The 72,089-nt window shown below is 43.3% G+C and overlaps 1 protein-coding gene across 1 annotated transcript; it reads right to left on the reverse strand.

Moving 5' to 3' along the window:
* Positions 1-291: 291 nt before the first annotated feature.
* Positions 292-41,478, reverse strand: LOC138786533 (CTD small phosphatase-like protein 2). Its single transcript, XM_069963513.1, has 9 exons — positions 41,340-41,478; positions 19,091-19,196; positions 18,905-19,016; positions 15,453-15,539; positions 14,844-14,906; positions 3,368-3,447; positions 1,101-1,227; positions 922-1,017; positions 292-384 (listed from the first exon to the last, which is right to left on the reverse strand). Exons 1-9 carry the CDS (start codon positions 41,476-41,478, stop codon positions 325-327), a joined length of 870 nt encoding a protein of 289 aa, XP_069819614.1. The 3' UTR covers positions 292-324.
* Positions 41,479-72,089: the final 30,611 nt, after the last annotated feature.

Consider the following 72,089-nt stretch of genomic DNA (forward strand, 5'->3'; position numbering starts at 1 on the left):
ATTCACCGGGCAGTGTGTCAAACTGTGCTGAAAAACGAGTCTGATGCATGGAGGTTTTGCATTACAGGATGTAATGTCTTGGTGTCAGATACTAAAGCAGACCTTCAGTGTCCTTTACATACTTTGGTATACATGGAGATTTACAGTCATACATTACACAGTAAATAGGTTTTATTGCTTAAAACATATAAAAAAGATAAAACAATAAAAAAAAAAAAAAACATTTAAAAAATCAGTTATCCACTAAAAATATACAAGACTTGACAGATTTATTTTACATTTATTCAGCTTTAGCATGGTGTCATTTATGTTATTAGGAGGTTTTTATGATGCAACCACTTCGTCAACATTAAATTGATGTGAAATTGCCAGTCTTACGTCCTCCTGTCCAGGTAAAAGAAAGAACATTTAGAAAAAAAAACAATGTACTACAGATCCATTTACAAAGAAAGTATAAACATGAACAAGGTGGAGGGAGAACTTTATGATCAATGTACACTCACTGATAACATTTTAAAAAATGCACTCAATAGAAACATCGCATTGCTGCAAGACTTGGCATGTAAACGTAAAGCAACACCCGTATGCTGGTCTTATATGAAGCCCCACACCCATGCCCATGCTGGATTGACTAAGAGGCGCACAACTCTCAGTAAATCGGGCAGCTCTAGATTTGTTACATGGTATATGCCTGAAATCATTCTGAATCAAGTGTGGGAGGAGGCCACACCTTCTGGCCCCCTTGTCAGTCCCCCAGCCCATCCATCAGGTCAGCAAGGTGTACTTTAGAAAAAGTTGCAGATTTGCACCTTTTTCCCTAGCAGATGTTGAGTGCAGCTTGTAAAAATCAAGTCTTTCCACTAAAGGCTGTGAGAGCCAGAGAAAGAAAGTGGAATGGAGGGCTAGGTTGAGTGTGCTCACCATATGAGTCAATTGCTCCAGAACTGGAAGCAGGGTCAGAAGTTCTTTATCAGTTTGCATTCCTGTCCAGGGCCTTACTGGAATTCTGTTAGTAAGCTGACAAAAAATAATATGGTAAATGAAAAAGATTCAGATAGGACATGTAACAGATTTACAACCAAAAGACACAATTTACTTACATGGAACGGAAGAGTATAAGCCACTGTGTCCAGTGCGACCGTTTTAGCAAGATCCCTATGAAGAACATTCAAGTCCTTCACATAATGACCTGATACACAAGCACAGTGGTCCTGGTAGAGGCGATGCCTGCAGAGAAGACATATAAACATATTAAGGCTATGTTCGCACAGTGGGGAAGATTTATCAAACTGGTGTAAAGTAGAACTGCCTCAGTTGCCCCTAGCAACCAATCAGATTCCACCTTTCATTCCTCACAGATTCTTTGAAAAAAATGAAAAGTGGAATCTGATTGGTTGCTAGGGGCAACTGAGCCAATTCTACTTTACACCAATTTGATAAATCTTCCCCATGGTCTCTACTTGGCTATCTTTTTCGGACATTTTTGGTCAATTTTAAGTGAGAATATGCCCATATTAGGTAAATTATGGACATAATTATCTAAAATATGGCCAAAACATGTCTATAGGAAGACGTTGTATGAACATAGCCTAAATAGTGGACTTAGTAAGTGGAGTAAGACTAGATTTTCAAGCACCTCTAGACTAAGTTCACACCAAGTAAAATCAACGCTAAATACGGCCATAATTTAGCGTGAACATTAAACAAATGTGTGAACAGATGAAAAAATAGCTATATTTTGCAAAAGTGGTTCATAACTAAGGAGCATACTCATTATTTAGACAATTTTATCAATTGCAGCTGTTATTCTATATGTTGTGTGCATACTGTATTACTATATTAAATTCCTCCTTGTGTTTAAAAGGCCATGGCGCTTGCACTTTGGCATTTTTTGCACTTACTGCACCATTTACTTTGTTCGGTTGATTCTGCACACACAGATAAATAGATTTGCTATGTTCATGGGTTTTTTTTTATTTATAAAATAGGGGAGATTTAAACTTTTATTACTAGGATTTTTTATTAATGAAAACTTTTTCAGTCTTTGTTTTCCTGATAGGCTTTCTGAGCAGTCTGTCTTGTTTACAGCTAGTTGCCTAGTTTTCCAACCACCTGTCTGTGGATGGGTCAGAAACACACAATCTGCAATAATAAATCTTCACTGACAGCTCCTATCTTCGGCTGATCATTGTCTTTAAACATGTTTTAAAATCATCACCTGGCTGCACATCTGCCTGTGTATTAGGAGATGCATGGCAAACGGCTGATTACAATAGGGGCTGCTCGGACATCAGAATGTCAGTACAGCCCTGGCACACAATTCTCGAGCAGTCTAATAGGCTCAGTAAGCGAGCACAAACCTAGCAGATAGGCAGTAGCCTACAGTTCACGGTTGGGCCTTGTAATATGTCTCTAAAGGTCCACATACAGCTTAGACTTATGTCAGCCAAACCCGCCGCTCGTGACAGATTCGCCTGCCAGTATATGGTGTATGGGGCAGGGTAGAACAACCACCGCTGAGGCTTACCCCTCCTCATGAGGCTTACCCCTCCTCATGGAGAACACAGGAAGGCTGTGCCATGCCAAATGTTCCTGTGTGTGGGAGGGACAGGCAGGAGATATAACTGACAGACAGACGATTGTTCAGCCATCAGTTATTGAAGGTGTATGGGAGCCTTTAGGATACAATGATATATTTGTGTAAATATACAAAGAATACAGATGGCACTTAAGAACAAGCACACTTTTCCAAGACTAATGGTAGTATTACATGGGCCGATGGGGGCCCGATAATAACTGTAAACGAGCGCCGATCTGCTAGATAGGTGCTTGTTTACTGGGCCTATTACACGGCCCAATTATTGATTAACAAGGGCTGCATGGACATTGTTACTGATGTCCTTGCAGCCCTTGCTTAAACTGTATACATTACCTGTTTATGCTGCAGGGTTGTGCTTATTACACAGTGCGATAATCGGCTGCATAGAGCCAATTTGGCCGATCATCGCTCAGTGTAATAGTACCCTAAAGTTGCATTTACACGTCCCGTGTTCTGTTGATACATCTTGCCATCTGGGGAAACTGACAGAATGCGGGACGTGTGAATGGAGCCTAAGGGCTGTATCACACGGCCTGATTAAGACAGTCAGTGAGTGAAGAGCTGCTAGATCAACACTCACTTACGGAACCTATTGCGCAGCTGGATGACTAATGGAAATGGTATCTAAACACATAATAAATGTGATGCAATGCATATAAGCCAATTTTGTGGTACAGATTATGCCACAATTCTAGTGTATTTTCATTTGTGAATAATGTTTTAATAGATTATGTACCAAACATTTATATGACACACAAATTAAAACACCTGATTAGCTTTTTCTGCGGATCCAGGACTTCCAAAATCTTTTCAGCATATTCTTTCTTTGCTGTGGTAAAGACAAATATCTACATAAAAAGACAATAACAATTTATCATCAGGACATAGTCTAAAAAGTATGTTTACAAGTCTAAACCAATACACTGTTGGCATACAAAATACACAAAAACAATAAAATACTGATAGTAATTAATTTTCTGTGGATTCTAAGGCAAATAAATGAGGCAGCCAGCTGCATTGAGGTCAATATTACAGGGTCAACTACCCCAATATAAATTAAAATAAATTATATTGAGTGCAGTAAGACACACAAAAAGGCAACATAACATCCAGAAAAACAAGCCATGTTTCATGTAAAAACTGTACAACAAAAAACACTAATAATAGAAACTCATCTTTATTACATAAACAGAGTGAACAATAACATGAAAGCAACTACTAAATGGTTTTGGCTGCATATGTTTATACAGTGGTCCCTCAAGTGACGATATGAATTGGTTCCAGGACCATCATTGTATGTTGAAAATATTGTATTGAGACCAAAACTCTATGGAAAACTGGTATTTGGCTGTCTAAATTGGCTGTGGAAATAACTGTCTATGTAGAGGACTGGAGCATTTTCAGGCTTCTGTACAGCTCACACATGGTCCCAGAAAGAAAAGTGAAGCCGCCCTCACCTAGTTCCCAAAGGAGTGACCTGGCTCAGGTAAAGAGCAGTGGATAACATTTAGTGTCACACTGTCAGGACCACTTTAACCATAGGGCAAATGGTGCCTGTGTACCGGGCCCACTGGTTAAAGGTCCCCCCGAGCAGACCGGCCGTTGCAGTGTGTGACCAGAGCGGTCACACGGGACGCCGTCTGACAGCCTGTCAGGGGGGCGCCATCGGGATGGGTAGGTAATTAATCTACTTACCCATCCCAATGGCGCCCCCTGCAAGGCCCCCCACCCACCAGTATGCTCTGCAATGTAACTATGAGTGCAAGGACAGGGCTTACCCGGGCAAGTGCCGGGGCCCCGAGATGGAGAGGGACCCGGTGTTCTGATGTTCAGCCCACGCACTGTAGTGCTGAACATCAGAAGACACAGGAGATGGAGCAGGACCTGCACAGAGAGAGAAGAGGGTGAAGGACCTGATCACATGATCCAAAGGTCCTCAATACTACACTGCAGAGATCGGCTGGGCAGAGAGGAAGAGGGAGAAGACTGAGCTGTAAGTGCTGTTTGTATGTGTGTGTCAGCCAGTAATGTGTATGTGCGCTGGGCCACTCCGCTGAGGGCAGTAGTAGGTGGTAGCACTGGGTAGGAACCCGGTTAGCCACTTGCCTGATGGTATGGGCAAGAGGGATAGCAGCTGTAGACCGGGAACCTGACCAAGCGGAGGCCGAGCAATTCTTCGTTGCCCTTAGTCAGGGCACCAATAATTACACCAATGCCAAGGTTCAGAAACAACGGTAGTTGTGTATTTATTATAACGGTGGTAACTCAAAGCAACAGTCTCTCCGGATGCAACCAGGCATAAAGCAAACTTGAATAAGGCAGAGTAATGGGTGATGCTGCAATAGGCTGTGACAGTAACGTACTGGATGATGGGAGTAGTAGTGATACTGAAGTGAGATGCTGGGCGGAATGAAACTGAGATGAATACTTGCCGTTGATGATTAGAGAGGATGATGAGAGGAATTACTAAAGACAGCACCCAGATCTTGTGGTTAGGATAAGAATCTTGAGACACAGCCAGGAACATTTCTGGTAATGCTGCAGCAGAGCACATGTCGTTCTCTCTTAACAGTGGAGAGAGGACACACACACAACCTGTCCCCCTGAAGGTGGAAGACAGGACTGAGGTAGAGAGGAAGTCACATGGTATCCCCCAGCCAAAGCTCGACAGCTATTGGAGTTACTATGGAAGCAGGGGACAGTCATGTGACACCAAGCCATTGCATCACACCATTAGGACATATGGGACCAAATATACATAAAAAGTACCATACTAGGCACTGATAACTGAATATGCATGAGAAATAAGTAAAATAACAGACCTGACTACTGAGAGGGGTGACAATACACACAGTTTGCAGTGGACCATAGTTTTCCAGAACAGAGGCAATAACGTATTGACTGACTCAGATATAAAGATGGAAGGACTTTGAAGGAAACAATAAAGGAAGGAACTCTGTTTCCGGGACACTGCATATGTCAGTCAGTAAGTGTACAAATTATACATAGGATATGCACAACCCCTTAAAATAAGAAGGGGCACACATTGCCAGCATATGAATACCAAGAAACAACAAGAAGAAAAAGTATGCTGAAAAGGTAAACTGGCACACCAAAAGAGTAATGAAATTAAAGTACTTTATTGGAACAGGTACAAATACACTACAAATTAATTGTCCCAATATTAAAACAATTAAAACATAGACCATGGGGATACCAGGTGCGGTATAACCCAGAAAAGCACCCTTATGCCAATACAGCATCTACCCTGTTTAATATAGTATAAAGTACACTCAGAAGAACACAAACAACAAGTCACTTAGAGTAAATATAAATGTGCCAAAGCAGCTCCAAAATGGATATATAAAAATAAGTGCATTTGTTAGTCCAGGCAGTGCTAAAAATAACACAATGAAATAACTAAAGAAACATAGCTATGGCCAAAAGTGAGCTGCAAGTCACTACTATAAAAGTATCACTGGAAAAAGTAAGGATAGATGGATGAGGGGCCCGCTTAGGCTCTGTCGCCCAGGTGGCCCTGATTCACATGTTTAGGTTTTTAAGCTAAATCTCTTTTAATTTGTTCAAACACTTAGTGCCCTATTACATGGGCTGATTATTGTGCGAAAAATCGTTATATCGTTCGAATTTAAACAAAAAAAATCGTTCGTATGTTGTTGATCGTTGATTTAGATCTAAACCTAAAATTATCGTTAATCATTCGCTAATCAATCGCTGTAATTCCACATTTGAATTAAATGAACATAGTAGCGATCGCAGTAACGATCGTAACTAACGACAATTGTTCTGTGTAATATGGTGAATGATTTCAGGTTAACGATAAACAATCTTGTTTGTGATCGTTTATCGTTAGTCGTTAAAAATCGCTCTATTTAATAGGACCCTTAGTTTAACAGTATTATGTATAGGCATTATTGGTATCATAATCCTATTAAATCCCCCTCTCTATATCACTATGTGTGACCCCCTGTATATCACTATGGCTGATCTCTATATTACAGGTATCTGGCATTGTTAGCAGTGTTTCTTTAAGTATGGTGAATATTTAGTTAGAAACATAGAAGACTGTCAGCAGGAAAAGACCACCTGCTTCATCTAGTCTAGTTGTGAGTAGTTCAGGACATGGAGGCTGGAGACTGGCTGCATCCACTGCACACACAGGAGAATCTGCTTTATATACATATCTAGAAAATGTACCCGGCGCTGCCCGGGTATAAAGTGTCAGTGTGTATAGGGGGTCCTGTATACCTGTAGTATAGAGTTGGTGGAGGTCTTGTATACCTGAAGTATATAGTTCGGGGGTCCTGTATACCTGTAGTGTATAGTTTGAGGGTCCTGTATACCTGTAGTATATAGTTGGTGGAGTTCCTGTATACCTGTAGTGTATAGTTTTGGGGTCCTGTATACCTGTAGTGTATAGTTTGGGGTTCTGTATACCTGTAGTATAGAGTTGGTGGAGGTGCTGTGGCAGTGTTATCCAGTCACAGTACGGTGGTATTGGTCAGGTCTGGTATGGCAGTGTTATCCAGTCACAGTATGGCGGTATTGGTCAGGTCTGGTATGGCAGTGTTATCCAGTCACAGTATGGCGGTATTGGTCAGGTCTGGTATGGCAGTGTTATCCAGTCACAGCATGGTGGTATTGGTCAGATCTGGTATGGCAGTGTTATCCAGTCACAGTATGGTGGTATTGGTCAGGTCTGGTATGGCAGATTAATCCAGTCACAGTATGGCGGTTTTGGTAAGGTCTGGTATAGCGGTGTTATCCAGTCAGAGTGTGTCGGTATTGGTCAGGTCTGGTATGGCGGTGTTATCCAGTCACAGTCTGGTGGTATTGGTCAGGTCTGGTGTGGTGGTGTTATCCAGTCACAGTATGGCGGTATTGGTCAGGTCTGGTATGGCAGTGTTATCCAGTCACAGTATGGCGGTATTGGTCAGGTCTGGTATGGCAGTGTTATCCAGTCACAGCATGGTGGTATTGGTCAGATCTGGTATGGCAGTGTTATCCAGTCACAGTATGGCGGTATTGGTCAGGTTTGGTATGGCGGTGTTATCCAGTCACAATATGGCGGTATTGGTCAGGTCTGGTATGGCAGTGTTATCCAGTCACAGTATGGCGGTATTGGTCAAGTCTGGTATGGCGGTGTTATCCAGTCACAGTATGGTGGTATTGGTCAGGTCTGGTATGGCAGATTCATCCAGTCACAGTATGGCGGTTTTGGTAAGGTCTGGTATAGCGGTGTTACCCAGTCACAGTGTGTCGGTATTGGTCAGGTCTGGTATGGCGGTGTTATCCAGTCACAGTATGGCGGTATTGGTCAGGTCTGGTATAGCAGTGTTATCCAGTCACAGTGTGGCCGTTTTGGTCAGGTCTGGTGTGGCGGTGTTATTTGGTATGGTATGACGGTGTTATCCAATCACAGTATGGCGGTATTGATCAGGTCTGATATGACAGTGTTATCCAGTCAAAGTAAGGCGGTATTGGCCAGGTCTGGTGTGGCAGTGTTATCCAGTCACAGTATGGCAGTATTGGTCAGGTCTGGTATGGCAGTGTTATCCAGTCACAGTATGGCGGTATTGGTCAGGTCTGGTATGGCAGTGTTATCCAGTCACAGTGTGGTGGTATTGGTCAGGTCTGGTATGGCAGTGTTATCCAGTCACAGTATGGTGGTATTGGTCAGGTCTGGTATGGCAGATTAATCCAGTCACAGTATGGCGGTTTTGGTAAGGTCTGGTATAGCGGTGTTATCCAGTCAGAGTGTGTCGGTATTGGTCAGGTCTGGTATGGCGGTGTTATCCAGTCACAGTCTGGTGGTATTGGTCAGGTCTGGTGTGGTGGTGTTATCCAGTCACAATATGGCGGTATTGGTCAGGTCTGGTATGGCGGTGTTATCCAGTCACAGTCTGGTGGTATTGGTCAGGTCTGGTGTGGTGGTGTTATCCAGTCACAGTATGGCGGTATTGGTCAGGTCTGGTATGGCGGTGTTATCAAGTCACAGTATGGCAGTATTGGTCAGGTCTGGTATAGCAGTGTTATCCAGTCACAGTGTGGCCGTATTGGTCAGGTCTGGTATGGCAGTGTTATCCAGTCACAGTATGGCGGTATTGGTCAGGTCTGGTATGGCAGTGTTATCCAGTCACAGTGTGGTGGTATTGGTCAGGTCTGGTATGACGGTGTTATCCAGTCACAGTATGGCGGTATTGGTCAGGTCTGGAATGGCAGATTCATCCAGTCACAGTATGGCCCTTTTGGTAAGGTGTGGTATAGCGGTGTTATCTAGTCACAGTATGGCGGTATTGGTCAGGTCTGATATGACAGTGTTATCCAGTCACAGTAAGGCTTTATTGGTCAGGTCTGGTGTGGCAGTGTTATCCAGCCACAGTATGGTGGTATTGGTCAGGTCTGGTATGGCAGTGTTATCCAGTCACAGTATGGCGCTATTGGTCAGGTCTGGTATGGCAGTGTTATCCAGTCACAGTATGGCGGTATTGGTCAGGTCTGGTATGGCAGTGTTATCCAGTCACAGTATGGCGGTATTGGTCAGGTGTGTTATGACAGTGTTATCCAGTCACAGTATGGCGGTATTGGTCAGGTCTGGTATGGCGGTGTTATCCAGTCACAGTATGGCGGTATTGGTCAGGTCTGGCAGTGTTATCCGTCACAGTATGGCAGTATTGGTCAGGTCTGGTATGACAGTGTTATCCAGTCACAGTATGGCGGTATTGGTCAGGCTTGGTGTGGCGGTGTTAAATGTGATGTGTCGAGCTATTACCTACCAATCCTGATGCTGATTGGTGAGTAAGGATGGGGCATCCTCAGGTTTAGTGCTTTGGGCAGCAGCAGCTGGTAATACTGCCCTGTATACATGTACTGTATAGTAGGAGTAGGGGATCCTGTATACCTGTAATGTCCTGTATACATGTACTGTATAGATGGAGTAGGGGCTCCTGTATACATGTACTGTATAGATGGAGTAGGGGGCCCTGTATACATGTACTGTATGGATGGAGTAGGGGCTCCTGTATACATGTACTGTATAGATGGAGTAGGAGGTCCTGTATACATGTAATGCATAGATGGAGTAGGGGGTCCTGTATACATGTACTGTATAGATGGAGTAGGGGGTCTACCACTTATTTCGGTGAATCTGTTGTAAGGCAGCTTCCCTAGCAACCACAACTCCCGGTGAAAATGAAAGTAGTCATCCTATTGGTTGTTAAGGCTCTCAACTGCAGTTTTCTCTGGGCAGCTGCAGCTAATTATGTGTGTGCAGTGTAGAGATTTTCCAATTCATCTCTATGGGGCGCCGCTCTTCCCCCTCCCCCCTCCTGTACATATGGCGGGGATGGGACCTTCGCTAAAACCTTTCCAAGCACCCAATGTATCTGTGTGCCAAATTTGGGGTCAAACGGTTCAGGCTTTTGGAAGTCTATATGGGACAGGATCATGTAGGACATTAGGGAGAAGCTGCTGAGCAAGTGTGATAAATAACTCCCCTGGTATATGACTGGCCATTTTTAAAGGAACAGAAGTCTGAGTCGGTCCTGATAAATTTCAGGAGTCGGAGTTGGAGTCAGTCCTGATAAAATTCAGGAGTCGGAGTTGGAGTTGGAGCTGCGGCTTACCGACTCCACAGCCCTGGCAGTAGGACTGCTGATCCTGGCCCGGCACTGGCAACAGCAGGATTTCCCTTATTATAATCCGCCTATTTCGCTGATCCTCCTGTTCACAACCAGCTTGCTGACTGTGCACATTTTGCCTATTTCCTTTGCCTCACACTGGCACTGTTTGGTCATTGGGAACAAGCTGCTGCCCACATCAGAACCACACTTATGAAGTGACCTGGTCTCCCCTAGCCACAGAAATCTAGATTTTGCATCCTGGAAAGGGATAAAGGACTTAGACTCCACTCCCTGGCATGGCCCAAAAACAGAACGATTCGGTAGTGCAAACAGGGCCGTTTCTAGCGGCGGGCGGGCCGGGCGATCGCCTTCCGCCTGCACGCCCGCCCCATCATCTGCCCCTGTGCTCGGCCCATCACCTGCCACAATACCGCCCGCAGCTCCCTGGAAGATCCCCCGAAGCTCCCCCCCTTCCCCGGACCGCACCTCACCTCAGTGGCGCCAACCACCCCCCCCCCCCGCGCCCCATCACCTGCTCAGATGACCCCTGCCTGCAGCTCTCCCCGGACCGCGCTCAGCCGCCACCGCCAGGCCGCAGCCCCCGCACGCATCTTCTCTGCTGGGGGATCCTGTTTCGCGCAGGCTTGGGGAGAAGAGGAGAAGAGAGAAGGACCCCGCCGTATGCCAGGATGAGGTGAGTATATTGTGTTTTGTTTTCTTTTGTGTGTGTGTGTGTATTTAGCGGGGGGGGGGGCAGTGTTGCTATAGGGGAAAACCACAAGGGGGTCTATTACTATTACTGTGGGGGGAGCCCCGGGGGGATTATTACTATTGGGGGGGGCAGTGGGGGGATTATTACTGTAAGGGGGAGCACTGGGGGGATTATTTATTACTGTAAGGGGGAGCATTGGGGGGATTATTACTATTAGGGGGAACCCTGGGGGGATTATTTATTAGTGTAAGGGGGAGCACTGCGGGGATTATTACTGTAAGGGGGAGCACTGGGGGGATTATTACTATTAGGGGGGAGCACTGGGGAGATTATTACTATTAGGGGGGAGCACTGGGGGGATTATTACTGTAAGGAGGAGCACTGGGGGGATTATTACTATTAGGGGGGGGAGCACTGGGGGGATTATTACTATTAGGGGGGAGCACTGGGGGCATTATTACTATTAGGGGGGAGCACTGGGGGGATTATTACTATTAGAGGGGAGCTCTGGGGGGAATTATTACTATTAGGGGGAGCACTGGGGGGGATTATTACTATAGGGACAGCACGGGGGGGGGGGATAACTATTTGGGTACTGCACAGTGGGCATTATTATTATATAGAGGCAAAGCAGGGGGCATTATTACTATATGGAGGACACAGCAGGGGATCCTACCTACAGGGGGCAACCAACATACCTACTGACTTTACTGCATATGACACAAACAAGTGGAAGTTGTTGTAAAAGTGCGGAGCCTAAGATGTTTGTCTGGCAGGTTCAGAAGAGATGAATTGTGGCTGCAAGAAATCATCATGGGGGTCCGGGCCAGATGGAGGGGAAAAGTGACGCCCCAGATCAAAGAAGACGTCACCTGTGAGTCACTGAATTACTTTTTTTTGCCTCAAGTTAAAAAAAAGGTTGAATAACACGGCTCTATGCCATAATACACACACTGCTTCTCTATAGCAACAATCGCCCCCCCCTTGACATTACTTGAAGGGGGGGGGGCGATTTTAGTAAGATTCGCCCTGTAGTCAAAATTACCTAGAAACGGCCCTGAGTACAAAGGGTCCTCATTCCCTGCCTACTACAAATGCTAAAACACAGCGAACACAAATGATACTGATCATATTCTGTACAATCTGTTTTTTTTCTGTTAAAAAATATGCTCTAGCCGTATATAAGAAACAAACTGCAGGACCAGATCCCGCAACAGCTGACGAAACTCAAGGGGTAATGGTGCCTTAAAGGTTGTCAACAATATAGTACCACATATACCAATTGCTAAGTAAAGTACCACATATAGTATTATATGTGAAGGAATGCTAATGTACTATTCTTAGTAACGTGAAACAGATAACTGATCTCAGGGAGACCAGCCAAAGATAACACTGCCGGCTGCTGGTTAAAGTGCTCAATGCAATACTGCAAATGAAATACTGCTCACTGGGAAACATGAATATGCAAAAAAAAAAAAAGAAAAAAAAAAGAGAGCCTGTGGAGCCTCATTTAAGAGTCTCAAAACACAGGAGCCAGCCAGATATGCCTCCAGGAAGGACCCAGCCGAGGAGTGGCTCCTGTGGGGAAACCACCAAAACCACCTCAAAGAGTCCACCTAGCCAGAATCCTGCTCCACACTGATGAGGGGCAACACTCCAAAACAGCTGTCTGTGAATGGATACCTAGCCTTGGTTTTTCCCTTGTCATTACATTGACCCCTTAATATGGTGGTTTTGGTGGTTTCCCTACAGGAGCAACCCCTTGGCTGGGTCCTTCCCGGAGGGATATCTGGCAAGTCCTGTGTTTTGAGACTCTTAAATGAGGCTCCACATGCTCTTTTTTTGCCTATTCATGTTTTCCAGGGGGCAATGCACCTAGGATTTCACTGCATTGAGCGCTTTGACTAGCAGCCAGCGGTGTTATCTTTGGCTGGTCTCCCTGAGATCAGCGATCTGTTTCTCTTACAATATTATGACAGAATGTACAGCCCTAATGCTTCCAGGATTTATTTATTTATTTGTTATTTATTTGATTTATTTTTGGTCATATTTACTTCCGCCCTACTGTAAAATAACTTTTTGGTGATAGGTTCCCTTTAAGGTATGTAGTTAATCTGCTGTGGATTTCATGCTGCAGATTTGATTGTGCAGATTTAACTACCCGCTCCACTCAAGGGTCAGGCTCTTGAGATACTGGATGCAAGCCCGGGCCCCAACAGGCTCCAAACAGCAGTGCATCCCCCATCCCCACTGACATCCAACTGGGTTGGCTGATCGTGCCGCAATTGGCAGTATTCCCTTCCCCACAGTGTTACTGATGGATTGGTCCTAATTTATCTACAGGGTATCGTCCCGTCTTGACCTCCCTGATGTGAGGAAAGATCAAGAACAATTTGTCTTAAAGGTTTTTGAAATCTTGGGATGAACCTGTGCTATCAATAACTGAGACACTCCATATCTTGCCAGATATGCGATTTACTATACTACACATCAAGTTCTTTTTTTGGAGTACTAATGTTAACACTGCAAACCAGTGTATGAGACTGTATACCTGTTATTTGGTGTATTGCCTTAAGTTCCCTAATTAAACCAGTGTGAGCATCTGGGGGAAACGCATTGGTACAGTATCTGGTCAATGTTACTATCACAACTTGTACCTTCACAGTTGGGTTTTGGTGGCCCCCAAGGAAGTTTCCCGACTGAGCCACACCCTTATACACCTGATTTTATTAATAAGTGTTCATCAATAAATATTTATTTTAAAACACACAGTATTGACACAAGACAAAATATTATTATTTCTGTCTTGCATGTCTGTGGGGACCCCATTCCCTTCCTCACTTAGCAATAAGAAGGAACTGTCTTCATGGTTTGGCCAGTCCTTATCAGGACTGGGAACTCAAAGAGACAGGGAGAGAGGAAGGATGCAGCATTTGGACAGGGGGCACTGTTCATCTATCTGTTCTTTCATCCCCTAGTATCTGTGATACTTTCCCTACAGTATCAGTAATCTATAAATATGTACTGTCATCCCTTTCCCTTTTTAAACATTTTCACTATGATTTTATACTTTATCATTGCTAAAGGTTAAAGTGTCACTGTCGTGAATTTTTTTTTGGGCAGAAATCAATAGTCTAGGCGATTTTAAGAAACTTTGTAATTGGGTTTATTAACCGAAAAATGTATTTTTATCATGAAAAAGCAGTTTGAAACTCTCCCCCCTGTCTTCATTGCTTTCCTATGGAGAGAGCTAAATAAAAGACCAAAACAGGACAACAAAGAGTTAATCTACAAATACCTCACCCTTTATCTCCTCTGACAGTCAGCACTGACCTCTCTGAGCTCTGATTACAGCGTTCACCCAGCTCTGTGCCTGTAATCCTCTGTTATCTGCTTTCTGCTGTCGGCTAACTCCCTCCTCCCCCCTCCCTAGAACAGACTGGGTACGTCTGATGCAACAAGTCACAATTTCCTGATTTTTTGCAGTGGCTGGAAAAGAGGAGGGAGGGGGGGGGGACCTGGGAAAGGCTTTTTAAATGCAGATAATGGCATATTTGGCTAACAAACCCAATTACAAAGTTTCTTAAAATCGCCGGGAATATTGATTTCTGCAAAAAAAAAAAAAAAAATACAACAGTGACTCTAAGTTTTATTGTGAATAGATCACAGGTTGAACTAAAGTAAACTGTGAATTCTTTAAGTAATTACTCCTGTGACAAACACTGTTGTGTTATCTGTGGGAGATTCTGCATTGGTAAGAACCCACTATTGGTTGGTGCAGATTTAACAAATAGATGGCTGAAATCTGCGGCATCAAATCCGCATTATGAAATATGCAGCAGATGAAGTATATGTGACTATACCCTATTTGCACCAAAAGATCTCTTACCTCATATATTTTGCAGAGCTTATCCAAGAATTCTCTGACATGAGGTCGTAGCTTAAGATAGACCTGAAATATGAGATTTAAATATTGTACAGTACACAATTTATAGAAACAAACAAACAAGGAATATAAAGAAACAGGATGACTCAAGGATTTTAGTTAGTGTGTATATTAATATATGGTAGAAAATAAAATAAAAGTTTGATTTAATAAACAGAAAAACGAAGACTGCATTAGGATATAAAAGTATATAAAAACCACATCACCATACAGCAGGGCCCTTGCAGGTGGAACAATATAAGAATATGCAATGCTGAGTACAATGAGAAATGATGAATAGAACAGGCAATGATGAATAAAAATACACATTTCAAATTAAAAATAGGATAAAAGGTGGAGAAAAATTGTCTAAAAAATGATGATAAAATTGCAACGTCTGTACAAAGTCCAAAGAACGTATTCATATAACATGTTCATATAACAGAAGTCCTATACTCTGTAGCAAAATAGCAACATTTTTTATTACAGAGTATGGGACTTTTCTTTTCTATAAAGCCTAAAGCTTTATAATAAAAACACAAGACATGAGATCGATCTAACAGTCTGATTTACCTTGTAATATGAATCTTGAAAGGGCGTAAGAAATGTAAACTCTGCATCGGGTAGAGGTATTAGTGAGCTCTCAACCAAGACTTCTTCCTACAGTTAAGTAGATGTAATAACTAAAATAACAATGTTGATACAATATGAAAGTAGCCAGACAAAAGCTCATATAAACTAAGGCTCCTTTTGGATGGGTAGAAAGCTGCCTGATACCAACAATAACTGACCATACACAAGCTGACAAGTGCTTGTTGATTTAAGGCTGTGTTCACATATGGCATTTATTTTGCGTTAATGATGCTTTTTTCCGCGATTGGGCAATTCACTGCAAAATCGCAGAAAAATTCACAGCAAAAAACATGTTATGAACAGAAAATAAACACCTTGGGGGACATTTATTAAAATGCACCACTTGCATACGCTGGCCTTATCTCCCACCCACCTGATGGGCAGGCAGAGGCGACATGCCTCATTTATCAAGGTGTGGTGTGGCAAAAACATATTTACACAAAAATAAAAAGCCATGTGTGAACGTAGCCTTAGGATTGCAGCAATAAGTCATGTAGCAAGCTCAACTCATTCACTGATTAATTGCAAGGCCTTTTACGTGAGGCAATAATCTGCCTGTTTAGCCCATACACCTTGGGTGTACAGGGCCCTGAAGAATACCCAAATAAATTCAGCATTAGTGTGTGTATTATTAAGACTGATGGATGTAGAGTGGAATAAGCTGGACACTTTAATTATTAAAGGGGTTGTTCACCATTTTTTTTATCTTTCAAATCAACTGGTGCCATAAAGTGCCATAGATTTGTAATTCACTTCTATTAAAAATCTTAAGTCTTCCAGTACTTATCAGCTGCTGTGTGCCCTGCTGTGTGTCTGACAGTGCTCTCTGTTGCCTCCTCTGTCCATGTCAGGAACTGTCCAGAGCAGCAGCAAATCCCCATAGAAAACCTCTCCTGCTCTTCAGACTGGAAATAATACAACTTCCTGTTGGGCATACAGCAGCTGATAAGTACTGGAAGGCTTGAGATTTTTTAATAGAAGTAAATTACAAATCTCTGGCACTTTATGGCAGCAGTTGATTTGAAAGAGATTTTTTTTTTTTGTGTACAACCCCTTTAAGGGTCCTTAGGGTAGCAATACCTGCATTTCTTGTATCGCTCTGAGCTATATTAAGATGTCAATAATGGCCTTATATTATCACACTGGGACAACCTATGTCAATTTTCCCATTAAACAATATGAACAATATAGATGGGTGCCCCCTCTATAAAACTTCTGTGCCAGATCTAGTCCATCAATGCATTACAAGGACAGCCATTCATTTGAATGACCAGCATGTAATGCAGGGCCAAACTGGTACTGAAAAGCATCCCTGGCACACAAACCACACAAGATCAGATTAAGATCTCCGTGCACCCATTGGGGCAAATGTGCCATATAGAAAAAGTTTTAGATACAATCAGATACCAGGTGTATGCAGATGCTGAAGAGTATTATCTCCCTGCAGACTATAAAGAATACAGCAATGATCAAACCCATATAGTTTTTGATTCCCTCATTAGCACCCAACATAGTAGCTAGCTCCCCCTAGTACTGACCTATATACTAGTTAATCCCCCCAATAGTGCCCTATATAGTAGCCAATCCCCCCCCCCCCAATAGTGCCCCATATAGTAGCTAATCCCCCATAGTGCTTCATATAGAAGCCAATCCCCTCATAGTGCCTCATATAGTAGCCAAGCATGAGACAGTGGATCTTTTCGCAAAACACCACTTTCCTTTCACAAGATGGCAGAGGGCCTCAGTACATGGGGCGATGGGGCCTCAGGGCCTCGCCCTGGTTGCAAAACCATTGGTGTGGTACTAAAGATTAACTGGCAGTGTTGCTAGTTGGACGATAAGGGCTGTCACCAGACTGGGGGAGCTGCCAGCTGCCAGACACTCAGAGTAATGGCCAAGTGTCTTGACAGCTGGCAGACCCCTCAGTCCGGCGGCAGCCCTCAGTCTCTGATTAGCAGTGCGGTGGCCATGGTGCTGTTGATTAATCTTCAGTATAGCCCACATGCATCATATCTCCTAGAGGGAGTTACACTGGGAAAGTCACTGATAGAGAAGGATCTGGGTGTACTGGTAGATAATGGACTACAGAACAGTACACAATGTCAGTCAGCTGCTTCTAAGGCCAGCAGGATATCATCATGCATCAAAACAGGCATGGACTCTCGGGACAGGAATATAATAATACCGGTTTATAAAGCTTTGGTGCGCCTCATCTGGAGTATGCTGTCCAGCTTTGGAATCTGATTCGTAGAAAGGACGTCCTAGAGCTGGACAGGGTAGGAAGACGGGCAACTAAACTAATAAGGGGAATGGAGCATCTTAGTTATGAGGAGAGATTAAAAAATTACATTTGTTTAGTCTGGAGAAGAGACATTTACAAGAAATATGGAAAAAAAAAATGTTCTGGGTAAAACCCCTTCAAAGGACAAAGGGGAACTGCCTCCGCCTGGAGAAAAAAAAGGTTCAATCGCCGGAGGCGACAAGCCTTCTTTACAATGAGAACAGTGAATCTGTGGAACAGTCTATCCCAGGATCTGGTCACAGCAAAAACAGTAGAGGGTTTCAAAAGCGGACTAGACAAGTTCTTAGACTAAAATAACATAAATGCATATGTATAGAACCTATCATCTCCCCCCCCCCCCCTTCAGTGTATCCATCCCCTCCTTGTATACCCCCCCTTCCCTGCATCAATCCCCTCCTTGGTTGAACTTGATGGACATGTCTTTCTTCAACCGTATAAACTATGAATAACTATGAGTATCGCACCATTTAGTTTTGCAGCCCCCCCCCCCTGGACTGGCAATCTTGGCAGCCCACCGGATATTTTCCCAGGCCACCATATTGTCCCCCCGAGCCTCATGTAATATTACATTTACCCTGCAGTGGTGTTCCTGTGTAAAATACACAATAGTATGCAGTGTGCTAAGGAGTTGAAAGTACAGTTGTGATTGGTAAAAAGCTCGTCTTATTTCCCACCAACAGGTCATGTTTTGGGGATATCCCATACAAAGAACACCTGTGATTATAATTATATCACCTCTGATATACTAAGGAAATCCTGACAACATGACCTGGCGGTGGGACATAAGTACTGGAATTGAGAAACACTGTTCTAGACTGGGAAAGTGGCACTACACATAGTGGTTTAATTGTATGGTATACTAAGTAGCATTTAATTCTGGGCCATGGTGTCCAGATGGAGCCACATCACTGCCCCATGGGAAGACATCTGTATTATACAATAAATGGCACATGTCAGAAAAGGGTTATATAGTTAGAAACAGAACATTTCCAGCACATGGATCAAGTAAAAACTCAGGTAACCAAATAATTGTGCTGTGATCCAAGCAGGATAATGCCAAAACAATACAATAAAAATCAATCTGTCTTACCAAGTCCAACACCAGAGTGTTTTCAGGAGCCCTGCGCGTCTTAAATGGAATCTCATTCTTCTTTTGCCTTAGGTTACTTGAAGCAGCTTGGGCACTGCATATAAACTTGTATCTGAAATGAAAGAATCAAGTGACTGCCCCCTACAATGCTGAGTATCAGTATTACAAACGAATGATAACACTTACGGATTAAAATCCTCTGTGGCCTCTTCTTCAGGGAGCTGGTTAAAATATGGGCCATCTGGAATACTATTTTGATGTATTGCTCTATGGTTTGGTGGACTGCAATTATCTAAAACAATCTCAGGAAAGGGTGGTCATTAGAGATATAAAGTATCTTATACAATTAAAATTAATTAAGCATATTACCATTTATTTTAACACCAGTGAAACCACAGTGTGTTTGCAATGTCATCAACAGAGCAGAGACAGCCCATCATCGGGAAATAAAACATAGGCAGTTGGGTTGGCACTGGAGGCAAATAAGCTGTAGTTTGTAATGTGTAGTAGTTTTTATGTAATATGTAATGAATCAAAACGGAATCAAAAAGGAAAAGTGTATTATTCGCCAAAAATGTAATTCTGTCATTTCTAACCAGTCCACCTCCTCCATAAGGGAGGGGGATAATTCTATCCTCCTCCATAAGGGAGGGTGATCAATATCAGCTATCTGTTTTTATGAAGTTTGATAGAAGAGATTTTATTGCCAAGGAGAGGAGACTAAAAGACAGATTAGTCTAGAGGGTTCCTGAGTCTTAATGAGGCCAATTAAAAGGGTACTGAGAGATACACTGCCTGGGGCAAGAAAGTTGGGCATCCACTGCATGCTGCAGCTGGAGAGATCTATACAGTGTGGTACAAGGCAAGTCATAGATCTTCTTAAATTGGGCAAATCATTTGAAAACATTAGCCTTAAAGTGTAACTACCATTTTTAAAAAATAGCAACATGTCAGAAGTGCTTATGGGTCATCTCCGCTGAATCTTATAGACTGCTCGTACTCTCCCTGTAGTGGAGATGAAGGGGCAGAGTGTGTGCTCCCGCATGCCAGATGCTTTGTTCTAGTGATCGGTGGGGTTCACAGCAGTGGGGTTCGTTATGACATGTTAGAAGTTTTAAAAATGGTAGTTACACTTTAAATAAGTCAGCCATTGTTGTAACACAATGTTGTTTCCAAAAATCCTCAGTCTGGGAAGGAACAGAAGTGAGAGTACTTTGAGTTGTCCCAAATGTTAATTGTGACAATAATAGTAGAATGGGGACCAGGGGAGTAACTAGAAATGGCTGAGCCTCATAGCAAACTTTTGATAGGGATGGCAATGTTGCAATTGGTATAACTGAAGCGGTCACAAAGAGGACAGAAGCTCTGTACCCATGTACAAGGATGCTCATCACAGCATTGTTTCTACCCGTGTACCCATCACTGTGTTTTTCCAAAGGTTCTCTGTCTCCGAATTAGTTTATCTTTGCGGTACTGTACTGATACAGCCATGCAGCTGTATCAACACGATACCCCAAACATTTAAACTGACTTAATTAACCCCTTCCCGCACGAGGACGTAACTGTACATCCTCGCGCGGGTGGGGGAGTTCAGAGCGGGGCTGCGCGGTGCCCCCACTCTGAACTGCCGTGGTCTCGGGTGCAGCATGTAGCCCGGGACCGCGGCTATTAGTGGGCATGGTCCAATCACCGTGCCCGCTAATTAATTCTTCAGATGCAGCTGTCAAAGTTGACAGCTGCATTTGAAGACTTACTGCAGCTGTTCCCTGGTGGTCTAGTGGGGAGATCGCCACCCCATGACGTTGTCACGGAGGAGCGATCTTTGCGTCTGGTGCCGGCCGGGATCTGCGCCGTACTGGAACTGATCCCAGCTCAGCATTCTATTGCTTTTGGCTGCAGCAGCCAAAAGCAATAGGACACTGATCTCTATGAGAATAGAACACTGATCTCTATGATAGATCAGTGTGCATATACTAGAAGTCCTCCAGGGGGGCTTCTAGTATATGTATAAAAAAGAAAAAAAAGGGTTATTATTAAGAAAAAGCCCCCTCCCCTAATAAAAGTTAGAATCACCCCCCCTTTTGCCATGTTATAAATAATTAAAAAAATACATAAATAAATAAACAAACATGTTTGGTATCACTGTGTGCGTAATCGCCTGAACTATTAATTTATCACATTGCTGATCTTGCACGGTAAACGCTGTAAGCGCAAGAAAAACCCAAATCGCAAAATTGCGCATTTTTTGTTGCATCAAATCCAGAAAATTTTTTATCAAAAGCGATCAAAAAGTCGCATATGCGCAATCAAGGTACCGAAAGAAAGAACACATCATGGCGCAAAAAATGACACCTCAAACAACCCCATAGACCAAAGGATAAAAGTGCTATAAGCCTGGGAATAGAGCGATTTTAAGGAACATATATTTGCTATCAATGGTTTGAATTTTTTACAAGCCATCAAATAAAATAAAAGTTATACATGTTACATATCGTTTTAATCATACCGACTTGAGGAACATATATAACTAGATTTGCATTTCCAGGAAAATACATAGTGCTTGAAAAGAGCGCCCCTTTACCAGTGACTTCCCTTTAAGAGAAACTTGGATCACATTCCTTTAAGAACGACATGGCTCCCGTCCCTATAAGAGTGACTTGGGTCCCATACCTTTAAGAGCGACTTGGGTCCCTTTAAGAGTGACTTGGGTCCCGTCCCTTTAAGAGCTACATGGATCCCTTTAAGAGCTACATGGATCCCTTTAAGAGCGACTTGGATCCCTTTAAGAGTGACCTGGGTCCCTTAAAGGGACCCAGGTCGCTCTTAAAGGGACCCAGGTCGCTCTTTAAAGGGAATCATTTAGCTCATAAAGGGACCCAGGTCGCTCTTAAAGGGACCCATTTAGCTCTTAAAGGGACCCATTTAGCTCTTAAAGGGACCCAGGTCGCTCCTAAAGGGACCCATTTCGCTCTTAAAGGGGCCCAGGTCGCTCTTAAAGGCACCCATTTTGCTCTTAAAGGGACATATTTCGCTCTTAAAGGGACCCTGGTCGCTCTTAAAGTGACATATTTCGCTCTTAAAGGGACCAAGGTCGCTCTTAAAGGGACCGATTCTGCTCTTAAAGGGACATATTTCGCTCTTAAAGGGACCCAGGTCGCTCTTAAAGGGACCCAGGTCGCTCCTAAAGGGACCCATTTCGCTCTTAAAGGGGCCCAGGTCGCTCTTAAAGGCACCAATTTTGCTCTTAAAGGGACATATTTCGCTCTTAAAGGGATCAAGGTCGCTCTTAAAGGGACCGATTCTGCTCTTAAAGGGACATATTTCGCTCTTAAAGGGACCCATTTTGCTCTTAAAGGGTCCCAGGTTGCTCTTAAAGGGTCCCAGGTTGCTCTTAAAGGGACACATTTCGCTCTTAAAGGGACCCATTTTGCTCTTAAAGGGACATATTTCACTCTTAAAGGGACCCAGGTTGCTCTTAAAGGGACCCATTTTGCCCTTAAAGGGACATATTTTGCTCTTAAAGGGACCTAGGTCGCTCTAAAAGGGACCGATTTTGCTCTTAAAGGGACATATTTCGCTCTTAAAGGGACCCATTTTGCTCTTAAAGGGACCCAGGTCGCTTTTAAAGGGACATATTTTGCTCTTAAAGGGACCCAGGTTGCTCTTAAAGGGACCCAGGTTGCTCTTAAAGGGACCCATTTTGCTCTTAAAGGGACATATTTCGCTCTTAAAGGGACCAAGGTCGCTCTTAAAGGGACACAGGTCGCTCTTAAGGGACCCAGGTTGCTCTTAAAGGGACCAATTTTGCCCTTAAAGGGACATATTTCGCTCTTAAAGGGACCAAGGTCGCTCTTAAATGGACCGATTTTGCTCTTAAAGGGACATATTTCGCTCTAAAAAGGGACATATTTCGCTCTTAAAGGGACCCATTTTGCTCTTAAAGGGACCCAGGTTGCTCTTAAAGGGACATATTTCGCTCTTAAAGGGACCCATTTTGCTCTTAAAAGGGACATATTTCGCTCTTAAAGGGACCCAGGTCGCTCTTAAAGGGACCCAGGTTGCTCTTAAAGGGACCCATTTTGCCCTTAAAGGGACATATTTTGCTCTTAAAGGGACCAAAGTCGCTCTTAAAGGGACCGATTTTGCTCTTAAAGGGACCGATTTTGCTCTTAAAGGGACCGATTTTGCTCTTAAAGGGACCCATTTTGTTTTTAAAGGGACCCAGGTCGCTCTTAAAGGGTCCCAGGTCGCTCTTAAAGGGACATATTTTGCTCTTAAAGGGACCCAGGTTGCTCTTAAAGGGACCCATTTTGCTCTTAAAGGGACATATTTCGCTCTTAAAGGGACCCAGGTCGCTCTTAAAGGGACCCAGGTTGCTCTTAAAGGGACCCATTTTGCCCTTAAAGGGACATATTTCGCTTTTAAAGGGACCTAGGTCGCTCTTAAAGGGACCGATTTTGCTCTTAAAGGGACATATTTCGCTCTAAAAGGGACATATTTCGCTCTTAAAGGGGCCAAGGTAACTCTTATAGGGGCCCAGGTCGCTCCTAAACGGGCCCATTTCGCTCTTCAAGGGGCCCAGGTCGCTCTTAAAGGGACCCATTTTGCTCTTAAAGGGACATATTTCGCTCTTAAAGGGACATATTTCGCTCTTAAAGGGACCAAGTTCGCTTTTAAAGAGACCGATTTATCTCTTAAAGGAACATATTTCGCTCTTAAAGGGACCCATTTTGCTCTTAAAGGGACATATTTCGCTCTTAAAGGGACCAAGGTCGCTCTTAAAGGGACCGATTTTGCTCTTAAAGGGACATATTTCGCTCTTAAAGGGACCCAGGTCGCTCTTAAAGGGACACAGGTCGCTTTTAAAGGGACCCAGGTTGCTCTTAAAGGGACCCATTTTGCCCTTAAAGGGACCCATTTTGCTCTTAAAGGGACCCAGGTCGCTCTTAAAGGGACATATTTTGCTCTTAAAGGGACCCAGGTTGCTCCTAAAGGGACCCATTTTTCTCTTAAAGGGACATATTTCGCTCTTAAAGGGACCAAGGTCGCTCTTAAAGGGACCCATTTTGCTCTAAAAGGGACATATTTCGCTCTTAAAGGGACATATTTCGCTCTTAAAGAGACCAAGGTCGCTCTTAAAGGGACAGATTTTTTTACTCTTAAAGGGACATATTTCTCTCTTAAAGGGACCCAGGTTGCTGTTAAAGGGACCCAGTTCGCTCTTAAAGGGACATATTTCGCTCTTAAAGGGACCCATTTTGCCCTTAAAGGGACATATTTCGCTCTTAAAGGGACCAAGGTCGCTCTTAAAGGGACATATTTCACTCTTATAGGGACCCAGGTCGCTCTTAAAGGGACCCAGGTCGCTCTTAAAGGGACTCAGGTTGCTCTTAAAGGGACATATTTCACTCTTAAAGGGACCCAGGTCGCTCTTTAAGAGCGAAATGGGTCTCTTTAAGAGTGAAATATTTCCTTTAAAGGGACCCAGATCACTCTTAAAGGGACCCATTTCGCTCTTTAAGGGACCCAGGTCGCTCTTAAAGGGACATATTTCGCTCTTAAAGGGACCCATTTCCCCCCTCAAGGGACTCAGGTCGCTCTTAAAGGGACCAAGGTCGCTCTTAAAGGGACCAAGGTCGCTCTTAAAGGGACCAAGGTCGCTCTTAAAGGGACCAAGGTCACTCTTAAAGGGACCAATTTATCTCTTAAAGGGACAGATTTTGCTTTTAAAGGGACATATTTCGCTCTTAAAGGGACCAAGGTCGCTCATAAAGGGACATATTTAGCTCTTATAGGGACCCAGGTCGCTCTTAAAGGGACCCAGTTCGAGCGAAATGGGTCTCTTTAAGAGCGAAATATTTCCTTTAAAGGGACCCAGTTCACTCTTAAAGGGACCCATTTCGCTCTTAAAGGGACCCAGATCGCTCTTAAAGGGACATATTTCGCTCTTAAAGGGACCCATTTACCCCCTCAAGGGACCCAGGTCGCTCTTAAAGGGACCCGGGTCGCTCTTACAGGTACTTAGTTTGCTCTTAAAGGGACCCATTTAGAGCAGCCTGGGTCCCTTTAAGAGCGACTTGGGTACCGTTCCTTTAAGAGCGGCTTGGGTACCGTCCCTTTAAGAGCAGCTTGGATCCCGTACCTGCTACATGGCTGCCTCAGCTCTGCTATTTTACTGACTGACCTCTGCTACTTATAATGGTAAAGATCATTGCTCGGTTACCATGACAATCTTACTCATGTCTGGGAGACAAAATGGTTAAGGACCTTCCATATATTACATCTTCTATTGGCCAATAGTGGACATGTGATTGTGGATGGTGTGATACAATGCATGACGAGACCTTAGAGTTCCTATTGGCTGCTATATTTCAGCTATTTGCATATGTGCTGTGATTGGCTGTCAGCAGTTAGAGTGTGGCCATTATTTGCAATGGGCCATTATTTTCTATGGGAAATTTGGGGTCTTTAAACGTAAATTTCTTAAAAACGACAAATCCGATCGAAACGAAAAATAGATAGCACACCACACACCGCCGAGGGCTTCGAAACGCAGTTTGAACGGAGTCTGTGCACAAAGCGTTTTGGGCTGTATTACGCGCAGAAAAATGGGTGGAAGAAGAAACGGAAGAAGAAGAATACGGATTACAATATAGTGCTTTTCAAGCACTATAACAAGTCAGTTCTTCCATAGGACACACGGCATAAAAACGAATCCCCCCCAAAGAAAAAGAATTGCCTTTTTTTTTCAATTTCACCGCGCATATAATTTTTTTCTAGTTTCAAAGCATATTTATGGAACAAATTCAGCCTGTTATTAAAAAGTACAATTAGTGACGCAAAAAATAAGGGCTCATGTGGGTCTGTAGGTGCAAAAATGCAACTGCTATGGCCTTTTAAGCACAAGGAGGAAAAAACGAAAACGCAAAAACGAAAATTAGCCCGATCCAGAAAGGGTTATACATGATGTCAGGAGTTCTGATAATATGTTCTGTTGCACGCCATCCTTATATACGGACTGTTAGTATTTAGGAGCCTTCCAGAATGGCCCACATGTTTGTAATATGTTGTTAATATGTAAATAGTATTTAGACACTCTATGGGGGAGATTTATCTCGATGTTATGCTGTATTACAAGGGTTAAGCAATAATCACAGCCTCCCCGTAGGGACGTAGAAGTAATCATGTTCGGCAATCACTTTCCTTAATTCAGCATAAATACAGCAACAGCTTATCTCAATCACACAACAGTTTGCGACGGCAATGCAGCACTTTTAACCTTGTCCTATCCTGGGTTACAGAGTTCTTTGTCTAACAATTAGACTCAGCATTAAAGACATATAGAGAATGCAGGTGACAGGAATCTAATTCGATCCGCTCCGCGGAGGCACAGATAGTACGTGAGAAAGGAAGTCGTTCTTACCTGGCCAGTTATATCCGTGCGTCCGATGATGGATAAATCATCGCATCCTGTCACACCTGCATTCTGGTTTGCAAGACGCTGAGTCCCTGCCATCGAGCGCCAAATTGATAAGTCTAAATTTAGATGTTGATCTGACTCTATGGAGCCAGGTCCTCCCAGGATAAAGGATGGTTATCAATTGATAGCTAGAGCTGTAACCTGCAGTATTACCAACTCGTCACTTACAAATCACGAACACAGATAAGATATTGTATCATGATTATAAGCCTGGATAATGGCCCAAGTTTTATTATGGTAATCACATTTTATAGAGAGAATAAGGGGCAGTACTACACATGCGTAGTGTACCATATGAAATGTAAACATTAGTACAGGCGGGGATCCAAGTCACAAAACACATACATGTCACACTCTGATAGGCCAGTCCATAAATGGTCAGTAGCATCCTGTATTGCGCAGTCAAGTTGGTATAACGTGTGAGAAGGTTAGAACAATACATTCTGTGCAAAGATACTTTCCCATCAATTCAAGAGCACAATAGACCAAACAGTCCAGTTTCTTCTGAAAATGTCCTTCAAAGCTTGATAAGAAATCGTGAGACATAGTTCATCATTCCTTATTGTCTCCATGTAAAAGAAGTCTCAAGGATAGAGGAATTTTCCAGACATTAGAAATATAAAATTAACCCTATCAGGAACTCTATACTTTTATGTGCTGATGCTTCAATTCAAAGGCCTGTATATATATATATATATATATATATATATATATATATATATATATATATATATATATATATGTGCACAGTGCAGGTAGGTAAAATCGCATCACCTGGCCTTATCACATGGTTTAAAGTGAAAGTAGCTCAGTTGCCCCTAGCAACCAATCAGATTCCACCTTTAATTTTCCAAAGAATCTGTGAGGAATGAAAAGTGGAATCTGATTGGTTGCAAGGGGCAACTGAGCCATTTTCACTTTACACCTTGTGTGATAAATCTCCCCCTATAGGTTTTTATGTAAAAGGTGCGCTGACATAAGACAGCTAAATGTTTACTGCATGGAGAAGCATTGTATACTAACCAGATCTGCTCATAGGAGGCGGGTAGAGGCAGTGTGAGCTGGAAATACTATTTTTTTCCGGGGAAGAGTCATCCAGCTGGAAATGAACTCGAACTGAACGATGTCTATGTGGCATCTGAAGGTCTGTGTAAGCAAGTTTACAAAATCATATGTATTATTTGTAGTTTCTGATCTAATTCAGCAAAGCTGGCTTCAAACTTAGTAGTCATGACTTTTTCATCCTTAGGCCTCATTCACATGTTTGCTATTGCGGACAAATTTAGAACCCATTGGTTTTTATGGCCTCACTAACACATATTTGTGGATCAGTACCGCAAATAAAAAAAATAAAACAAGAGGACATGTCCTAGTGCGGATCACAATTGCAGCATGAACACATCAAATCAATAGAAATTCAATGGGATCTGTTTGTGAAATCACTGTTTTAGCACCTCCTTTATTAACTAGGACTTTACAAATTTAATGGACCAGCAAAAAAAAAAAAAAAAAAAAACAGCATTCAGGCAAGATTCAGACTGAGCAGTTGTAAATGTGGCCCCACAGGTTACTTTCCTGAGTAAAAACAGGCTGTTTGAAATACAAAAAACAAGTTGTATGAAATATTAAAATTCAGCCACTTCTGCACACTAATGGTTTGTGCTTTAAATAGATTACTATAAGGGCATTCCTTAAAAGTAAGAAATATCCTAAAAAGTCATAGAAGTATGTCTTCTTGCTTAATTACCTCTGATAGCATCTCCATGTGGATCTTGGATTGGATCTATAAGTAGGAAGTATATGGATATATACAAATCACCAAACCAAACTAATTTGTTTTTATAAAGAGGTGAGTAGAAGCCTGGATAGTGGGATGGATGTGGATATAGTGTACCTAGATTTTGCAAAGCCGTGCAAATGGAGTAGTGTATCGCAAGGAGTATACACTTACTTATCCAGGAAACGGAGTCTTCGTTGGCGCAGGGAGATCTCAGGACACGTAGGTAATAAATAAGTGGTTTTATTGCATAGTGGCAACGCGTTTCTAGGCTACAAAGCCTCTTTATCAAGCCCAAATGATATGCATGTATATAGAGATAACATGGGGGTATTTAACATGAAAAGAAGCGCCAAAAACCGACCAAGAGGGGGCGGAACTGGCTGTCAGGGGGCGGTCTGTATTGACACCAATAGTTGTAAAAACAAAAGTAAAATATACATGACAAAGACTTCTAGATTAAAACAATTTAAAAATATGAGAGTACAATAGATCTTATGAGACAGATCAATATTGTGTTTTATATATCGGCTGAGGGTGATCACATGACTGTCATGTGATCGTCAGGTGATCCGATCAAAAATCGAGTAGGCATATATAATGATTATGTGCATCAAAAGGTTGTAAACATTATGTATTAACTTGCAGTGGATACAGAAATTCTAAACATAATGAATCAGTATAAAAAAACTCTAAACATAGTAGCGGCTTCTTAATGCCGCTGGAGCATGCGTAGTAGTGTAGAGAGCGGCGCATAGTGTGGAAAGCGGCGCATCAAAAGATAATGTTTGTGGACAATAAATATTGGCTAGCAGTGGATACATAAATTCTAAACATTATGAATCAATACAGATAAAAAAGTAGCGATTTCTTTAGGCCATTGGCGCATGCGTGGTGATGTAGGGGGCGGCGCGTGCGCACTTGCGGCTATGAGATGAAGTTCCATAAGTAGTGATAGAAGTTTACTGCGCATGTGTACAGAGAAGTCGGTGGTGCATGCGTATTTTAGGTGTATCTGTATCGTTCCGAGATAAAAAGAAGTTCGCTTCGTTGTTGTGGGAAGCAAAAAACAACAAGAACAGCTTCACGATCCAGGGAAATGGGTATGTAGTAAATGATATTAAAAATTAATGGCATAATATAGCTCTACAGGGCATATTCGCGAACTACAAGAGATCGTGTGGAAGCCAAACTACCTTTGGATCACTCTTGATGTTTCAGCCTTGTACTCAAACATTCCGCATGAGAAAGGAATTCAATGCATTACGGATGTCCTAACCAACGATACCAGCATGCACCCCCTACAAAAACAATTTCTGATTGATGGGATCAGATTCATACTAACACACAATATTTTTTCCTTTGAAAGCCAACTATACAGACAAACAAGAGGAACTGCTATGGGCACACGTTTTGCCCCCAGCTATGCCAACCTATATATGGGAGAGTTTGAAAATACCTATATATATCAAAATACTGTTTTTCAAGAGATATATTGATGACCTGGTTATAATATGGGACGGGACAGAAACAGAGGCCGACTGTTTCATATCCGGCCTGAATGAAAACATGTGGGGTTTGTCTTTTACAGCTACACACTCCCCTACTCACATAAAATACCTTGACCTGGATATCAACATAGAAGAAAACAAAATTATTACGAAGACTTTCTTCAAAAAGGTTTATAGTAACAGCTATCTAAATTATCAAAGCGCACATGCAAGGACCTGGAAGAACAACATCCCATTCAGTCAGTTCAAAAGAATACGACGGAACTGCACAAAGGACACAGACTATAGGAAACAAAGTAACATTCTGAGTTCCAGATTTACAGCCAAAGGGTACCCAAAGAGTGTAATAGAAACAGCACGCAATAAAGCCAGTATGCTCACTCAAATGGAATGTCTTATACCAAAAGATCAACAAACTAACTAACAAACTAACTACTAATGACAAATTCAGCATTTGCTTTTTAACGACATACAACAATAATAGAAAAAAACTTGAAAACATTCTAACAAAACACTGGAATGTTCTACTGAACGATCCATATATCCAACAATGTATTCCATCAAGACCCAAACTACTGTTTCGTCGCGCCAAGACACTGAAGAGTATTATTGCCCCAAGCAAACTTCGCGACACCGAAAAAATCAAAACACAACAAAGTGAACCGGCCGGCAGCCAAAACTGCTATGTTCCAAGATGCAAATGCTGTCAAAATTTACAGTCCACAAAAACCTTCCATAGCCAAACAACAAAGGACTCATACACTATAAAACATTCACTCACTTGCTCCTCAAGCTATGTGATCTATCTTTTAACTTGCCCTTGTGGTCTTCAATACATAGGCAGGACCACCATGCCACTACGGATGCGAATAAATAAACATCGTTGGAATGTGATAAACGGCGTGGAAAATCACAGTGTATCCAAACATGCACTGGCCACACACAATTGTTCATTCAACAAATTTTCTGTTTGTCCCATCGACCATGTCCCGATAGACGTCAAACAACGTTTTCAAACATTAAAAAGAAGAGAGATGTATTGGATCTTTAAACTAGATACTCTAACACCAAGGGGTCTGAACGAGGCTTTTGAAATGAACATCTGATAAAACTTCACTGTTTTGGAACCTGCCACGTGTGTCACGTATCGTTATCTTACTATGAGCCATGTGTTATTTATCCACACTTAGCCGTTATATGACATATATATATATATATATATATATATCTATACATACTATATATATACTTCTTAGTCAGCCCAACATCTAGGGGTCTAAACTTTACTTATCCTCTCTATATCTATATGCCTATGTCATATGCTACTATGCCCTGTAGAGTTATATTATGCCATTAATTTTTAATATCATTTACTACATACCCATTTCCCTGGATCGTGAAGCTGTTCTTGTTGTTTTTTGCTTCCCACAACAACGAAGCGAACTTCTTTTTATCTCGGAACGATACAGATACACCTAAAATACGCATGCACCACCGACTTCTCTGTACACATGCGCAGTAAACCTCTATCACTACTTATGGAACTTCATCTCATAGCCGCAAGTGCGCACGCGCCGCCCCCTACATCACCACGCATGCGCCAATGGCCTAAAGAAATCGCTACTTTTTTATCTGTATTGATTCATTATGTTTAGAATTTATGTATCCACTGCTAGCCAATATTTATTGTCCACAAACATTATCTTTTGATGCGCCGCTTTCCACACTATGCTCCGCTCTCTACACTACTACGCATGCGCCAGCGGCATTAAGAAGCCGCTACTATGTTTAGAGTTTCTTATACTGATTCATTATGTTTAGAATTTCTGTATCCACTGCAAGTTAATACATAATGTTTACAACCTTTTGATGCACATAATCATTATATATGCCTACTCGATTTTTGATCGGATCACCTGACGATCACATGACAGTCATGTGATCACCCTCAGCCGATATATAAAACACAATATTGATCTGTCTCATAAGATCTATTGTACTCTCATATTTTTAAATTGTTTTAATCTAGAAGTCTTTGTCATGTATATTTTACTTTTGTTTTTACAACTATTGGTGTCAATACAGACCGCCCCCTGACAGCCAGTTCCGCCCCCTCTTGGTCGGTTTTTGGCGCGTCTTTTCATGTTAAATACCCCCATGTATCTCTATATACATGCATATCATTTGGGCTTGATAAAGAGGCTTTGTAGCCTAGAAACGCGTTGCCACTATGCAATAAAACCACTTATTTATTACCTACGTGTCCTGAGATCTCCCTGCGCCAACGAAGACTCCGTTTCCTGGATAAGTAAGTGTATACTCCTTGCGATACACTACTCCATTTGCACGACTCTACATTTCCTGATACCTTTGACGTGAGGCACCCCGTCTTGGTTCCCCGGAGCGGCAGCATCTAGATCTCCATCATTACTATGTGCATATAGGTGTTGTGCTCTTAGTACAACCCGTCCAGGTGAGCACATCCATCACCTCTTATACCTTTTTCCTGTTACTGATTCACCCAGGGAGCGCCTTTTCTTTGTGTTTCCAGCCTTTCTCCACTAGATTTTGCAAAAGCGTTTGACGCAGTTCCTGATGGGCGTCTGATGGGTATGTTAAGGTCTATGGGTTTAGAAAGTTTAGTCTGTAACTGGATTGAAAACTGGCTTATTTATCATATCCAGAAAGTGGTGGTTAATGATTCCTACTCTGAATGGTCCCCGGTTATAAGTGCTATACCCCAAGGGTCAGTACTGGGCCCCCTTCTGTTTAACTTGTCTATTAACGATATGGAGGATGGAATTAACAGAAATGTTTCTATCTTTGCAGATGACACCAAGCTTTGTAGTACAGTACAGTCTATGGAAGATGTGCAGATGTTACAGGATGACTTAGACACACTGAGTGTCTGGTCATCCACTTTGCAAATGAGGTTCAATGTGGATAAAAGTAAAGTTATGCATCTGGGTACTAATAACCCGCAGTGTAACCAGTTACACTGGGAGAGTGGCTGATGTAGAAGGATCTGGGTGTACTGGTAGATAATAGACTACAGAACAGCACACAATGTCAGTCAGATGCTTCTAAGGCCAGCAGGATATTGTCATGCATTAAAACAGGCATGGACTCTCGGGATAGGGATATGATAACACCGCTTTATAAAGCTTTGGTGCGGCCTCATCTGGAGTATACTGTTCGGTTTTGGAATCAGATTTGTAAAAAGGATGTCCTAGAGCTGGAGAGGGTACAAAGACGGGCAACTAAACTAATAAGGGGAATGGAGCATCTTAGTTATGAGGAGAGATTAAAAGAATTTCATTTATTTAGTCTCGAGAAGAGACGTTTAAGGGGAGATATGATTAATGTATTTACATATATAAATGGCCCCTACAGTAAATATGGGGAAAAGATGTTCCAGGTAAAACCCCCTCAAAGGACAAGGGGGCACTGCCTCCGCCTGGAGAAAAAAAAGGTTCAGTCTCCAGAGGCGGCAAGCCTTCTTTACCATGAGAACTGTGGAACAGTCTACCCCAGGATCTGGTCACAGCAAAACCAGTACAGGGCTTCAAAACAGGTCTAGACAAGTTGTTAGACCATAATAACATAAATGCATATGTGTAGAACCTACCCATCATCCCTCCCCCTTCCCTCCATCCATCTCCTCCTTGGTTTATCTTGTTGGACATGTCTTTTTTCAATCCTACTATGTTACCTCCTCATTTTGTCATCACAGATGAATTTTGGATTATGTCCTATTGAATATTTTTTTGCTGCAATTGTAAACAGTTAAAGAGTTAAATCAGGGATGGGGGAGTTAAAATCTAGTCATTTACCTTTATCTTCAAGAAAATCTTGCAAATGTTGTGCCTGCGGGAAGGTGTGTTTTTTGGATGGGGTGACTGCATCATACCGAGCAGTTACATTACGAACAGCAGGCGACTTCAGCTGCACCTAATAAATGAAGTCGTGATCAACAAAAGTATTAAAGAAGTTCACACAAAAAAAAAGAAAAAAGTAATACTGCAGAAGCTTATAGGATTGATTACCTCTGTGCCCAGGTCTGAAATTGTCGTTGTTCTATATTTGGTGGCTGTACTTCCTGGTTGAGAAGTTGCTCAGTACTACAATTCCCAGAATGCACTATTTTTCCTCAGTTCTTCATCACAGTCTTCCCACCTGGCCCACCACCCCCGACTGTTATCCACTAGAGATAAGCGAACTTCGAGTATGTTTACGTTCATCTATGTCTGTAGCAATGTTTTCCAGGCAGCCTTAAGGCAACATCAAATTTCTTCAGCCACCGGTAATCAAATGCTGAGAGTTCAGGTTAGGACAAACCTGAACATGCTCGATATTTGCTGATTTCAATTCCCCTCCCAAAGCTGTTGCAAAACATTTCATTTCACTGGAAACTATTGTAAAATCTGTGAGTTTGCAGCACCTGCCGCATGCATTCATTCCATCTGCTGTGTCCGTAGCATTATTCAGCACGTAACAGGGAATCAGCATATAACAGGGAGATCACTCAGGGGAGTGTGGATAGAGCTCAGGGATAAGATCCAGCCAAGCCTTGTGCGACATCAGAGGATGATACGTTGTTTACAGAGAGAGGGAAAAGGCGGGGAGATACACATGAGATAGACAATACACATTCTGTAGCTCTTCTATTTCAATCTCCTGTTGTGGGAAGTACCCAAAACCATGCTAAAGCCAGTACTATTAGTGATAACATTATATTAGTAAGGTATGTGTCTTGGGGTGGTTTTAGTTACACACAATTTTCTAATGCCAGAATACTCCTTTAATTAAATCTTCTATGGTTATAAAACCTGGCCACCCCTAATACGCGTGGACTCTTTCACTGGTGGACCATTATGCATCAGATTAAAAGAGGAATGTTAATTCCATGTGGTACAGCTAGATTTTTATTACCTCGAATCTGACAACATGATTACGGACATTGGTCTGAATGGCACTTTGCTAAGCACAATTTCAGTTATAGGTATATGAGCAGGGCCAATGTCATATTCGTCACTGGGCACTAGAAGGGTCAGTTATTTGGACTGCTCCATCTGACAGACGGAAAAAAAAGGAACATTTTTACCATGTAAATTAATGGTCTGCAGACACCAGCTCTGTAAACCATTAATCATTGGGTGAAAGTAATTGCTGGAGGTTTTTACGCTTACTCCCATTGTGTGGTTTTTTGCATACTCCTACAATATTTTATTTTTTAATGTGGCGATTGGCTGTAAGATCTTGGCCAGTGTTCTCCCCTAGGTGAAGACCACAGGGTTCTTAACAAGGCTGAAGTTGATTTCTTATTCTGCAGTTTCTTATTCAGAGGATTTTTCTTTTTCCTGTTTTAGCTATTATACATACAGAAAATTGATAATATTAATAAACTACCTGTAAGTGAGCTGCCCTGCGGGGACTGGTGATAAAAATGGTCTAAAGGACCCCACGGTTGGCATAAAAAAGGGCAAAGTAAAAACACAAAATTATGATTTAAAAATAAAATTGACTTTGGGCCACTGATCTCACACTGGTAATACACAGAGAGGGATGCCCCGCATCACATCCAAGACAGTCCAGCCTGGCATAAAGTGGTTCTAGGTATAAAAACTGGCATCAAATTGGGCAGACGGGCATTTTTTCATGATTTGAATAAGTAACAGGTGTTTTCAAAGGGTTAAATAAGTTTGGGCCACTAATCTCACACTGATAATACACAGAGAGTGATACCCCACATCAAATCCAAGAGAGTCCAGCCTGGCCCAAAGTGGTTCTGGGTATAAAAACTGGCATCAAATTGGGCAGACGGGCATTTTTTCATGATTTCAATAAGTAACAGGCTAGACTCTCTTGGATGTGATGCGGGGCATCCCTCTTTGTGTATTATCAGTGTGAGATCAGTGGCCCGAACTCATTTAATCCTTTGAAAATGCCCAATTTGATGCCAGTTTTTTTTTATTTTTATTTTTAAAGCCAATCTATATCCAAAATGGTGCCTGCCAGAAGACTACATCTCCCATCATGCAATGCTTATGCCTGATTGGTACATGATGTAGCAGAGCTGATAGCCACAAGATTTGAGGTGAGGTCCTGACATAGCAGAGTGGAGTTTAGGTGAGGTCGTGACATAGCAGAGTTGCGGTAGTGATATAGCAGAGTTGAGGTAGTGACATACCAGAGTTGAGGTAGTGACATACCAGAGTTGAGGTAGTGACATACCAGAGTTGAGGCAGTGATATAGCAGAGTTGAGTTAGTGACATAGTTGAGTTAGTGAGTTGAGGCACGTGGCTGCGGGTAAGTTTCAGGGGGGTGCGGGCAAGTCACGCATGAGCCGCGGGGGGTTGTGGCGTGGGGGAGGGGTGCCGTGGGTGAGTTGCAGTTGAGGGGAGCCGTGGGTGAGCCACAGAGGGGGGCGGAGGGAGCACGTGGGGCTGCGGGTGAGCGCGGGGGGCACAGTCAGGGGTCACAGTGTGAGGGCCACAGATGAGCTCAGGGGCGGGGGCACACAGGTGACCTGGGGGGAGGGAGACACTGATTAGCAGCAGCTCTCAGTGTCCTCCCTCACTTAAGTGGGCTGGGTAAGAAGCGTTAACCCAGCCCATTGAAAAGACAGAGGACGCGTGATCCCATCACGGAGGGTGGGGGCCAGGAGCAGTGACGGATTGGACTGAGATTTGATGATTCTATGCGTTTGGTGGTGGTAAATGCACCTAGATAACAGCGAAACTGTGCAGAATCCACAATAAATTGATATTGGAAAGATGGAAAGCTATGGGTGGGCAATGTATTAATGCAAAAACGAAAAATGGGGGGGGGGGAATACCCCTTTAATTAGGCATTGGGCAGTGTTTCCATCCAAACTAGTCATGGCTGGCGGTAAATTGTCTGTAATCATGGCTACAGTGTCACCGAGGGGCCGTCCCATATCGTCTCTCTGATTCTCTGATATTCTCTGATATTCTCTGATGGTATGTTTTCGAGGACAATCACGGCATGTGAAATGCTTTAGATATACAGTATGTAAGGATACATGGTATTAAGCGTTATTATGCTGTATTTTTACTTTATTAGCCAAAACTAGCATGATTGCTTCCATTTATAGTGAGTCTGTCAGCTGCAACTCAAGTTCCAAACTGCTGACTCTGTTACATAGTTCTAAGGTCATGGAAACTTATGATAACTTTTATACATCTGTCTGTACTTCTATAACATAGAAAAATGGTTTTATTTTTAGGTGCAAATAGGCTATCCAAAGCCCCTGGACTGCTGCAAGCTGGAATTCCTCCTCACTTTCCTTTCCATCCCCACTTGATTGACAGTTAACTGGAAGCTGAACTCCAAACAGGATTAGGGATGGAAGGAGGAGTAAGAAGGCATTCCAGCCTGCAGCAGTTTGGGGGCTTAGGAGCACCTCTTTGACTCTTTGCACCAGAGAACAAAATCATTTTTCCATGTTCTGGGAGCACAGATTGATGTATAAAACCAGGTACCATGTGTCTCCTTGTGCCTAAAGCTATTTAATAGTGTCAGAAATTTGAAATGTAAATAACAGCTGACAAATGTATTGTTTAAAAAAATCCACAAGACCTTTGTACCTCCATGTTCAATTGGAGACAGGCTTACCTGTATAGGTGTATGGGCTCACTAAAGTATATTAGCACCATATGTTTTGTGACTCGTGATACACATCGCTTACCCTTCTCTGTCCCCTGCTTGTGGACTGCGGAGTTAGGATGCTGGTACATTCTGATCTTTTCCTTGGAGTCGTAGGTTCTTTCGGAGGCCGAGCTGGAATTTTACGTGACCTCAGAATCATTTTCAGGCTTCATTCAGAATTCAAGATGATCACAACTGTAATGTCTCAGCAGAACGTTTATACTAGGAAGAAAGAAACCAAAGAAATTTAATTAAAAGGAGTAGAAATTAAAGGAGTAGCTCAGCAAAAAAAATAAATCAAATTAAACTGGTACCAGAAAGTGCCAAAGATTTGTAATTTACATCTTTAAAAAAATCTCAAGTCTTCCAGTACTTATCAGCTGCTGCAGAAAATAGTATATTCTTTCCTTTCCAGTCTGACACAGCACTTTCTGATGACACATCTGTCCATGACTGGAACTGTCCAGAGCAGGAGCAAATTACTATAGAAAACCTCTCCTACTCTAATGACTGGAAAGAAAATACCACTTCCAGGAGGACATATAGCAGCTGATAAGTACTGGAAAACCTGAGATTTTTTTTTTAAGAAGAAAATTACAAATCCCTGGCACTTTCTTTCACCAGTTGTTTTATAAAACCTTTTTTTTTTGTTTCTTTTTTTTGCTGAACTACCCCTTTAAAGAATGGAATGCCCTAATTTTATGGTGGGCACAACTTACAAATTGAGGCTGGGTTCACACTACGTTATTTCAGTCAGAATATTTCAGTCAGTATTGCAACCAAAACCAGGAGTGGATTAAAAATACAGAAAGGCTCTGTCCACACAATGTTGAAATTGAGTAGAAGGCCGCCATATAACAGTAAATAACTGCCATTATTTCAATATAACAGCCGTTGTTCTAAAATAACAGCAAATATTTGCCATTAAATGGCGGCCACCCACTCAATTTCAACATTATGTGAACAGATCCTTTCTGTGTTTTTAATCCACTCCTGGTTTTGGTTGCAATACTGACTGAAATATACAAAAACTGTCTGAAATATACGTAGTGTGAACGCAGCCTGAGTCAACATAAAATTATGGAGTAGAGTGTAGATGTTGTTCAGACTTGTCAATAAATTTGGTGTCTTTTCGGGTGGTATTGGTCAGGTCTGGTATGGCGGTGTTGTCCAGTCACAGTTTGGTAGTATTGGTTCAGGTCTGGTATGGTGGTGTTATCCAGTCACAGTATGGCGGTATTGGTCAGGTCTGGTGTGGCGGTGGTAACTGTGACGCCTGGAGCTATTAGCTACCAATCTACCAATCCTGTGGTGCGAATTCCTTTAGACAATATACAGACAGCTCTAATCATTGATTCAATGTGGAAAATCGTTTATGTTTTAAGTAGCTAAAAACCATGAAAAACGCGATTCTGACAAAGTTTCTCCATGTAGAGAAGTGCATGTGGCCAAAACCACACTTCCATTTTTTCCCCAGTAGTCATGTGCTGTTACCAGGATTATTGGCCATGCGCCTATTGGTTACCGCAAGAGGGTCTGGTTCCGACTGCATGTGGTAATGTACAGTAAATGTGGGAACACAGCCTAAGACTGATCAGATATCAATATGGATGTTCAGAAACTAGAAAATCATGATGCCAATTGGTGAGTTAAGATGGGACGTCTGCAGGGTTAGTGCCTAGGGTAGCAGCAGCTGTTAATACGGCCCTGACAGTAGCAGCTTAGTGTATCACTTCCTGCGCTTTGATCCTGCTACTGTTTATATCAGTTATGCTCATATAGCACCTTGGTCACTCCAACAACAAAAATATACACTACTCAAAAAAATAAAGGGAACACTTATGCTGTGTTTACACGGAATGCTTATCGTTCGAATTTTCGTGATAACGATCGCATTTGAGCGATAATCTGCTGGTGTAAACACAGCGAACGATCAAGCGACAAGCGAGAAATTGTTCATTGTGATCTTTCAACATGTTCTCAAATCGTTGTTTGCAAAAAATTCGCAAATCGCTTCGTGTAAACAGTCTTTTACCGATTCACCCTATGTGTGAGATAGGCTTAAGCAATCCTAAATCAATCACAATAACAAATTTCTGTGAAATCAAACTGTCCACTTAGGAAGCAACACTAATTATCAATTAATTTCACATGCAATTAGCAAAACACACGCAATAAAGGAGTGGTTCTGTAGATGGGGACCACAGACCACTTCTCAGTACCTATGCTTTCTGGCTGATGTTTTGGTCACTTTTGAATGTTGGAGATACTTTCACACTTGTGGTAGCATGAGATGGACTCTACAACCCACACAAGTGGCTCAGGTAGTGCAGCTCATCCAGCATTGAACACATCAATGCGAGCTGTGGCAAGGAGGTTTGCTGTGTCTGTGAGCATAGTGTCCAGAGGCTGGAGGTGCTGCCAGGGGCCAGGTAAGTACACTAGGAGACATGGAGGAGGCCATAGGAGGGAAACAACCCAGCAGCAGGACCGCTACCTCCACCTTTTGTGCAAGGAGGAACTAGAGGAGCACTGCCAGAGTCCTGTAAAATGACCTCCAGCAGACCAAAAATGTGCATGTCTCTGCACAAATGGTTAGAAACCGACTCCAGGCGGATGGTATGAGGACCCGACATCCACAGACTGGGGTTGTGCTCATAGCATAACACCATGCAGGATTCTTGGCATTTGCCAGAGAACACCAGGATTAGTAAATTGGGCACTGGCGCCCTGTACTCTTCACAGATGAACGCAGGTTCACACTGACCACGTGACAGAGTCTGTAGACGTCGTTGAGAGTGATCTGCTGCCTGCAACATCCTTTAGCATGACTGCCATTAGGTACCGAGATAAGATCCTAAGACCCCTTGTGAGATCATATGCTGCTGCAGTTGGCCCTGGGTTCCTCCTAATGCAGGACAATGCTAGGCCTCATCTGTCTGAAATGTGTCAGCAGTTTCTGCAAGATGAAGCCACTGAAGCTATGGACTGGACTGCCAGTTCCCCAGACCTAAATCCAACTGAGCACATCTGGGACATCATGTCTCGCTCCATCTACCAACATCACGTTGCATCATAGACTGCCCAGGAGTTGGCAGGTGCTTTAGTCCAGGTCTGGAAGGAGATCCCTCAGGAGACAATCCGCCACCTTATCAGGAGCATGCCCAGGCATTGTAGGGAGCTCATACAGGCACATGGAGGCCACACACAATACTGAGCCTCATTTTAACTTGTTTTAAGGACATTACCTTAAAGTTGGATCAGCCTATAGTGTTTTCTTCCACTTTAAATTTGTGTGTGAATCCAAATTCAGGCCTCTATTGGTTAAAACATTTCTTTTGATAATTTGTGTGTGATTTTGTTGTCAGCACATTCAACTTTGTGCTCAGTTGGATATAGGTCTGGGAAACAGGTAGGCCAGTCCATAGCTTCAGTGGCTTCATCTTGCAGGAACTGCTGACACATTTCAGACAGATGACACATTTCAGACAGATGAGGCCTAGCATTGTCCTGCATTAGGAGGAACCCAGGGCCAACTGCAGCAGCATATGATCTCACAAGGGGTCTTAGGATCTTATCTCGGTACCTAATGGCAGTCATGCAAAAGGATGTTGCAGGCAGCAGATCGCTCTCTACGACGTCTACAGACTCTGTCACGTGGTCAGTGTGAACCTGCGTTCATCTGTGAAGAGTACAGGGCGCCAGTGCCCAATTTACTAATCCTGGTGTTCTCTGGCAAATGCCAAGAATCCTGCATGGTGTTATGCTATGAGCACAACCCCAGTCTGTGGATGCCGGGTCCTCATACCATCCGCCTGGAGTTGGTTTCTAACCGTTTGTGCAGAGACATGCACATTTTTGGTCTGCTGGAGGTCATTTTACAGGGCTCTGGCAGTGCTCCTCTAGTTCCTCCTTGCACAAAAGGTGGAGGTAGCGGTCCTGCTGCTGGGTTGTTTCCCTCCTATGGCCTCCTCCATGTCTCCTAGTGTACTTACCTGGCCCCTGGCAGTACCTCCAGCCTCTGGACACTAAGCTCACAGACACAGCAAACCTCCTTGCCACAGCTCGTATTGATGTGTGCAATGCTGGATGAGCTGCACTACTTGAGCCACTTGTGTGGGTTGTAGAGTCCATCTCATGCTACCACAAGTGTGAAAGCATCTCCAACATTCAAAAGTGACCAAAACATCAGCCAGAAAGCATAGGTACTGAGAAGTGGTCTGTGGTCCCCACCTACAGAACCACTCCTTTATTGAGTGTGTTTTGCTAATTGCATGTGAAATTAATTGTTAATTAGTGTTGGTTCCTAATGGTACTTTTACATGGTGCGATAATTCGCCCGATCGCACGATTAACGATTTTGAATGAACAATGTTTTTTTTTATAACGATCAGCGTTTAGACGGAACGATACATCGTACGGAAAATTCGCTATGCGATCGTTTAAGCCTATCTCACACATAGGGGAAATCGTTGAAAGACTGTTTACACTGAACGATCTGCGAATGATCAACGATGATTTAAGAACATGTTGAAAGATCAAAATGAACGATTTCTCACTCGTCGTTTGATCGTTTGCAGCGTTTACACGTACGATTATCATTCGAATTTGACCGTTATCATGCAAAAACGAACGATAATCATCCCGTGTAAAAGGACCATAAGTGGACAGTTTGATTTCACAGAAATCTGTTATTATGATCGTTTTAGGATTGCTTAAGCCTATCTCACACATAGGGTGAATCGGTAAAAGACTGTTTACACGAAGCGATTTGCGAATTTTTTGCAAACAACGATTTGAGAACATGTTGAAAGATCACAATGAACGATTTCTCGCTCGTCACTTGATCGTTCGCTGTGTTTACACCAGCAGATTATCGCTCAAATGCGATCGTTATCACGAAAATTCGAACGATAAGCATTCTGTGTAAACACAGCATAAGTGTTCCCTTTATTTTTTTGAGTAGTGTATATTTTTTGTTGTTGGAGTGACCAAGGTGCTATATGAGCAGAACTGAAATAAACAGTAGCAGGATCAAAGCGCAGGAAGTGATACACTAAGCTGCTACTGTCAGGGACGTTTTAACAGCTACTGCTGCCCTAGGCACTAACCCTGCGGACGTCCCATCTTAACTCACCAATTGGCATCATGATTTTCTAGTTTCTGAACATCCATATTGATATCTGATCAGTCTTAGGCCGTGTTCCCACATTTACTGTACATCACCACATGCAGCTGGAACCAGACCCTCTTGCGGTAACCATTAGGCGCATGGCCAATAATCCTGGTAACAGCACATGACTACTGGGGAAAAAATGGGAGTGTGGTTTTGGCCACATGCATTTCTCTACATGGAGAAACATTGTCAGAATCGCGTTTTTCATGGTTTTTAGCTACTTAAAACATAAACGAATTTCCACATTGAATCAATGATTAGAGCTGTCTTTATATTGTCTAAAGGAATTTGCACCACAGGATTGGTAGATTGGTAGCTAATAGCTCCAGGCGTCACAGTTACCACCGCCACACCAGACCTGACCAATACCGCCATACTGTGACTGGATAACACCACCATACCAGACCTGCCCACTACCGCCATACCAGAACTGACCAATACCTTCCGAAAAGACACCAAATTTATTGACAAGTCTGAACAACATCTACACTCCATACTCCAAAGGATTCACGGGAAATGTGAATAAGTCTTAAGGAAAAGGAAGTCCTTGTATGTGAACTACTGGCAAGCAGCCTAGCTCTGGTCCTGGCCCCCTGAAATGTAGAGAATGAGAAATAGTTTACCATAGTTAGAGGACACTCAGGGGCTCAGCAATGAGCACATGAAAATTACCTTGTCACCACTATGAAGGATCAATCTAATGGTGCGTTTACACAGACAGATTTATCTGACAGATCTTTGAAGCCAAAACCAGGAGCAGACTATAAAAAGGGATCAGGTCATAAAGGAAAGACTGGGATCTATCCTATTTTAAAACCATTCCTGACTTTGGCTTCCAAAATCTGTCAGATGAATCTTTCTGTGTAAACACACCCTTACACAAGGGGGGGGGGGGGGAATGTTGGCCTTCCAGCAGTTGCAAAACTACAACTCCCATCATCCCTGGACCATACAAATCCATGCACATTTTGAAAATCTTAACAATAGGCGCACATAAACTGTTTGCTTATTGTGTCCGAGTGATCATTACTGTATTCATAGGTATGAGCAGCACATACTTCATACCTATTTTTTTCCTACATGCCATAATTCATAGGTTTTAGTACATACAATGCGATATCAAGGTTTGATGCACAGAGTACCAGAACAAAACTTACTGCATAGATATGTTACAAGTATAGTGCAATCAAGAACAAAAGCAAGACTAGAGCTTAGATACAGTACCAGAACAAAGCTTACTGCATAGATATGGTGCAAGTATAATGCATTCAAAGAGGAACAAATGCAAGACTAGAGCATAGATACAGTACCAGAACCAAGCTAACGGTGCGTTTACACAGACAGATTTATCTGACAGATTTTGAAAGCCAAAGTCAGGAATGAACTTGAAAAGACAGGGAATCTCAGTCTTTCCTTTATGACCTGTTCCCTGTTTATAGTCTGTTCTTGCCTTTGCTTCAAAAATCTGTCAGATAAATCTCTCTGTGTAAACGCACCATCAGGGTGCGTTTACACAGAAAGATTTATCTGACAGATTTTGGAAGCCAAAGCCAGGAATGGATTTGAAAAGAGGATAGAAGATTTGAAGATAGAAGATTTGAAAAGAGGAAGAGTCTTTCCTTTATGACCTGATCCCTGTTTATAGTCTGTTCCTGGTTTTGGCTTCAAAGATCTGTCAGATAAATCTGTCTGTGTAAACGCACCATAACAAATACTAATGAAAGCTGTATTTAACCAGAACGTGATTTTTCCCTCTAATTGGGCAAAGTGTTTAAAATATAATCTGTGGAATTAGTCTTAAAAGCTACACCAAAATCTATAACTGCAGTATCAGCCAGATGAACATCACTTGATTTTACATGAACTGCAGGCACATTTGGGTGTGCCCGCACTTCAATTTGACGTTGACCGCAGTGTACTGTAAAGTACGGGAGCCGTACTTTACACGGCGAGCACAGCTTATTTTGTATAAAATAGACCACAGAGAGCAATGGTGGTAATGTATACAGGGTGTTTACACTACAGCCGTTGTTCTATACACTGCTATGCAATTAAGCAGTGCTGTAAAATGATGGCCATTGCACTCTGTTACAGCAACAGCGGTTGTTTAAGAACCAAATACAGTGAACATGGCCTGATTCTGCAAAACATAGTTCAGATTTTGATGCAAATCTGTAGCTGGAAACACACACAGCAGTTTTTTTTTTTATTTTTAAACTGCCACTGCAGTTCTTGTGCAAAAACCAGAAGTGGATCCAATAGGAAAGAGAAGTACAAGTCCTCCCTTTATATTTTCCATCCCATTCCATCTTCTAGTTTTGCCACAAAAACTGCAGCAACAGCTTAACCAAAAACTGCCATGTGTGTTTCCAGCCTAAGGCTGCAGTTTTTGATGCTCGTTAGATTAATGATGTAGGATAATTTTAATGTATTTGAAATCTACAGTTGCAGACCCACATCAAATTGCTCAACAATTGCAGATGAAGACCTCATTTACAAGTTAGTATATCTTTGTGGACCATATTTTGAGTTTGCAATTTTCTGTCCGCAATCCGCATAAATTCATCCATAGTAGCAGATTTGCAAAAAAGGGAAATACTTGTGAAAAAAGGAGGAATGGTCAAAATTATGACACTAGCTAGAGTTGTGGATCTGTATGTTTTGCTAATGTTATACAGACCCTATAGACTTTTAATGGTGTGCCTGTGACGAAATTGCAGTCAGCACTAGCACGTCTTTTTTTTTTTTTTTTTTACTGCATGGATCAGCAAAATTTCCCATCTAGGAATGGGCATATAGAAACCAATGGGATAAACATTAGTATGTAGTTGCGATCCAGAATTAATGACAAATTTTGTGGACCTGTATATGAGGCCTTAAAGGCGATTTTGACTTTGAAGTTAAAGGGGAAAATCTACAATAAATATGCAGCAAAAAAAAAATGCACTGCCAGTCAACTGGTGCAAGGATTTTGTGTGGATTTTCTACATAGGGTGTGGATGAGATTTGTACAAAACCCCTCCATTTTGCTGAGGGGGAATATCTTACCAAGGTTCTACCTGGTGTACATCCATAAAAAGGTGTAGATTTATTAACAAACCACTTCGTTTTGGAGCCTTACCTGATAGTCAGCGGGTGCAAAAAGTGGGGAAAAGCCTCCCTCAGCACCTGATTTATCTAGAAGTTGTTAATCATTGTGAACATCTACACCATTTTTCCTGTTATTAAACTATGTATTTATCTTGATTTAGGGTAGCTTCACACGTACCGTATCGCTGCGTTTTTAACGCTGCGTTTTTGGTGCGATTTTTACATGCGAGTCTTGATTTTCACAATGAAAATCATGTGAAAATCAAAACGCGCATTTAAAAACCGCTGCGATAAAAAAACACAGCGATACGGTACGTGTGAAGGCACCCTTAGACAGCATAAAATCCACAGTGTATACAGTATGTGTGAACATACCCTAAAAACATGTCACAGGCTATATATCCAGTTGAATCCAGTTGTCACTGACTTAGTTCCTCAACAGACAAAGGAGCCTGCGACAATTTGCAACGAACACGTGAAACACTAGTTTTACAACAGTTCACTGGTAAAATCTTGGAACTGATAACCTTTTTGATAAACCATAGCAATCTGCAATAATAACTTGCAAGGTGGTCACCCACACCACAATGTGTACATTCACCTCAAGGGTAGAGTTGTGAGAGTTAAAAATCTATTCCATCCATCAGGTAAGTCATGGAAACATCTGTAACAAATCTGCTTTGTGTGAATATGCCCATAGGGCTAATTTTGCACAAGTGTAACAGGCACATTTCTGCATCATAGGGGTCTACAACTGATGTTACTATTGGTGGGGATCACTATAGGAGTTACACAAGCTGGTCAAAAACCCGACCTCAGCAGACAATGCAACTTTTGGAAATTTACAAGCTATTTACAAGATGTGCACTCCTTTGCAACTTTGGCTATTAACATAGAACATATATACAAACATTGAAATATTAAATGCCTTTGTGCAGTCATGTATTGTCCATGATCTGTGTGGAGCCATGTTCCTGCATAAACAGATAGTGACATATAGAGTACCTGGACTGCAGCAGAGGAGAGAACTGCAAAAGTAAGTGTACGGCAACTTTTGCCATTTTCTTACTCCTAATAAAACTCCTTTTAATGTAGAAAATTGAAGATATGATGTTTACAGTCAAGCACAATATTCTCTTTTTGACATATGTAATGCAATGGATCTCTTACCATTAAAAAAAATTATAAAATAAAATCTGGACACCACATACAGCTTTGCGCTTTCAGCAAGAGGAACTCTTTCTTTAAACTCTATCCAGCTAACAATAATTGCTAATCACTCTCACCCATGTTACCTCATTAGGGTACAAACACACGCAGCAGATTTGATACTGTGTTCAGTCATTTAGATCTAATCTGCTGCGTATCGCAGCAGTAAATATGCAGTGTATAAGCTGTGTGTGTTTGTACTAAGGGCGATGGGGTGTGTGTGTGTTGCGGTTTGATGCGGTGTGGGCGGCGTTATGAGGCTTGGGGGGGGGGGCTTCAAATTTAAAAGTATTTTTTTTTAGGACAATAACTGCATCACCTACCAAACGGACCGAAGGACAGATCTTGGATTAAAAGCAGCTATCTAAAGGTACAAGTGGTTTGGGGGGGGGACAGATTGTGGTTACAGAGTCGCTTTAAACTCCATCCACTTCAATGGAACTGAATTGCAAAACCCCACCCAAACTGGAGACAAAAGAGGTGCTGTCTCTGGAAGAAAGTGGCCATGTTTTTGTAAAGCTGGATAACCCATGTAAGGGGTTAAGCTTTTTTTTTTCTCCATGCAGTGTCAGAGGCTTTCCCAGGCTCCTGATCTGCGGCAAGCTGGAATGCCTCCTTTCTTTCCTTTCCATCCTGTGCTTGATTGTCAGCTGTAGGGAAAGCAAATAGGGGTTTCAGGGGCTTGGGAAAGGTACCATGTGTGTCCTTGTCCTAACAGCTATCTAACAGTGTCAGCAGTTTGAAACCTGAATTACAGCTGACAGATTCACTTTGAGGGTACAAACCCACTTGACGTATTTGCTGCGTGAGTCAGTCTTAAAAATAAGCAGGCAAAACGCAGGTTGGCTTTATACAATTGTTCTGCGTTAAAATACGCAATTGCGTATTTTTGAAGCGTGAAGCTTGTGTTAGCAAAGCATCAGTTGTTAACAACCTGTGCGAAAAACGCATGTAGCTTCACGCTTCAAAAATACGCAATTGCGTATTTTAACGCAGAACAATTGTATAAAGCCAACCTGCGTTTTGCCTGCTTATTTTTCAGACTGATTCACGCAGCAAATACATCAAGTGGGTTTGTAGCCTGAGGCTATGTTCACACAGAATTTCTGTCAGTCTTTTTTCAACCCAAACCAGGAGTGGGTTAAAAAATACAAAACTGTTCAAATCTTTCCACTATAATTTTTCCCTGTCGCTTCCACTCCTGGTTTTGGTTAAACAAAGGACTGACCAAAAGACTAACAGAAATACTATATGTAAACATAGCCTAAAGGCCAGCTTCACAGTTAATATTAAGCTTTCTTTGAGTCTAATTCTTCCCTCATTCCATTTAATATAAGTACAAACATAGAGGGAGATTTATCAAACATGGTGTAAAGTAAAACTGTCTCAGTTGCCCTTAGCAACCAATCACATCCCACGTTTCATTCCTCACAGACTCTCTGGAAAATGAAAGGTGGAATCTGATTGGTTGCTAGGGGCAACTGAGCCAGTTTTACTTTACACCATGTTTGATAAATCTCCCCCCATTGACTGTAACTAATATTATTAGCAAGCCTCTACTAACAAATTCCTGCATCCATGTAACCAGATAATGCTATGCCATCACTTATACCTAAGATGGGTAATAGATGTGACTTCTCATATAATGCTTTGCAGACAATACTGGACAACTCCTGCAGTTGTAATACATATTAGGGTATATGTTCGCTGCTCTTTAATGTGAAATATCCTATATAACAATGAAATATATATGTGTGATATGTAATATGTTGCCATTATTATAGTATTATTACCATTTGGTTAAAGATGTAAGCATTGAAAAAGCTCCAGGTGACCAAGTGTCAATTTAATGCATGTATCTATGGATTTTATTTGTGTTACATGTTAGGGGGAATTTACATGGCCGCAATTTTGTGGACATTATGGATGGGGAAGGCAAGTAATGGATTTATTCCCTCCCTACCCGGCATGATGTATCAGTATCATGCCAGCAGCAGGGAAACTGTTTAAGGCTGGGTTCACACTATGTATATTTGAGGCTGTATTTGGTCCTCATGTCAGGTCCTCATAGCAACCAAAACCAGGAGTGGATTGAAAACACAGAAAGGCTCTGTTCACATAATGTTGTAATTGAGTGGATGGCCGCCATATAATGGTAAATAACTTCCATTATTTCAATACAACAGCCGTTGTTTTAAAATAACAGCACATATTTGCCATTAAATGACGGCCATCCACTCAATTACAACATTATGTGAACAGAGCCTTTCTGTGTTTTTAATCCACTCCTTGTTTTGGTTGCTATACAGCCTCAAATATACGTAGTGTGAACATAGCCTGAATCTCCATGGCACTGCCACTACCCTAGGCCTTTCCTCTCTCCCCCTTTGTGTTTCAGGTGGACTTACTGTACTTAGTCCTCTGGAAGTATGAACAGCTCAGATTGGTGGAATCAGCTGAGAGCAGTTATGGCCAGGTATAAGAGACATTGCAATGTCATTATCTCCTGTGGGTTTTTTTTTTTTGGTTTTTTTCTTTGTAGTTGCTGGCAGCAGGTATTTTTTTGTAATGGATGCCTGCTGGAGTTTAGTTGGCTGTTGGTGTGGCTTGTGTGTCCCCTCAATTACTGTTTTCATCTGTACAGGTGCTGGTGATGTTGCTTTTGCCATCCGGTGTGCTTGTGCTCTCTCCTGTTTGGTTGGTAGGGCAACTAGTTTGTTACTATTGACTGCTGCTACTAGCTGGTGCCATAGTCTTTCTTTTACTGTACAACTGTCTTGGCTAGCATCAGGGGATTCTTGTCTTAGTGGTTTGTATAAATCCATTTCCAAGTACTACTGTTACCTTCATTTGCAAAAATCCTAAGTGAGTAGGTGGTCACTCCTCCCAGTGGTGGTGCACACAATTTAAAGGGGAACTCCAGGAAGAGGTTAAAAAAAATGAAACTTCTGCAGAAGCATAACGCATTACTTACCTGTCTATCCAAGTTTTGAAACTACCAAAAATCCATTTGTTTGGGGTTTTTTGCTCTATTTTGTGTTTCTCTCCTTCCTGGTTTAGCATTTCCCAGAATGCAATGCTTTCCCTCATGTGATCATCACAGCTCCCACCCATTACAATCAGTAAAATTAGTGCAGCAGCTGCTTCTGGCCAGACAGAGATGGTGAATCAGTCAGGGGATTGGGTTACCCAGCCAAGTTTCCTGTGACATCACACCCTGCCCCCTGTCTGCATCATCAGCAAACACACACAATGTGAGACAGAGGCATGGAAGATTTGTCTCCTGGGGGGTGGGGGGTGGGGGGTGGGGGGTAGCAGTGGGAGCAGAAGGCCCCTGTGCCAATTCACATTGTCATTTTTTTCACTTCCTGGATTTCTATCAGCTACCAGTGTGGCAGAACTGTACAGATACAGTAAAACATTGTATAGACACATCTATATAACTTTTAATGTACTTTTAATAGAAAACAAGTTTTTCTTATCCGAGTTCCCCTTTAAGGTGTGTGAGGTGCTAATAGAAGAGGGTGTCTGCCCCTACAGTGACAAGGCAGATAGTTATGGAACACTCTGAAATGGATGCTCATCAATATAAAGTTTACTCACAGGTTGCAATTTCCAACGTGGATTTTTTTTCATAACTTACAATATCCAAAATGCTAAATAGCTTTATAATAATAAGAAAAAATGTAACAATAGTAAGACAATTTGCCTGTCCCAGACCTTGATTTCTGTCACTATGATGGGGGCTATGGTGGTATTGTTCAGGTCTGTTATGGCGGTATATCCTTTAGCAGCACTGCATCTCTAATTATTCTTTTTTACATGAAAAAAGAAATTGAAAACGTAACATTAAATGTAAATTCACAATATTACACTGTTTTTTTTTGTTTTTTTTTTAGAAAGCTTAAAAACAGGTGTGATGAGAGCAGGTGTGTTCAAGTTTTATTTTTTAATATCTGTGTAGAATCATATATAAAAAAAAATTCAGAATTTTTTTTTTACACATTGTATTAATTTACACTTTTTTCATGACTTTTCTGCCATGCAGTGGTGTACAGAGTAGGGAGTATACCAAAGCATTATAATTGTCAGTGTCAGCAGTTTACTATATTCAGCTATGTCTCTAGGACAACCTAAGGGTTTGTTCACACAGAGCAAAAGCAGCTGAATTTCTGCGCTGAAATTTCAGCCGTTAAAATAGGTGCAGAGCTAATTTCCATTGTGTTGAATGGAAACTCTGCTCTGCAGCTCACACGGTGGAATTTCCGCACTGAACTAATCCGCTTTCCGCCAGAAGAATGAACATGTTCATTCTTCCGCTAGCCGAAGCCTATACAAACCAATGGGGATCTGATTTTCTGTTTCCCCGCAGAATACAAGCGTAATACAAGCTGAAATTACGCGCTGAATCAGCGCGGAAATGGGGAAAAAAGGGGGGGAGTAGGATTCTAGGATATATTCTGGTATAGTCTAGTTTACTCGCCAAATACTCGCTGAATGCATGCGGATTCCTCGAGTATTCCGCGCTGAATTTGTCAAGAGCTGATTACGAGCTGAACACTTTCCTAGCGGAATACACAGGGATTCTGCTTACATTCTGCTTATATTCTGCTCGGAATTCAGCGTCAGTTGATTTCAGGCAGAAATATTTCCTCGCGTAATCCGCCCCTTTTGCTCTGTGTGAACGTAGCCTAATACTGATTGCAGCCATGGCAGCCCTGGGTGTATTTGCCATGGCAACCATTGGCATACAGCAACATCTATTGCTGTGTGCCAGTGGTGAAAGGAGAGCTCCCTTCCCCAGACAGATTCTTCCATTCACTTTAACCCTTCTCACATGTCCTGCGGTCAGTAGCACACAGCGGCATGTGAAGGGTTAATGTAAATCCCCCTCATTAGCCCTGAAGGAAACCTCAGTAACATCAGGCACTGCTGTGGCTGCTGCGTGTTACTAAAGTACCTGTGTGTCTCTTTGGCTTCTCAACCACTTAAACCTCACATAGGTAGGTCAGGGGTCACTTAACCAAATAAATTCCCAAAAATTTCTTTAGCTTCTCCTCTCCCCCGATAATGTCACGCGTGGGACGAATGTCAGACCGCTGTGGAGAGACCACGCGCCTCGCTTGATGGCACTGGAGGGGGCGAGTCTACATGTTGTATCATCACGGCCATGACAGGAATTAGAAATAACACAGTAAATGTGGTCAGAAGTTCCTGTCTCTGTACTGTGTTGCTGAGCTGCAGTTACAGGACGTCACCACTGCACAGTGTACAGAGACAGAAGCTTCCGGCCCCGGTCCCCATGCTGAGTTTTCACGCTGTGTAACCCTGTGTGCAGGAGGAGGCTGGAAGATGCTGGACTTCTATAGGAGGATTTGTGGCTCCATATAAAGAACTAATTTTACCATATATATCAGGGGTGTCAAACTCAAATACACAGTGGGCCAAAATTCAAAAATTTGACAAAGTCACAGGCCAACATGGATAATTATTGAAGAGCCATGCAATGGTCCTGGCACTGTCAGAGCAGCGTGCAGGCACTGCTAGTGGTGTGCACCTCCCAGCACGGTGTACTATGATAAATGACATGATAAATTCCTATGACATGATTGAACCCCAACCCTTGTAATAGCCAACCCCCCAATATTGCCCCATGTAGTAGCCAACCCAAACAAAATTGCCCCACATATTAGCCAGCCCTCCAAAAAGTGCCCAAATAGTAGCCAGCATCCCAAGTGTCCCATACAGTAGCCAACCCTCCCCCATAGTCTCATATATTAGCCAGCCCTCCCCATAGTCTCTAATATAATGGCCAATCCTCCCCAATAGACTCTTATATAGTAGCCAGCCCCTAGAACAGTTGTTAAAGGGAACATGTCACCCGTGGACGACCCTCCGATCCCACCCTACTCCTGGATACAGCCCCCCCATACTTACCCCTTCCTTCTGGTCCCGCTCCTGATGCCGGTCCCGCCGTGGAGATACATGAGAAGATGAGTGGGCAGCTGTAAATATGGGGGGGCTACTATATCCAGGGGTAGGGTGGGTTTGGGGGGCCATTCAGGGGTGACAGGTTGTCCCATTAGCTTGGACTCACAATTCTCTGCGGCCCCGGCGCAGGACATGTGTGATGTCATTGCACTGCTGGCGTCAGGACACCGCTCACATACTCCTAGACCACAGACTAAAAACTGCCTGTGGCCTACAAGATTATAGTATGGGCAGTCCGAGCGGCTGTCCGGACCACCCATATTATATTCTAATGCGATAGTGGGCCAGATGTAATTCAAACTCTGAATTGCCTGGAGGGCCAAAAATAATGGCATTGCGGGCCAAATTTGGCCCGCGGGCAGGAGTTTGACATGACTGATATATATAATACCGCCATACTGTTACTAATCAAATCCAGTCTACTGATCTGATCAATATTACAAATAATACCAGTATACAATGTGCAAATATTACCGCCACACCATGACCACCATTATTACCACCATACTGTTACTGACCAAATCCAGTATACTAAGACAAACAATACCAACAGCACCAGATTACAAAGGACAAATATTACCACCACATACTGACTAATGCCACTGCATACTGACTAATGCCACAGCATACTGAGTAATGCCAACGCATACTAATGTCGCCATTGCTACTTCTTATATCCACTTTAAAAAGACCAATATCCCCTTATACAGACACCATACAGAGGTAGATCCTGCTGTACACAGGCCCTGTACGCCATTTAAGTGCAGTGCAGTTAAATCTTGTGACTAACAGGGGGCATATTCTCTGAAGGACTCACAGGATGTCTTCTTTGAGTTCACCACAGGGGATGTCTTCTCTGATCAGAGTCTCTCACTTTCTTTTCTTCTCCATCCTGGCCATCATGAGGACTTCTCCCATCCATGAATCTGCCAGACAAAAAGTTTAGGCTCACATTGTATTGGTCCCTATGTGCCCTCATATAGCTGGTAGACCCAACTTTGTTCCCCCATATTGTATAAGGCCTCTATTGTATTTGTATTAGGCCTGCCCTCATATTGTATTAGGTCTCTCTGTTTTGCCCTAAAATAGTATTGGGTACCTCTGTGCAGCGTTATAGTCCCCCATTGTAGATGACTTCCCCCATGCAGTACCCCTGGGAGATAACACCCCTATGCAGCCCCCAGAGTTGGCGACCCCCCCCCCCCCCATGCATTCCCCCCAGGGGATGACACCCCTATGCAGTTCCCTATAGTAGGTGGCCCCCCATAGTAGATGACCCCCCCATAGCACATGGCCCCCATATGCAGTCCCTCATGGTAAATGACCCCCCTATTCAGCCCCCCCCATTGTAGGTGACCCCCCCCCCCCCCCCAGTAGGTGACCGCAGCCACAGTAGATGCAGTCCCCCATAGTACAAAACATAACCCACCCCCAGGACGAATTTATACCATTTAAAAAAATCTAGCTCACCTGTCGCATGCTCCCCCTAAGCTGCCGCTTGTCTGCAGGAGGCGTGCTCTGCTCTCTCTTCTGGCACAGTCAGCGTCTGTCAAAGACGCTGCCTATGCCGGAAGTCGCGTCTGCTAGCGCCTGATCGGCAACTGATTGGGGGTGCTCATCCAGGAATCCAGGACTAGAGTCCCGGATTACATGAACAGCGATGGAGCGTTGTGGCCCAATCCCGTCTTCCTCCTGGCCCAGTGACTCCTTTTCCCTATGGTAGGGGAAGGAGTCGCCGGGTCAGGAGGAGCACGGGACCATTTGCCAAAAGTGCCATATGGCCAGTCCGGCCCTGGGGTCTACCTACAATGGGGGGGTTGAATAGGGGGTTATCTACTGTGGGGGACTGCATATCGGGGCCATGTGCTATGATGTCACCTACTATGGGCGGCTGAATAGGGGGGTCATCTACTGTGGGGGACTGCATATGGAGCAATCAACTATGAGGGGCTTCATAGGGGGGCTATCTACTGTTTGGGACTGCAGGGGGGTCACCTACTATGGGGGAGCTGCATGTGGGGGGTCACCTACCATGGGAGGGCTGCATGTGGGGGGGTCGCCTACAATGGGGGGGGCACCTACTATGGGGAACTGCATGGGGGGGTCACCTACTATGGGGGACTGCATGAGCGGTCACCTACTATGGGGGACTGCATGTGGGGGTCACCTACTATGGTGGACTGCATGTGGGGGTCACCTACTATGGGGGGGCTGCATGTGGGGGGGTCACCTACTATGGGGAGCGGACGGATCTTCTCGCCTGCTCGGCGGCGCTCACGTGATGTGACGTCATCGCCGAGCAGGAGAGAAGATCCGGGACCGCGGGGCTGCAGCTGTGAGCTTCCAGCCTCTGTCAGACTGTGTGTGCCGGAAGCTCACCCCGGACCCCGCACCCTGGACCCCGGAGCTCGGCGCTGCATGGGGGGAGGGAACCAGCCTGCCTGCCCATCCTGCTCCTGGCCGACCTGTCTCCCCCCCTGCCCCACAGCGTCTGCCCGCCCCCCGGCCCCCCTGCATCCTCAGCTGCTCCCCTAACCCTCAGCCTCTCCCCCTAACCCTCAGTCTCTCCTCCCCTGCCCCCCCCAGCCTCTCCTCCCCTGCCCCCCCCCAGCCTCTCCCCCTAACCCTCAGCCTCTCCCCCCCTGCCCCCCCCCAGCCTCTCCCCCTCTGCCCCCCCCCAGCCTCTCCCCCTAACCCTCAGCCTCTCCCCCTAACCCTCAGCCTTCTGCCCCACCCAGCCTCCCCCCTGGCCCCCCAGCCTCTCCCCCTAACCCTCAGCCTCCCCCCTTGCCCCCCCCAGCCTCTCCCCTGACCCCCCCTAGCCTCTCCCCTGCATTCTCAGCTGCTCCCCTGCCTACAAGCCCCTGCCCCCCTGAACCCCAGCTTCTCCCCTGCCACCCTAGCTGCCCCTCCCTGCTGCTCCCCTGCCCCCCAGCTGCTCTCCCTTTCCCCAAGCTGCCTCCCTTCCCCAGTCACCCCCAGTTGCCTCCCTTCCTCAGTCCCCCCCAGCTGCCTCCCTTCCCCTGTCACCCCAGCTGCCTCCCTTCCTCAGTCCCCCCCCTAACTGCCTCCCTTCCCCTGTCACCCCTAGCTGCCTCCCTTCCCCAGTCCCCCTGTTGCCCCAGCTGCTCCCCTTGCCGCACCCGCTGCCTCCGTTCCCCTGTCAACCCCCAGCTGCCCGCCTGCAGATGAGTTGTGGTCGGAGAAGTCTTCATGATGCTGCGCCAGATGGAGAAGAAAGCAAAAAGTTAGCGACAGCAATAGGAGAAGACGTCACCTGTAAGTCATTAGTAACTGCACTGTAATCACTTCTATAGTGTGCAGAGCCTGTGTACCTTTGGGGTCTATAAGGGTCAGTGTATTGTTTGCGGTAGTGTACTGACACAGCCCTGCGGTCACTACAGTACACTAAAGTAAACTTTTAAACTAGGACCCAACTACAAGAGCTGCAGGCACTACAACTCCCAGCATATCCTGAGGGCTGCAGACTGTCAGTACTTGCTGGGAGTTGTAGTGCCTGCAGCTGTTGTAGTTGGGTCCTAGGTGCATTATACACTGGAGGCTTTGTGGCATATAAGAATACAGAGATCTGTGGGGGCTCCGTGCAGGGAAGTGACCCCAGAACAGCACTAATAGGGGATAGGGGAGAGGGTTTTGTTCTATCCCCTATTAGTGATGTTCTGGGGTCACTTCCCTGCACTGAGCCCCCACAGATCTATGTATTCTTATATGCCACAAAGCACCCAGTGTATAATGCACCTAGGACCCAACTACAACAGCTGAAGGCACTACAACTTCCAGCATGTACTGACAGTCTGCAGCCCTCAGGATATGCTGGGAGTTGTAGTAAAGTAGTACAATCCTCTGCGTGCAAAGTGCCTAGGGCAGCATGAACTCTAAATACAGGTCTGCACCTACAGGTACAATGTGCTGCTGCATAGGGCAGAGCTGCCAACACCTCACCTCTACACTCGGGCAGCCTTTTTACAGCACCTGGCTGCCTTGTTACTGTAGTCACCCAGTCCATCTGCTTCAACAATTATCAGCTATAAAAGTTTCATCTGCACCGAGCCGATATTTGGATTATTTTAAGACAGCATTAGATTATCCCTGTCACTAATACACCATCAGTGACAGGGATCATTTTAGTACACCTTACTTATGAAGAGATAGATGGTTAAAGGATAGATTAAAAATTTAAATTTGTTTAGTCTTGAGAAGAGACATTTAAAGGAGTGATTTTTAAAAGCTGACTCTTCCAGCTGCAGCGTCATGGCTCAGCTGAACAATTGCCCGGTCAGCAAGTCAGTGTCCCGCCCCAGTAACTGGTTGGCTGAGCATACAATTATGGAGGATTATGACTACATGGGGACACAGGAGGGGGGATTATGACTACATGGGTACACGTGAGGGGGATGATGACTACATAAGGGCTCAGCAGGGTGGATTATGACTATCTGAGGACACAGGAAGGGCATTATGACTGCATGGGGGTACAAGGGGGTTATGATTACTTGGGGATTTAAAGGGTGGGATTATGATAAGATGGGGACACAGGAAGGGGGATTATGACTTAATAAGGACACAGAAGAGTGGATTATAACTACATAGGGACATAAGAGGGGGAAATATGACTACATGGGGACTCAAGAAGCAGAAGGCTTCGACTGCAGAGTGCGCACAGGGCCGTTTCTAGTGGCTTGCGAGCTGGGCGACAGCACAGGGTGCTGACAGCTAGGGGGCGCTGGTGGCACATCCACCTTCCTGGACCTCACCTAATCGCGGGCCGGACCCTCCAGGGGCGTTAAGCAGCCGCCGGATCTCTGGCAAGTACAGTGAGCTGCCGACACAGGCAGTCTTCCACACACTGGCCCGGAATCTCACCGCTGTAGCCCCGTGGCGCCCGGACTTCTCCTCCCTCCTGCTTGGCGGTGGACATGTGACGTGATGAGTTATAATTGTTGTCAATTATTATTATCAGTGATCTCGGAACTGATGTCAACTAATATACTATTAATGATGTCATAATAGTGCTTGAAAAAGCACTATATTGTAATCCGTCTTCTTCTTTCAGCCATTGTTATGCAATTAATACAGCCCGAACCGCTTTGCGCACAGACTCCGTCAGTACTTAAGCTGGTCAGTACTTAAGCTGGTATTCAAAGGATGGCACCTAAGTCTCTTTTAAAGGGACAATACTTAAGCTGCTCCTAAAGGGACAGTAAATTGATAATTTAAAGCGTTGGCACTTAAGTCACTCCTTAAGAGACTGTACCAAAGTTGCTCTGAAAGGGATTGTACCAAAGTTACTCAATGATGATCATCAGTGATGTCAAGATGATGTTGTCAATAAAGATATCATTGTTGTCAATTATTGTCATCAGTGATGTAATCGATGATGTCATCAGTGATGTCATCACTACTCGATGTCGATAAAGTTATAATTGTTGTCAATTATTATCAGTGATCTTGGAAATGATGTCCACTAATATACTATTAATGATGTCATAATAGTGCTTGTAAATGCACTATATTGTAATCCGTAATTCTTCTTCCATCCATTGTTATGTGAATAATACAGCCCGAACCGCTCTGCGCACAGACTCCGTCAGTACTTAAGCTGGTCCGTACTTAAGCTGTTCTTCAAAGGATGGCACCTGTCTCTTTTAAAGGGACAATACTTAAGCTGCACTTAAAGGGACAGTATATAGGTACTTTAAAGCTTTGGCACCTAAGTCGCTCCTTAAGGGACTGTACCAAAGTTGCTCTGAAAGGGATTGTACCAAATTTACTCATTCATGATCATCAGTGATGTCAACAATGAAATTGTCCATAAAGTTATTATTGTTGTCAGTGATTGTCATCAGTGATGTAATTGATGTCATCGGTGATGTCAACGGTGACGTTGTCGATAAAGTTATAATTGTTGTCAATTATTATCAGTGATCTCAGAAATGATGTCAACCAATATACTATTAATGATGTCATAATAGTGCTTTTAAAAGCACTATATTGTAATCCGTCTTCTTCTTCTTCCATCCATTGTTATGCGATTAATACAGCCCGAACCGCTTTGCGCACAGACTCCGTCAGTACTTAAACTGGTCTTCAAAGGATGGCACCTAAGTCTCTTTTAAAGGGACAATACTTAAGCTGCTCTTAAAGGGACAGTATATAGGTACTTTAAAACTTTGGCACCTAAGTCGCTCCTTAAGGGACTGTACCAAAGTTGCTCTGAAAGGGATTGTACCAAAGTTACTCATTGATGATCATCAGTGATGTCAACAATGAAATTGTCCATAAAGTTATTATTGTTGTCAATGATTGTCATCGGTGATGTCATCGGTGATGTCATCGGTGATGTCAACGGTGACGTTGTCGATAACAATAATTGACAACAATTATAACTTTATCAGTGATCTCGGAAATGATGTCAACCAATATACTATTAATGATGTCATAATAGTGCTTTTAAAAGCACTATATTGTAATCCGTCTTCTTCTTCTTCCATCCATTGTTATGCGATTAATACAGCCCGAACCGCTTTGCGCACAGACTCCGTCAGTATTTAAACTGGTCAGTACTTAACCCCTTTGTGCTGCAGCTAGTTTGGGCCTTAATGACCAGGCTAATTTTTCAAAATCTGACCTGTCTCACTTTATGCTCTTATAGCTCAGTGATGCTTTAACGTATGCTAGCGATTCTGAGATTGTTTTTTTCGTGACATATGGCACTTTATGTTAGTGGCAAAATTTGGTCACTACTTTGTGTGTTTTTTGTGAAAAACATCAAAATATCATGAAAAATTAAAAAAATTTGCATTTTATGAACTTTGAAATTCTCTGCTTCTAAAAAAAGAAAGTCGTAGCACATAAATTAGTTACTAAGTCACATTACCAATATGTCTTCTTTATTCTGGCATAATTTGGTAAACATATTTTACTTTTTTAGGGTGTTATGGGGCTTAGAAATTTATCAGCAAATTATCACATTTTCGTGAAACTGATTTTTTTAGGGACCAGTTCTTTTTTTAAATGGATTTAGAAGTCTGGTATCCTGAAAACCCCCATAAGTGATCCCATTTTGGAAACTACACACCTTAAAGAATTAATCTAGGGGTATAATGAGCATTTTAACCCTACAGGGGCTGGAGGAAAGTATTCACAATTAGGCAGTAAAAAACTTGAAAATTTAAATTTTCCAATAATATATACGTTTAGATTAAAGTTTCTCATTTTCAAAAGGAATATGAGACAAAAAGCACCCCAAAATTTGTAATGCAGGTTCTCTTGAGTACAATGGTACCCCATATGTGGGCGTAAACCACTGTATGGGCACACAGCAGGGTTCAGAAGGAAGGGAGCGCCAATTAGCTTTTCCAATGCAGATTTTGCTGAAGAAGTTTCTGAGCGCCAGGTGCGTTTGTAGTGCCCCTGTAGTGTCAGCAGAGAGAAAACCCCCCATAAGTCACCCCATTTTGGAAAGTACACCCCTCAAAGAATTCATCTTGGTGTGTGGTGACCATTTTGACCCCACAGGTATTATAGGAAAGTATTCAAAAGAAGACAGTAAAAATGAAAAACTTGAATTCTTCCAATAATATGTTCGTTTAGTTTGAAATTTCTCAATTTCACGAGGAACAAGAGGAAAAAAGTACCCCAAAATTTGTAACGCAGGTTCTCCTGAGTACAATGGTACCCCATATGTGGGCATAAACCACTGCATGGGCACACAGGAGGGCTCAGAAGGGAAGGAGCGCCAATTAGCTTTTTCAATGCAGATTTTGCTGCAGAAGTTTCTGAGCGCCAGGTGCGTTTGCAGCGCCCCTGTAGTGCTAGCGGAGTAAAATCTCGCCATAAGTCACTCCATTTTGGAAAGTGCACCCCTCATAGAATTTATTTTGGGGTGTGGTGAGCATTTTGACCCCACAGGTATTTGAGGAAAGTATTCAAAAGTAGACAGTAAAAATGAAAAACTCGAATTTTTCCAATAATATGTTCCTTTAGTTTGAAATTTCTCAATTTCACGAGGAACAGGAGAGAAATGTCACCCCAATATATGTAAAGCAGGTTCTCCTGAGTAGAACGGTACCCCATATGTGGGCATAAACCACTGCATGGGCACACAGCCGGGCTCAGAAGGGAAGGAGCGCCAATTAGCATTTTCAGTGCAGATTTTTCTGAAGAAGTTTCTGAGCGCCAGGTGCGTTTGCTGAGCCCCTGTAGTGTCAGCAGAATAGATTCCCCCCAAAAGTCACCCCATTTTGGAAAGTGCACCCCTCAAAGAATTCATCTTGGGGTGTGGTGAGCATTTTTACCCCACAGGTATTAGAGGAAAGTATTCAAAATTGGCCAGTAAAAAATGAAAAACTCGAATTTTTCCAATAATATGTTGGTTTAGTTTGAAATTTCTCAATTTGACGAGGAACAGGAGAGAAAACGTACCCCAAAATCTGTAACGCAGGTTCTCCTGAGTACAACTGTACCCCATATGTGGGCATAAACCACTGTATGGGCACACAGCAGGGCTCAGAAGGGAAGGAGCGCCGATTTACAGGAGCAAAACCGCAGCTAGTAATGGTTATTAGAATAGCGCAGTTACTAAAATAAGATAAAAAAAATTAGATTACAGGTAATGTGGGGTGGTTACGGGCAACCAGGGGTGGTTATGGGCAACCTGAGGTGGTTACAGGTAATCTGGGGTGGTTACGGACAACATGGGGTGGTCACGGGCAACCTGCTGTGGTTACAGGCAACGTGGGGTGGTTACAGGCAACGCGGGGTGGTTACGGGCAATGTGTGGTGGTTATGGGCAACGTGTGGTGGTCACGGGCAACCTGCTGTGGTTACAGGCAACGTGGGGTGGTTACAGGCAACGTGGGGTGGTTACAGGCAACGTGGGGTGGTTACAGGCAACGTGGGGTGGTTACGGGCAACGTGGGGTGGTTACGGGCAACGTGGGGTGGTTACGGGCAACGTGGGCTGGTTACGGGCAACGTGGGCTGGTTACGGGCAACCTGCTGTGCTTACAGACAATCTGGGATGGTTACGGGAAACGTGGGGTGGTTACGGGCAACCTGCAGTGCTTACAGACAATCTGGGGTGGATACGGGCAACGTGGGGTGGTTACGGGCAACCTGCAATGCTTACAGACAATCTGGGGTGGTTACAGGCAACGTTGGCTGGTTACGGGCAACCTGCAGTGCTTACAGACAATCTGAGGTGGATACGGGCAACGTGGGGTGGTTACGCGCAACCTGCAGTGCTTACTGACAATCTGGGGTGGTTACGGGCAATGTGGGGTGGTTACGGATAAACTGAAGTTCTTATAGGCAATCTGGGGTGGGTACCTGTAATCTGACATGGGCACCGCAATCTGGAGGGGGTCATTGGCAATTTGGGGTGGTCAGAGGCGACGTGCGGTGGTCAGAGGCGACGTGCGGTGGTCAGAGGCATTGTGGCGTGGTCAGAGGCGACGTGCGGTGGTCAGAGGCGACGTGCGGTGGTCAGAGGCGACGTGCGGTGGTCAGAGGCGACGTGCGGTGGTCAGAGGCGACGTGCGGTGGTCAGAGGCGACGTGCGGTGGTCAGAGGCGACGTGGCGTGGTCAGAGGCATTGTGGCGTGGTCAGAGGCATTGTGGCGTGGTCAGAGGCATTGTGGCGTGGTCAGAGGCATTGTGGCGTGGTCAGAGGCATTGTGGCGTGGTCAGAGGCAACGCGCAGTGGTTACGTGCAATCTGGCATGATTACGGGGAACCTGGGGGGGTTATGTGCAACCTGGAAGGGTTACAGACAATCTGGGATTGTTACTGATAAACTGAAGTGCTTATAGGTAATCTGGGGTGGGTACATGTAATTTGGGGTGGTTACGGGCAATCTGGAGGGGGTCACTGGCAATTTGCGGTGGTTACGGGCAACGTGCGGTGGTTACGGGCAACGTGCGGTGGTTACGGGCAACGTGCGGTGGTTACGGGTAATCTGGGGAGGGGTTAGGGGTAATTTGGGAGTAAACTGCAATTATTACTATAATAAAAAGTGTGTGTTTTATTTTTTTGTATGTTTGTCACTTTTTGTACTTTACATATTCATTTTCACTGTATTACTATGATTACTGTGATATTTTCTATCTCAGTAATCATAGTTCAGTGACAGAGACCAAATTGGTCTCTGTCACTTTAAATTTTCAGAGTTGGCTGGTTGTGAAGCGCATGCGCACTTCATAACCAGCCAGGACGTCGAGGAGGAAGGAGCTCCGTCGATCCGGTGAGTATATGGGGAAGGGGGGGGTGACGGGGGTGACAGGGGGGGTGACGGGGGTGACAGGGGGGGTGGGGGGCGACTTGGGGGTTGGGGGGACATCACTTTTTATCCCCTGTCACCAATCATTCATGGTGACAGGGGATAAAAAGTGCCGGGAGCACATGGCACAAGCGATCAGCGGTATATAGTATATACCGCTGATCGCTTGTACCGGGACCCCACAGGGGGGTCCCCGATGACTGCCCCATGCTCTCCGCTACCTCCGGTGGCGGAGAGCATGGGGCTTTCATTCATTTTAACCTTTTAATCGCTGTGAACCGACGTTAGTCGGTTCACAGCGATAGCGGCGGCCATCTTGGAAATGATGGCCGCCGGGGGAGGGGGGTTAGTTATTGGGGCACTAGGGGGGGCTGATCTGAGGTCTGGGGGATACTTATTTCATCTCCCCCCGCCGTAGATTCACGGCGGGGGGAGATGAAAGGTGGCGGCGGCACCGGTAATCTCCATTACCGACGGTCGCCGCTATAACGTTAATAGCGGCGATCGTCGGTAAGGGGGGGGGGGGCCGGGACGGACCTCCACACACTGCCCCAACCCCTCAGCTACCTCCGGTAGCCGGGGGGATGGGGTGGGGGCCGTCCCGGCCCCGCAGCCTTATTCTCTGCCATCGCCGTAAAAAGCTGATGGCAGCAGAATAAGGCCCATTAGTGACCGCCGTAGAAAGCCGTATCGGCGGTCACTAAGGGGTTAAGCTGGTCTTCAAAGGATGGCACCTAAGTCTCTTTTAAAGGGACAATACTTAAGCTGCTCTTAAAGGGACAGTATATAGGTACTTTAAAACTTTGGCACCTAAGTCGCTCCTTAAGGGACTGTACCAAAGTTGCTCTGAAAGGGATTGTACCAAAGTTACTCATTGATGATCATCAGTGATGTCAACAATGAAATTGTCCATAAAGTTATTATTGTTGTCAATGATTGTCATCAGTGATGTCATCGATGATGTCATCAGTGATGTCATCGATGATGTCATCGATGATGTCATCGGTGATGTCATCAGTGATGTCAACGGTGACGTTGTCCATAAAGTTATTATTGTTGTCAATGATTGTCATCAGTGATGTCCTCGATGATGTCATCAGTGATGTCCTCGATGATGTCATCAGTGATGTCCTCGATGATGTCATCAGTGATGTCCTCGATGATGTCATCAGTGATGTCCTCGATGATGTCATCAGTGATGTCATCGATGATGTCATCAGTGATGTCATCGATGTCATCAGTGATGTCATCGATGATGTCATCAGTGATGTCAACGGTGACGTTGTCGATTAAAGTTATAATTGTTGTCAATTATTGTTATCAGTGATCTCGGAAATGATGTCAACCAATATACTATTAATGATGTCATAATAGTGCTTTTAAAAGCACTATATTGTAATCCGTCTTCTTCTTCTTCCATATACAACGAATAGTCCGCAGCACTCCAAGTTGTGAAACAAAAAGTGGTATTTATTCCAAATATATCATAATATCAAAAATAGTGACATGCAGCAAATAGACGCGACGTTTCGGCAGCCTCTACGCTGCCATTCTCAAGCGTGTCTTCAGTGAAACAAACTCATATATTTATCCACACATGTGAAATACAAAAAAGCTTTCCATTGGTTCCTAAAGTGCATCAATTAGTCCAGCGGATAAAGGGGGTGCGATCGTGGTCATGGACAGGTCACTGTACATGAACGAGGCCATGCGACAACTTACTGACGAGAGTGTTTATGAGAAACTTACATGTGACCCAAAATTTGAGATCATACGTAAAATAGATTCTATTTTGCAGGAAGGTCTGATGCACAACATCATTAATGAAAAGCTGAAAGAATTTTTGACTGTCCAATTTCCAAAAATGCCATTGTTATATTTTTTGCCCAAGATACACAAATCACTGACACACCCTCCAGGGAGACCTATTGTCTCAGGGAGGGGGTCAGTATTTAGCAACATTTCCATTTTCTTGGATAAAGTGTTAAGACCTTTAGCGATCAATGCAAAATCGTACATTCAAGATTCTACACAATTTTTGAATCAAATTAAAGAACTACAAATACCGGAGAACAGTTTACTTGTTACGTTAGATATTACAAGCCTATATACTTCTATTGACAAAGAGATGGGAATGAATGCAGTGACTAACATGCTACCACAATTAAACTTTGCAGCTAAGGACAATGATTTCATTTTGAGGCTTTTGGACATTGTACTGAGTAACAATTACTTTTGTTTTGACAATCAGGTGTATGTACAGCGACGTGGAGTCGCGATGGGCGCTAACGTCGCGCCCACGTACGCAAATATTGTTATGAATTATGTGGAGGAGAATTTTGTCTATGTGACGCCACTTTTCCAACATGCTTTGGTCTGGTGGCGTTACATAGACGATGCCTTCATGATTTGGACTGGTGACAGTAATACACTGGAGACTTTCTGTGACTACCTCAATACAGTAGATGCCACCATCAAATTCACGATGACATGGTCGCACACACATCTACATTATTTAGATGTTATGGTACACAAAGACCACAATAGACTCACAACTACTCTATATAAAAAACCTACTGACTCTAACAACTTACTGCACTTCACAAGTTGCCACCCGACTAAGATGGTTAGGTCATTACCATTAAGTCAAATGACGAGAGCAAGACGTATTATTGATGACGAGATGGAACTAGACAGTACACTAGAACAGATGATGGAGGATTTTAGGGAGAGAGGTTACCCTATTGATGTGTTGGCTGAAAGCCGTGAGAAAGCTACACACACCAATAGGGAACAATTATTGAGACAAAAGAACAAAACAAGACTGACAGAAAGAATACCATTTGTTTCCACCTATACACACTATTCACCTAAAATAGGTAACATCATTAGAAAAAATTGGTATGTCATAAAAAACTCTTTTCCCAACATAGCTGAGTTTCAAGTACCACCATTACTGTCTTATAGGCGCAGTTACAATCTGAGGGATAAGCTGGTGAAAACGGATATCTCTATCCCGAAAAAAGATCCACAGAGATACCTGAGTACCCCGAAAAAGGGTTCATACCCATGTTGCAGATGCATAAATTGCAAACATATGAACAAAGGCACCCATTTCATACACCCAACAACTGGCAAACAGTATAAAATTAATCATCTACTTACCTGTGATTCTGATTGGGTGATTTATGCCCTCTGGTGCCCGTGCAAAAAACTCTATATAGGAGAAACAACATATGACATTAAGACTAGACTTACACAGCACCGATATACCATAAGAAAGAAAAAACTTGATTTACCTGTCCCAAAACATTTTGCTGAACATGCACATAGTGAAAAGGACCTTAAATTCATGGTCATAGACCGTGTCTTACCTTTAAAATACGGGGGTGACAGATTAACAACTCTGAAACGTCGTGAATTACACTGGATATACAAACTGCAATCTTTGACTCCCAAAGGACTAAATGTAGAGTATAAAGTGACAAGTGGAATGTACAAGTAATTTAATTGCCCTTTGTAGTCTGAACAGTATTCACACCCAACGAGAGGGCTCGGTGAAAACGCACTCACGTTCATTTATTTTTTATGTTGTACCTTTATTTACATGAATACTTTTTGTTTTGTAGATCCTGTGGACCAAGAATTCACTCAGTACTACATTGAGGAACGTTATATTCATATTTTTATTTACACCTGTTGGAGACCTCGCGTTTCCTTGCCGCACTTTTGTAATACGGCCTGGAGTGGCCATCCGGCGTGGAAGGGGTGTCAACCTGGAATGCACACCTCGATTCACCTATCCAGTGGATCGGATGGTGTGACTAGGAAGCGGTGTCTACAATGAACCTAAATGGTGAGACCACACTGCCCCCCTGAGCCGGTGGATGATATAGTAACTACATTGAGGAACGTCATATCATTATTCACACTTGTTGGAGACCTTGCGTTTCCTTGCTGCACTTTTGTCCGGCGTGGAAGGGGTGTCAACCTGGGATGCACACCTCGATTCACCTATTTAGTGGATCGGATGATGTGACTAGGAAGCGGTGTCTACAATGATCCTTAATGGTGAGACCACACTGCCCCCCTGAGCCGGTGGATGATATAAGCAACTACAAGCTCGCTGGATTTCCATCTGATGCGGAGCCCTACGTTCCTCAAGTACAAGCAAGGGTGATTTCATGGTATTACCACATGGATGCATATTTGGACTTTTTATTTTTGGACATTTATTTTTGGACATTTGTTAATCTATTAGAGAGCCAGTCTCTCGCATAACATTTTCAAGCCTGCACTCACTACTTGTTCACTAGTATATTTGCAGTATATGCAATCGTAATGTACACAAAGGGTTAAGATTCACATATGTGTCCACACGAGTGTGGACTAATTGATGCACTTTAGGAACCAATGGAAAGCTTTTTTGTATTTCACATGTGTGGATAAATATATGAGTTTGTTTCACTGAAGACACGCTTGAGAATGGCAGCGTAGAGGCTGCCGAAACGTCGCGTCTATTTGCTGCATGTCACTATTTTTGATATTATGATATATTTGGAATAAATACCACTTTTTGTTTCACAACTTGGAGTGCTGCGGACTATTCGTTGTATATGGACATTCATACCCCTGGTTGGGGAATCTGCTGGCACCAAACTACGTTTTACAAGGTAGTGCTGCTTTTATATTCTTTTTCCTTCTTCTTCTTCCATCCATTGTTATGCGATTAATACAGCCCGAACCGCTTTGCGCACAGACTCCGTCAGTACTTAAACTGGTCAGTACTTAAGCTGGTCTTCAAAGGATGGCACCTAAGTCTCTTTTAAAGGGACAATACTTAAGCTGCTCTTAAAGGGACAGTATATAGGTACTTTAAAACTTTGGCACCTAAGTCGCTCCTTAAGGGACTGTACCAAAGTTGCTCTGAAAGGGATTGTACCAAAGTTACTCATTGATGATCATCAGTGATGTCAACAATGAAATTGTCCATAAAGTTATTATTGTTGTCAATGATTGTCATCGATGATGTCATCAGTGATGTCATCGATGATGTCATCGATGATGTCATCAGTGATGTCATCGATGATGTCATCGGTGATGTCATCGATGATGTCATCGGTGATGTCATCGACGATGTCATCGGCGATGTCATCGACGATGTCATCGGTGATGTCATCGACGATGTCATCGGTGATGTCATCGACGATGTCATCGGTGATGTCATCGACGATGTCATCGGTGATGTCATCGGTGATGTCATCGACGATGTCATCGGTGATGTCATCGACGATGTCATCGGTGATGTCAACGGTGACGTTGTCGATAAAGTTATAATTGTTGTCAATTATTGTTATCAGTGATCTCGGAAATGATGTCAACCAATATACTATTAATGATGTCATAATAGTGCTTTTAAAAGCACTATATTGTAATCCGTCTTCTTCTTCTTCCATCCATTGTTATGCGATTAATACAGCCCGAACCGCTTTGCGCACAGACTCCGTCAGTACTTAAACTGGTCAGTACTTAAGCTGCCAGCTTAAGTCTCTTTTAAAGGGACAATACTTAAGCTGCTCTTAAAGGGACAGTATATAGGTACTTTAAAACTTTGGCACCTAAGTCGCTCCTTAAGGGACTGTACCAAAGTTGCTCTGAAAGGGATTGTACCAAAGTTACTCATTGATGATCATCAGTGATGTCAACAATGAAATTGTCCATAAAGTTATTATTGTTGTCAATGATTGTCATCAGTGATGTCATCGATGATGTCATCAGTGATGTCATCGATGATGTCATCAGTGATGTCCTCGATGATGTCATCAGTGATGTCATCGATGATGTCATCAGTGATGTCATCGATGATGTCATCGATGATGTCATCGGTGATGTCATCGATGATGTCATCGATGATGTCATCTGTGATGTCATCGGTGATGTCATCTGTGATGTCATCTGTGATGTCATCGGTGATGTCATCGTTGATGTCATCGGTGATGTCATCGATGATGTCATCGGTGATGTCATCGGTGATGTCATCGATGATGTCATCGGTGATGTCATCGATGATGTCATCGGTGATGTCATCGGTGATGTCATCGGTGATGTCATCGGTGATGTCATCGATGATGTCATCAGTGATGTCAACGGTGACGTTGTCGATAAAGTTATAATTGTTGTCAATTATTGTTATCAGTGATCTCGGAAATGATGTCAACCAATATACTATTAATGATGTCATAATAGTGCTTTTAAAAGCACTATATTGTAATCCGTCTTCTTCTTCTTCCATCCATTGTTATGCGATTAATACAGCCCGAACCGCTTTGCGCACAGACTCCGTCAGTACTTAAACTGGTCAGTACTTAAGCTGGTCTTCAAAGGATGGCACCTAAGTCTCTTTTAAAGGGACAATACTTAAGCTGCTCTTAAAGGGACAGTATATAGGTACTTTAAAACTTTGGCACCTAAGTCGCTCCTTAAGGGACTGTACCAAAGTTGCTCTGAAAGGGATTGTACCAAAGTTACTCATTGATGATCATCAGTGATGTCAACAATGAAATTGTCCATAAAGTTATTATTGTTGTCAATGATTGTCATCAGTGATGTCCTCGATGATGTCATCAGTGATGTCATCGATGATGTCATCAGTGATGTCATCGATGATGTCATCAGTGATGTCATCGATGATGTCATCAGTGATGTCATCGATGATGTCATCAGTGATGTCATCGATGATGTCATCAGTGATGTCATCGATGATGTCATCAGTGATGTCCTCGATGATGTCATCAGTGATGTCCTCGATGATGTCATCAGTGATGTCCTCGATGATGTCATCAGTGATGTCCTCGATGATGTCATCAGTGATGTCCTCGATGATGTCATCAGTGATGTCCTCGATGATGTCATCAGTGATGTCAACGGTGACGTTGTCGATAAAGTTATAATTGTTGTCAATTATTGTTATCAGTGATCTCGGAAATGATGTCAACCAATATACTATTAATGATGTCATAATAGTGCTTTTAAAAGCACTATATTGTAATCCGTCTTCTTCTTCTTCCATCCATTGTTATGCGATTAATACAGCCCGAACCGCTTTGCGCACAGACTCCGTCAGTACTTAAACTGGTCAGTACTTAAGCTGGTCTTCAAAGGATGGCACCTAAGTCTCTTTAAAGGGACAATACTTAAGCTGCTCTTAAAGGGACAGTATATAGGTACTTTAAAACTTTGGCACCTAAGTCGCTCCTTAAGGGACTGTACCAAAGTTGCTCTGAAAGGGATTGTACCAAAGTTACTCATTGATGATCATCAGTGATGTCAACAATGAAATTGTCCATAAAGTTATTATTGTTGTCAATGATTGTCATCAGTGATGTCATCGATGATGTCATCAGTGATGTCATCGATGATGTCATCAGTGATGTCATCGATGATGTCATCGTTGATGTCATCGATGATGTCATCGGTGATGTCATCGGTGATGTCATCGATGATGTCATCGATGTCATCGATGTCATCGGTGATGTCATCGGTGATGTCATCGATGATGTCATCGGTGATGTCATCGATGATGTCATCGGTGATGTCATCAGTGATGTCATCAGTGATGTCAACGGTGACGTTGTCGATAAAGTTATAATTGTTGTCAATGATTGTCATCAGTGATGTCATCGATGATGTCATCAGTGATGTCATCGATGATGTCATCAGTGATGTCAACGGTGACGTTGTCCATAAAGTTATTATTGTTGTCAATGATTGTCATCAGTGATGTCATCGATGATGTCATCAGTGATGTCATCGATGATGTCATCAGTGATGTCATCGATGATGTCATCAGTGATGTCATCAGTGATGTGATCGATGATGTCATCGATGATGTCATCGATGATTTCATCAGTGATGTCATCAATGATGTCATCGATGATGTCATCAGTGATGTCATGGATGATGTCATCGATGATGTCATCGATGATGTCATCAATGATGTCATCAGTGATGTCATCAATGATGTCATCGATGATGTCATCAGTGATGTCATCGATGATGTCATCAGTGATGTCATCGATGATGTCATCGGTGATGTCATCGGTGATGTCATCAGTGATGTCATAGGTGATGTCATCAGTGATGTCATAGGTGATGTCATCAGTGATGTCATCAGTGATGTCATCAGTGATGTCATCGATGATGTCATCAGTGATGTCATCGATGATGTCATCAGTGATGTCATCGATGATGTCATCAGTGATGTCATCGATGATGTCATCAGTGATGTCATCGATGATGTCATCAGTGATGTCATCGATGATGTCATCAGTGATGTCATCGATGATGTCATCAGTGATGTCATCGATGATGTCATCGCTGATGTCATCGATGATGTCATCGCTGATGTCATCGGTGATGTCATCGGTGATGTCATCGATGATGTCATCGGTGATGTCATCGATGATGTCATCGGTGATGTCCTCGATGATGTCATCATTGATGTCCTCGATGATGTCATCAGTGATGTCCTCGATGATGTCATCAGTGATGTCCTCGATGATGTCATCAGTGATGTCAACGGTGACGTTGTCGATAAAGTTATAATTGTTGTCAATTATTGTTATCAGTGATCTCGGAAATGATGTCAACCAATATACTATTAATGATGTCATAATAGTGCTTTTAAAAGCACTATATTGTAATCCGTCTTCTTCTTCTTCCATCCATTGTTATGCGATTAATACAGCCCGAACCGCTTTGCGCACAGACTCCGTCAGTACTTAAACTGGTCAGTACTTAAGCTGGTCTTCAAAGGATGGCACCTAAGTCTCTTTTAAAGGGACAATACTTAAGCTGCTCTTAAAGGGACAGTATATAGGTACTTTAAAACTTTGGCACCTAAGTCGCTCCTTAAGGGACTGTACCAAAGTTGCTCTGAAAGGGATTGTACCAAAGTTACTCATTGATGATCATCAGTGAT

This window comes from Dendropsophus ebraccatus, chromosome 3 (genome assembly GCF_027789765.1).
Source record: "Dendropsophus ebraccatus isolate aDenEbr1 chromosome 3, aDenEbr1.pat, whole genome shotgun sequence".
Classification (NCBI taxonomy): Eukaryota; Metazoa; Chordata; class Amphibia; order Anura; family Hylidae; genus Dendropsophus; species Dendropsophus ebraccatus.

Coding starts and splice junctions, on each gene's coding strand:
- LOC138786533 (XM_069963513.1), bottom strand. CDS start 41,478: ATGGACTCTACAACCCACACAAGTGGCTCAAGTAGTGCAGCTCATCCA. Junction 19,017..19,090: donor GCCACAGAGGATTTTAATCC/GTAAGTGTTATC, acceptor CTTTCATTTCAG/ATACAAGTTTATATGCAGTG. Junction 14,907..15,452: donor TTCAAGATTCATATTACAAG/GTAAATCAGACT, acceptor CTCATATTTCAG/GTCTATCTTAAGCTACGACC.